Here is a 70547-nt window from a genome sequence, read left to right on the forward strand (position 1 = left end):
GATTCTTTCTTACGGCTGGATTGTATTTGTTGGTATATGGTATACATTTACGTACTCTGGCTCACGTATCCTCAGACTGTAGCATGTTTCTGATTATGTAATCTTCTGATCAATGCTGAGAAAGCATTAGTGTAACAGTGTTTGCCTCAGCCCAGAGATGGTTCATTCTTAGGTCTTTTTACTTTTTCCTCTTGATTTACAAGATATTTGGCTTAAGTCTTAGCCTTGGGAGGTTTTTGGCAAGTGAGATTCCACCACTTCTTGACTGATTTACTTTTCCATCTTAAGACATTTCTGTATATTTTCCAGATTTTGTCAATCAGTAGTTAATCTCTACACAGAATTTTCTTTAGCAATTTTTGAGGATCTTTATATTTTTTAATCTTTAGCATTTTCTGTTGCTTTCACTTGCACAGTTGTGTTTCTCTGTACTTGTGGAATAGCAAGCTCAAGTCTAAATTTTGACTAACACATATCTTCCCTCTCTCATTTTGGTCACTCCCTACTATTCTGTTGACTGCAGTAGAATTGCCATAAAAATGATTATCTTGCAGGGTGAGGGTCAACGAAGCAGAAAAAAATACTTCTCTCTCTGTTTTATCTACAGCAGGTGTTCTTAACTTTTTTTTAACCCAAGAACCAATGAGAAACTAATTTACCCTGGGACTCAGGCTCATTAAACCATACTGCTAACTGTTATGATGGGGGGCCGCCTGTGACCCATTTTGGGTCCCAACCCATAGAAACCAACATGTACAGTGTTGGCAAGGCCAATAAAGTCCAGTAGAGAATAGGAATTTCAATCTCTTATGCAGTGTTGTAAATGGGAGTGCCGAGTGACTTGTATCACAGCTGACGCCGTATGATAACACTGTTCGTTGTCACTCTTGCGTTAAAACACTCCCTTTGCCACCTGAGATAATAATTTTCAAGTAGCGTATCAATTAAGACAGTGTGAAGTGAACTTTTGCGGTCTAATAGCACCATTAGACCGCAAAAGTTCACTTCACACTGTCTTAATTGATCCGCTACTTGAAAATTATTATCTCATGGAGGGTTGGAGGTTCGAGCCAGGTTGTGGGCCAGCGCTGAGGCAAAGTGCCTAGTAGCGGCCAGTGACCACCAATTACAGTGGTCATTTAGGCTACTAAGACCTATCGCTTCCTCTCAGGGTGAGTCTCTATCCAGTCCCAAATATTGAAAGATGGCCATGTATTTCTGCCAGAGTCTTTGACTCTTTTGGCATGATGAGATGTTGATGAGATATTGATGATGGTGTCAGTCTGTCTGTGTGGTGTTATTTATTCCTGTGTTTTCGCCTGATGATGATGATGATGATGATGATGATGATGATGATGATGATGATGATGACAAAGACAATTATGAAGATGAAGATGAATAATTACTGGCCGTTGTCTGTCACTGCGATGAGACTGAACATGATGAAGATAAAGACGGTGATGTCAATCTCTCCATCTGTTGTTTTGTTGTTGCGTGTCCAGCTTTGTGCTCCTCAGTTCAACTTCAACAGTTCACTGTGTTGGCCTCTGATGGTGGTGGGTAGGGAGGGATAGGGTGACTGTTGTCCAGTGTCCACTGTGAGCATGTGTGTGTGTATGCGTGTGTGTCAGTACACATGGATATGAGGATGCATCATAGTTTCTCCTAGTTGAAAGTATGTATGCAAGTGTGCATTCAGAGCCATTGATAAATGTCCAACCATTGCAGTTTTCAGTGGCGGCCATGTTGGCTCCACAATCCTGCTCAGTGGCTGTTGCCAAGTATATGGTGTCTCCAATCCAACTGATTTTTAGATGTTGGCCGTCTTGCCATGGTGACGCCGAGGAAGGCCTGGTTGCATGTTTGCAGCCGACACTTCCTAGTTATAGAGAAGGGGCAGCAACATGGAGCTCATACTACAATCTGGCCAAACTATCAATGGCTCTGTGTTTGTGTGTCTATCAGTGCTTGTCAGGGTTCCAGTTTGGTAGTCTCTCCAGTAGTGCCTTATGGTCTACACTGACACTGGCCATCAGTCCTCCTTTGTTGCCCTCTGTCCCGCTGTAGTCGATGTTCTCTCCCTGTAGAGTCGTCATCTGGCCTCCTACAATAATGACATAACACACATTAAAATATCATTACAACGATGATAGAGTGATGAAAACAATACTCCTGCTTTTTAGCATAACTCCATGTGCAGGTGATGTGATGTATACTGTATGTTTTAAAGTGCTATATACCAACATAATTTCTCCATTTTGTTAAGAAGCATCAAGGCTGCACGTCGCGTCTTTGGCACAAAATATGTTGAAAAAAATAATGATTTAAGCAGCTAAAAGTACAGAAACATCTTCCAGTAAACAGCCTGACAAGATGTATTAACAATGTGATCAATAGGAAATTCTTCAAGACCAACAGAACTTAGAGCAGTGCATTTCTAAAAACTACTAAACCATCTGATAGTCATGTAAGTACCCAGTGCAGTCAGCAGTGCGGCGCCAGCGCAAATGTCCCATTTCTTAATGAAGGTGACATGGATGTAGACGTCTGCCTGGTCTTTTGATTCTGTTTCACCTGGAGGGGGATCTAAGAGAGCCAGGACCTTATATCCTGAAAGAAAGAAAGAAGGAAAGAAAGAAAGAAAGAAAGAAAGAAAACTTACATTAGAGGTAGTGTCCATTTGTTAAAAGTGTTATGTGTAGCATTTTTAGAAATCAATATCGGTGATATTCCAACCAAAGAAACTGATCGGAATGAGTGTTTACCTTATGAATTTTTATCCATTGAGCGGTTTATAAAAGATTTATATACACCCTTCTCAAACTGAATGAAATTTCATTTGGAATGGGACAGTTTATTCTGATTAAGGTGGTTACATGAGGCATTTTTTATAATGATTGGGCTATTATGATTATTAGTGCTCCATGTAAACACAGCCTATGTAAAATGCAGTGTAGAGACCAGTAGAGACCAGTAGAGGCTGACAATCTTCCTGGTGATGGTGGTGCTTGTTTACGGCAACTATACTAATGTCTCAGAGAATGGAGCTCAGTCAACTTTCCCTAGATAATAAAGGTAAAGGATAAGAACACACCTATCTGTTAACCTATAATGAATAATTTGAATATGCTACTTTTATCTGCTAACCTATTCTATAGCTATTGTCTGCCAGTAAGCTGTAGCCTCTAGCCTACACACAAGGCAACACAATGTGCTTTCCGTTTCAAAATAAAACAAAAATACATACAAAACACAAGGACTCATATACAGAGAAACAGTGACAATACAAGACCTAATCATAGACTATAGTGAGAAAGAAATGTTTTCAGTTTACACACTCACTTCATGCTCAGTCAACCTGCCCTGGGGAAGTAAAGGTAAAATAAATCTCTACTCACCCGCTCCACCTGCTGGTATGATGGTGGTACTGTTTCCGAAAGCGTCTTGAATATAATTTTGAGCTTTTCCAGCGTGGGAACGGGACACGATCACCTTCGGGGGGCTGACGCTGTAGGACGAGCGGGGACGCATGTTCGATCCCTGGCCTACCAACGCCCAGGCTGTGGCCAGAGATGACAGGCAGAGGCAGAGAACAGGAGTGGTGGGTGAAAGGGAAAGATACAGTCACAAACTAACTTAATATGTTAAGTTAATATATATTAATTTTTCAAACAAGCTGCAGTATACAAATTTCACACTCCTAGACTAGTTAGTTGGCCTGGGTTAGCTCCAATGCACTGAGGGAAGCCCATGTTAGTGGCTAGTCTCAATCGGCAGCTAACAAACCATCTACAGTTCAAAAGGTCAAGGTATCCCATTAAGAGTTGAGCATGCAGTTAAAAGTGTGGGCGCCCACACACACACACTTACCAGTGGATCCAGTGAATGGCTTGTGTATGACCCCTATGACTGGTTTACCATCTACAGCCACACACACCATGGTGGTCACATACTGCAACAGGTTCTCTATGGAGAGGGACAGATGAACAGAGGGAGGGAGGGCAGAGGTGGGAAGAAAGAATGAAACAGATAGGAGAGGCAGACATGGAAGATACAGACAGAGAGGGGAAGATAAGAGAGGGGAAGAGATTACAAGAGATGGGAGGGAAAAGAGGGAGAAAGAAAGAAGGGGAAGTGAAGGGAGAATAGAAGAGAGACCAGTGGAGGGATATGAGTCGACGTGTCAACAGTGTAAAGTGATCCAGGTCAACTGAGCCTATGACACCCGAACAGGAAAACAGATGAAGGAGATATCACAACCTTTTAAATATACAGCTCTGGTATACCTGTCCAAGTTAAGCCAAAAACATGTAGGAAAAGAATCAAACAGGCTGAAAACCTTTTTTTTTATTCGTGCATATTTGTATCCTGTTGTACTCGTGCCTATCCACTTGTCCTATTTGCACAAGCTCCATACTGTTGTAGTGTGAAGAGCAAATATACACCAAGTCAAATTCATTGTACGTCTAGTGGGATTACATGGGATTGTGACTGTGAATCACCAAGGGAACGGGGGGGGGGTAAAGGAGAGGCGACCTAGCATTTGAAAGAATACATTTAATCCCCTGACCAACTGGGAAAGTCTGGGTGGAGAAAGTGAATGATAAACACTCTCCCACCCTTGAACAACTACCGATGCTGTGCCCTTGATCAAGACACTTAACTCCCACCTGCTCCAGTGGAGCTGCTCAGTGGCTGACAGAATAAGCAGCTCCCAGCTGTGAATTAATGTGTAGAGGGTGTTGCTGAAATGGGAGCATGCATGTTCAGTGAACTCTCCCTAGATAAATAAAAGTTAAAACAAACAGATAACACACATAATAGCACACACATACCTAAGATAAACAAATGTAGACCTCCTACATCCATATTTGACATGTTTTTCTTTTACTTGAACTGATATTTCACACGATTCTTTATGTTCTGAGTGAGTCTCATGAGCATGAAAGCAAATCGAAACCCTTTTCTTTTTTCTTTCCTTCAGTCTCGTCTTTCTCCACTACTTTGAGATCTACCAGCTAAAAAGACAGTGGTACACATCACACAGTAATGCCGCCTACTTACACAGTGCAGTACCAAGAACCTCCCTATCTAACTATATATGAAGGGTTTCATTCCAAAATACTACTGTGAGGGATCTGCATGCAGCACCTCTATACTGGGGGGTATTCAGTTGTCGGGGTGGCTGGTTGTGGGTAGAGGGGAACCCTTGTCCCTCTGTATTGCTGTTTTGTTTTGTAAACATGGCCATGTAAAAAATGCAGTAAACAACAGAGTTTTGATGAACTTGACCTCTGAGTGGATGCTGTGCTTCTTCCTCCTCGTTGTACATCTCAGTAGCCGCTGCTATCCTGCAGTATGTAAGGGGTACTCCACTACCGAAACCTTACACTTCCCTTACAACTATATATCTATTTTGGGAAAAAATGATACCGGATATACTGCCCAATATTGAAAACCAAGATAATTACAATACATCATCTAAAATGTAACTGTTTTGTAGGTAAAGGGTTCAAGATAGCTGATGACTTTAATAATCTTTCACAGTGAGTTTTATTATTGTGGCAGTGATCATTTTGTCAGATTCCCATGTTTCATATACACACCAGTATATTCCTGCGTAGCGTCTAGAGGGTCGATCCATATGGTGACGCTCTCAGGAGAAACCTCCTTCCCCCTCTCTATCTTCTGCAGTATGTCAGCCGGGATGTCCCGGTTCCAAACAGCTACCTCATCCACTGAGTTGTCGTGTTCCTCACTGTTCACCTGAAAGGACACAAACACACAAAATAATGTTGCCTGGGGCTTTAGCCCATTTAATACTTTAAATAGCATGTGAAGGCAAAAAATGCTACCCTGTCTTTCCAGTCTTACTAAAACAAACCAGTCAGAGTGAGACACAGACACACCCACACAAATACATACATTTAAGGTTTGACTGATAAGGGTTTTGGAGACGCATTTGGCCACATTGACAACAAAGTGGAAATGCAACAAGTCTCCAATCCACATACGTAAATAGACTTTTGCACGTGAATCCAACCAGAAAGCACATGCAAATCAAATGTGTTTAAACAAAAGGTTCTCTGCTAAATTTCAATGTAGTGCCTATAGACAGGAGGTGCAGTAGCTGGACAATAGAAAGTGGCTTGTGTGTAGGTCAACTGATCCAAGGCTTTTTGAGTAATCTCATAACCTGGTAATGTCAGAACCGGGTGTGTCTCAGATAGCATTTCAAAAAAAGAAGATAGAAAGAAAGAAGAAAAACTCAGCTACACATCCCATTACGTAAGTCACGTATGATGTTTCTCATACTGTGAATGCCAAGCCAACCCTTCTTAATTTGATAAGAGCTTTTCTCTTAATAATTTCATTTCTCATTCAGCTTGGTCTTAAAGTCTTATTTTTCTTAAAACAAATAAAAAATAATCTGCCAATGAGGTGAGACAGTTCACTTGTTTCCAATGCAAATAAAGTTGTTTCAAAACTTTTCTTGAATCAAGTGGATTAGTGAAATTATTCCCCCCCCCATTGGCAGGATTATTCACTTGTTTTAAAGACAAGGTTTTAAGACGTAGTAAACTAAATGTCTTGCTAAACTGGATAAGCTATGTCAGGTGTACTTAGCATAACCAGCTAAGTGAGCTGTATCCACCCTAATTATAAGTTATCAGCTTTTACAAAACCAGTAGCCATGGCTGACGCCTTACTGCTGCGTGTAACAAGTATGTTACATGTTGCCTTATTACAGAATTTTCTATTTTGAGATGCTCATGGTAGTTATCTATGCTTTTCAAGTTATCTATGCTGACCTTGTTCTCTGTAAGGTAATTTACCAACACCCCATAATCAAATGCTAATTTCCTGCCTGTACTGGTGGTGCTGTTCTTACTCAAATTAAATGAAAAATGGACTTTGACAGCAGCTACATCTGTATAGGAATTGAGTTCTAGGGAGGGGTTTCCCTTCAGATGTGCTCACCGTGAGTTCGGGGTAGGTGTTCTTGATCAGGTAAAACATCTTTTTATGAGACTGCAAGTCACCGTGTGTCACAAACTCCTTGGCTCCCTCTTTAGTCATGCCCTTTGACTTCTCGCCCAGGGCGTTGTCCTCGTGCACCTTCTTCACCTGGGAACAAAATCAAACAAAAAAATGACTCAAACTTACATCCCAGATCTACGTAGACCAGTCGTTTTTTCTCTTGGAACTGTAATAGAAATAAGTTGTTCGCTGTCTGTTTGTAAAATGATAATCTCGACTAATACACCTCCCTAACATGAGACTACATGGTTCTCCTGCAGCTGTTGGTATCAGAATCAACTAACAGTGAATTAATGGACACTGGCTCTAAGTTAGAAGTCAATAGTTATGCATCCCTACTTAGCATGTGTTTACTGAACTGTCAAAGTAAACCAAAGTTTTCACCTCTCTGCCGCCTTGTATTGCAGCCTCCACTGACAGAGCCAGCAGGTCCCTCAGATCCACTGTTCTCCTCTGTCTGAAGTGAGGGAGGGCAGGAAGGATGGAACGCCCAATGGAGATAAAGCGAGGGGTGGGAAGATAGAGGGAAAGGTGGACGTTGGGAGGGAGACGGACAGAAATACAAAGAGGAGGGAAAGAAAGCAAAGAATGAAACCGGTCAATTCAGTCCCAATGAAGAGCCGGAGTAATGGAGGGCGGGATGAAGGGGGACAGAAGGAGATGGACGGATGGGAAGGAGAGAGTGAACATTTTATTCCATTCACATCGATGAAAACAACAGGGAGGGAGAGACAGAGGAAGGGGGGTGGGGAGGGTGGGATGAAGCAAGAGAGGGATGGAGGGAGAGATGGGTGACGGAGGAAAGGAGCAAGGGGAAGGTAAAGAGGAAGGCAATGAAAACATGGAGAGATGAAAACACAGACGGATGACCGAAAGCAGGGAGGGAGACAAAGGGAGACGGGTGAATGGGAGTAATGACTGGTTGATTCATTCATTCCATTCTCAATGTAAACATCATGGTAATGTAGTGGAGGTTATCAGAAGCGCTCCAGCTGCTTCTATCTGCTTTTTATCTGTGTAACGGCTCCTATTTCATGGCCAAAAATGTGCAAGGAAAATAAAATTTCATTTGAGGTTAGCTGTGGTCAGAGAGAAACTTCCATCATATCAGAGGTGGACAACATGACTGGAAAATATCTGATATTTAATAAAAGGCCGATAACTGCCCCATATATCGGCACATAAATATATAGGTCTAGCTCTACCTACAATACCTTGAGGATACAGTGACAATAACATGGCTCATAATGCATGACTGTGGCATTAGCCTATTCATCACCACTTATTGAAAGTTTTTCTGAAATACTGCAACTTTTCTCTCTGGGCATAAAACATATTACTACTACTACTACTACCAACTTCATCTACTAAAGTCGCTATTATGCAAGACAAATTGATATCCAGAACAGAAAAGAACTTGTCGACAGATGTTAACATGCAAGTCGACCACTACACTTAATTCGTTTACTGTAAAATGAAGAGACATGAAGTGAGCTTACCTACAGTGATTAGAAATGTTCAGAGGAAAGTTTATAGACTGTACAGTAATAAGAGAATAGTGTTGGACGGCTGACCTGAAAGCAGCCAGGCGGTTGGAGATGACTCCGGCGTACAGGTGGTAGATGACGCCGAGTCCCAGGATGCAGAACACCGCCACACCGAGCGGCGAGAGGCGGATGCCCATCGGAGCCATTCTGGCACGTCTTCGGTTGGCAGAAAAACTCTGAACTGTTAACTAACAGTGAAAACCACGATAACCAAATCAAGAAACAACACTGCTCGCAAGGAAACAAACTGGAGAGAAACTAGCTAGCTACTGTTAACGTGGCTGCCGCCGCCACCACGGAAATGTACCAAAATGTCTCACTGGCTGGTTTACAACCGACGTTTTATTTGCGTATAAAGACACCGAGTATTGTTATGCAGAAAACAGCTGTAACGTCAATAAACTGAACCTGTCAAACAAGCTACACGAGCTAAAGTGTACTAAATAGTTTAGCCGTTTAGCATCGTCCGAAGTCTGTCAAACGAAACTGACCTAAAAACCGAATGTCTGTCTACTCCTTATGGCATTCAGTTTCTTTGATATCTTGAATATATTCGTTATACTCGTTGTTTAACTCGTTGGTGTAAACCATTTCTTAACTTGTGTCAAAGGGAAAACAGAACAATCGCATCTCTGTTCTGTGTTCTGTCATTTTTCCTCTCTACGTACACAGTGGGCGGGTTTTAAGGGCAGAGGTCAGTGCGTTTCTCTTCCGGGTTATCTTTGTTGTCGTCATCATTTTCATTTTTTCGTTTTAATTTAATTTCATATGATTTAATTTAATTTTAGTGTTTGCATAAACAAATAAATACATAAAATGAAAAAAACAAAAAAGATTAAAAAAATATATAGGGAAAAGAAATAGACACTGTACATTTTGTTGATGTTTTGCTATTCATGCCATTAATAGACTTGACATACGTTTTATAATCAATTATAAATTCATAAAAAATTGGCTTTGGATTCACGACTTTAGGTTTGTGAATGATTTCTTTTTTATAATAAAATTGACCAATTTACTGTATGATGTAATATCTGTACATATTGTATATATTGTGTCTGATTCCAATCTACAGAAACTACATTCTGCATTTCTATTTTTAAGTAACAGAATAAGGATAACAATGATACGCAATTCTGAATGACACTTCTTCCACCTTGTCATTAGCCTATTTATGTGGGTTGAATCAGGCTTGCTGCCATTTGTACAGTAAGGTAGAAGCCAATTCACAAACAACAGCAACATATTATTTCTCTGATCAAGGTGTTGAAACATATAGATAGTTTATTGTAATACTGTCAAAGTTATTACATGTATGCTGGTCTATTTTTCAAGTGTAATGTGTTTTGGAATAACCTCAATTATCAAACTTCTTGCAAAATGGTTGAAATTGTATTTATCTATAAACTCAAGTGTATAAATGGCCAGTGTCATCACTTCGTTGACTTAATAATAAAATGTTATTGGTGAACCATTGTCTTCCTCTTCTCAGCGTTTAAAGACTGGGGGCATCGAAGTAATACTGCAGTAATACTACTTGTAATCACCTAAACTGCATTTTCTTTCTGGGCTCAGTGTAAACTCAACACATGCCACAGACGAGCAAAACATCTGAAATGTTGTGGGATACTTCTACGACTTTAATACTTCAAATAAGGTAAAAAAAAAATCACGTTTAATTTACATTTACTCCATAGCTTGGATGAAGAGCCGATTCTGAATGTCTAAACGTGTTCATCAAATTAGTTAAATCTAACTGGACAGCTTGGACACCTCTGTTTGATCACCACTCCAAATTAATGCATTTGTAGGATTTAGAGACTGTCCATGAACACCTAGACAACATAGTGTAATGAGACTTGCCTATTCAAATGTTTGTTTTGGTCATTTTTTTAGGCCATTTTTGACCACATGAAATTAACAAAAATTGCCTGAAAATCAGTGCAAAAGACAATCTCAAGACCAATTAGACAGTGAAGAACACTTTCCATAAACTAACAAAAGGGCTTGTTATCAATAACATCTGGATGTTCCTGCAAGACATGGCCATTTTGTCTTTGTATGTTAAAAAATACTTTGCCTATGGCTATGTGCAGCGTTGGTCATTGCTTGGATTTTTTCCAATCAGCAATGTCCAAATGATTGATTTCAAATGCGGTCTAAGTCAATAAAGACAAAAGACATATCAAAAAGACATATCAAGTCTGCAGTTTCCAAATTCAGTTTGCTTCAGAACCATGATTGCCTCATTTCGCGGTGAGCCAGCATGACATGCAAAAGAGTCCTCTGCATGTAGTTTCACTCGGTCTCACATTTGTTGCTCTAGCTTCAACACAGAGCTCTTACCCACCAGCGAGGGAGTGTAAAGATGAAATTTACTTCGGTAAACATTGTACAAACATAAATAGCATTTAAATGTATGCTCTCATAACTTTTACTTAAGTAAACATGATTAAAAATTGTGTTCAAAAATAACAGGAACATAAAAAAAGTATTTAGTGTTTCCCCCTCCGAATTGTATTCTTGTCAGGGTGGAAAAGCCTCTGAAACAGCATTTAGACGATCATGAGACACTAAAACTCTCCACTGAAACCCAGACTGATGAAATTCTTTTAGTGTTAGCCGCTCTTTGAGGCAGAGTCACCCACCACACCTATTCAATGGTAGAGGGAACTTTGGGATACATTAGGCCTTTAAATGAAGAATTAATTTAAAGGCCAAAAGACACTGCTGGAAAATTAATGAAATTAAACAAATAAAATGTGCAAAGAAAATGACATGTTATTGCAAGTATTAGACTCTGTTTTTTTAAATTAAACTGGTTAGGGAGGAACCTCCATCATATTAGAGGTTCAATATCAGCATGTCCAACCCTAGCCAGAAGAGTCTTTATCATCATCACTGAGACCTGGCAGTAACTTTTTCTTCTTTCTTGAGCTCATCAGAGATATGATGTTCTCATATTTTCTCAACATATACAGTATATGTTATGGCTGTCTCCCCCTTCTCTCTGTTGGCCAGCTGACAGAGATCTGAAAAGACTTCAGCTTCTATTCCACCATGTCTGCTCATCTCCTTCTCCCCTTCCTCCTCCTCCTCTTTTCTCCATTGTCCGGGTTAGAGATGTACGAGAAGACTTCACCATCTTCTCTCCTCATTTCCTCCTCACTTTCCTTCTCCTCCTCCTCCTCGCTCTGCTGGCCAGTGGACGGAGACGTGGTAAGGCTTCAGCTCGTCCTCGGAGACGAAGTCGGGGGCGCGGCTCATGAGGTCGTGACCCCGGAACGACTTGGGGAAGGCGATGACGTCGCGGATGCTGGGAGCCCCGACCATGATGGAGACCAGCCGGTCCAGACCTGGGAAACGGTGGATGGGAGTGGGATGATCATGTGATAATTTAATAAATATACAGCATTTACATTTTTCTAGTTCTATACAAAGTGAAACAAAATGAAAAGAAAATTCTAAAACTTAAGGTGAAGATATAGAATTTAAATGAAAGAAAATTCAAATGTATGAAAGTATGGAGCTAGTCTTACCCAGAGCAATGCCTCCATGTGGGGGCGCTCCTGAGTCCAGAGCCTCCAGCAGGTGGGACAGAAGAGAGGGATCCTCCTGGAGCACGCACGCACACACACACACACACACACACACACACACACACAGCAAAAACCAGTTGAGATAGTAATTTAGCTTCCAAATGTAGGCTGAAAGTTGCGCCCTGACACATTTAGAGAAAAACTGGATTAAATTCTTAAACTCAAGTACACATCACTGACCTTGAGGATATTCTTCAAGACATGAAGCTGCTCTGAGGCCTTGTGGATGCGGATGGAGCCTCCGCCAATCTCACAGCCGTTCAGCACCAGGTCGTAGTGCTGGCCACGCACCTGGGAATGAGAACAGACAACTTGGTTTGTTTTTTTTACCTTCTTCCATTATTTAGAAAAGCAGGCAGAGGGTTTGTGGCCGGGCGATAGGGATGGGACAATATATTGAAATTCAACATATCGCAAAACAACACCTGCAATGATAGAATTTTGAAAAAGGTCCTAATTAACAAAACTCTCCATGACTAACCTTGTGCGGCTCTGCGTAGAGTAACTCTGTATCCTCTGGTAGTGGAGCAGTAAAGGGATGATGGGCTGACTCCAGCTGCTCCGGGTCCTGGTCTTTGGGCAGGAAGAGGGGGAAGTCCACGACCCACAGGAAGCGGAAGGCGGTGGGGTCGCGGACGGAAACGCCGCAGGACTCCAGGAGCTCCGCGCACTGCAGGCGGAGTTTACCCAGCAGCGGACGCTGGGAGGGGGGACGGGGGTTAAGTTGGAGGGAGGGAAGGATGGAGAGTAGAAAGTAAAGATGGGAGGATGAAAAGCAGTTTGGAAGGTAGATAGTGCAGAGGTACTGCAATTAAAAACATTACAGAATAATAATAGAATAAAATAGCTTCATTTTCCATGGCTAATCCCAAAATTTCTTTTTAAAAATGGCAATTGTCGGAAGGACATTTTAATTTGAAATTCCTGCTCAGAATATTAACATTTAACTGATATTATGTAAAAAATGACGGCAGTTTTAGATGAATGCCTTATGAAAACTGACATGAGGATTGAATTCATGATCTTGCACATGTTCAAATTTGCATATTCTGTATCTGTACACATTCAAACCTGCACGCTCTGTACATGTTATCTACAGCTGTTATTTGAATATATTTGATAAGGAGTATCGTTTTTTTACAATGCATGTATAGCCCGAGCACATTGTTTGCACATCCCGTATACTGTATATGCTGTAATTTCACATGCCGTTTCTCTTCATATTCTAATTTTTCCTCTAATTTAACACGTATATATTGATATTTTCTAACTTATTTAATAGTGCATTGTATATTTTTTGGTATACTCTTATATTGTACATATTTTTCAGGTTTTTGTCTTGTCTCAGAGTTCTACTGCTACTACGACTGCTACTACTGCTGACATTTCGCACACCCTCTTAATGCTGTAATCCAAACCTTTTCATACTTTCCAAAAAACTGAAGATACCCCGTGCTTTTCATACTTTCATTCATAAAGTTCTAACATATTCTAGTGTTGAAATTGTATGTTCATATGACCCTCTTTTGCCCTATTCATATTCTATTTTTCCTTGCTGTAGTCTGTTACTACTTTGCTACTGCAAGGATCCAATTTCAGGGATCATTAAAGCTGCAATAAGCGATTTTCCGACCACTAGAGGGCGACAGAAACCGCAACACATTTGTACATAAAGCACAGCAAAGCTACTGGGCGACGGAAGCCCTTTAGGACAAACCGTGCATAAAGGCTAATGGCTAAAATAAACGTACCTACGGATTTGACAACAAGAGGTCTCACAGTCAGTCCCTTACCACAGTGTTGAGGGAACCGGCTGATATCAGCAGCAGGTCTCCAGGTTTGGCTCCACTCCTCTGTAGCAGCTGATCAGTGGCTGTGACAGACAGCAGTTTCCTGAGGGGAGACTTCAGCGTCCCATCGGCCTTCACCAGCACCACGCTTAGCTCCTGGGACAAAACACACACACAGAAAAAAGATGCATCATGGGTAAATATAGGCACATACCCATACATACAAACATACATAAACAAATGCAGACAAACAAACATCTATCAATCAATCATCTGCCCTAAACAATCAGTTTCCCCTCATTTGCTCATCCATTCTTTCTTGATTTCCCTCATTCACTCACTCGCTCTTTCTTTCCCTCATTCATTCATTCTTTGCTCTGCTCATTCATTCCCTCATTTATTCATTCATTCATTCATTCTTTACTCTGCTCGTTCATTCCCTCATTTATTCATTCATTCATTCATTTATTCATCGTCTCGTTTTCTTTCTTTCCGTCATTCATTCTTTTGCAGTTTCCCTCTTTCTTTAATTCGTTCCTTCCTTCCTTGGGAGAGAGACAAACCTACCTGACCAAACTGAGTCTTGGCTGTTTGCTTCAGTTCCTCCAAATCTTTACCCTTGAAGTGTTTCTGTAGTGAAACAGAACAGAGAAAACGCCATTATTGTTATTTTTTATCTCATGTGTGAGTTTTTTGTGTTTCTCATCTTTATATGGGAGCCCCCCTCCCATATAAAGATGAGAAACACAAAACTTGCATACATTAAGCCTAGGTTAATACCCTAATCCACTTCTATTTTGTCTATTTCAATGGGAAACGGTTATTTTCCTACCGCTCCATCGGGGACACAGATGGCCTGGACGGAGCCTCCTGATTGGCTGAGAGCTGATCTGAGGAAGTCAATCTCCGTGGCCAGGAAAACCTTGCTGAGGTCCATCAGCTGGACAGACAGACGGACAAGCAGAGAGACAGGCATACAGACAGTCAGACGGGCAGGAAGACAGCTGCTTAAACAGGCAAAAGGCCAGATGGTTTGACAGAGGGACAGACACAGAAAGCCACAATGTGTTTGGAAAATGTTTGAAGATCACATCTCCCATCAAGAAACACAAAACGTCAAGCAACCCACAATCACCCACCTTCATAGCGAACCTGGTATCAGGCTTGTCCACACCGTAGTCCCTCATGGCTTCCTCATATGTCATGGTCTGGAAGGGAACCTGGATGGGACCTTTCTCTGCGGGCCAGGAGTGCTCTAACAAGCCCTCCACCAGCGCCATGACACCCGCCTGGTCCACGAAAGACATTTCTATGTCCACCTGGGAGAGACGGGGAGAGGATACTTCATTTTTGTTCCATGTGGTATTTGGATAACACAGATGACGGCTGTAGTCAAGAGCACCTTTGTCGAGTCCGAGTCAATTCCAAGACCAGGTCCAAAGGGATCGGGACCAAGTCAAGACCAGAGCAAATCGAGTGCAATTCAAGACCAAGACCAAAGTAGGCAATACACAGCACATGCTTTTCCATATGTAAAAACAATGCTTAAGGAGTTTCCTAAGGATGAAAAGAGATGTAGATCTGTCTGTAGGAGCCAAAGCCTTCAACGTTCAACTAATCAATGCATAGAAGTTTGAAGACCATCATACACACATTTCTGCTGGTAAAATCACTTAAATTGTCTCTAGTGCCATGGAGAAAATGAACCAAATATCAATAAAAGTACCTATTTTTAAAATTATTTTTAGATAAGCAGGAGAAGGTCGAGTCAATATCCAATAGTGGCCGAGACCAGGAAAAGTCAAAGATGTCAGAAAAGTGTTCTCAAGACTGAGACTGACAGGAGTACTACAGCCCTGATACACATCATGTCAGTACAAAACTATCAAAGGATCAAAAAGAGAGCATGTTAAACTATAAAAGTATAAAAAGTAAATTTGAGAGTGGGGAGAGCAGGGGAATTGAATTCAGTGTGTTATGTAAAAACTGTGTGGTACAGAGGATGCTTTGTGTGTGTGAGTTTCAGCACTCACACACACAAAGTGAGTGCTCCCTCCTACCTGGGTGAACTCGGGCTGCCTGTCTGGTTTGGAGCCCTCGTCTCGGTAGCACCGAGCCAACTGGAAGTACCTGCCATGTTGGGGGGTGAAAAGGAGAGAGAGACAGAGGCCTTCATGCTCATTTCCAAATTGCTGCTTATATCTGATTTTTCTATGGATGACTGTAACTATTCTAGGATGTAACCCATATTTGATACCAATATGAACTGACAGCGATGTTGAAAATACACTTCATAACAAAAGACGTCTTGAACACATTTTGTTTACTGTATGTTCCATCGAGTTTTGACTGAATTGAGGCATCTTAGCATCATCCATGCTAACACATATAATTACGACAGTTGTCTCAGGTGAACGACATAAGATTTACTCGTCGTCATGGCAATGCTGACAAATTCCAATTTGAGCGTTCAAATACAAGTCGCATGTAGACCGCATGACTTGGAATCTGATTTTGTAGCACACATCCATGTGGTCCAGATCAGAATAGAAAAAAACTGCGACTCCATGCAGCTTTTTGCTGTTCACACTGATTCACACTGCAGGACGTTGCATCAACATCTATTCAACATCTAAATGTTTGCTGGGAAGTGTTGGGTTGTGCAAATCATTACACACACACACACACACTTAGGGTTGGCATTACTGAGAGTCCCAAGAGCAGGGAGAGAGAGTAAGATGGAGGCAGATGGATTTATTTTCTGTATGCCCACCTGTCTATACCAGCCACCATGAGCAGCTGTTTAAACTGCTGTGGGCTCTGGGGTAGAGAGTAAAACCGACCTGGCTCTCTGGACGGAACCACAAACTCTTTGGCTCCCTGAAACACACAGATAGAAAATGTCTGGGCATCAAAATATAATACTCATCAACACTGTACTATTTGTCTGGTATCTTGTAGTATCTTGTAATTGCTATGTAACTTTTTGACCTTATTTTGCATTGGGGTTGGACTGGAAATATGAGAAGATATTTAAAGATAGATAAGTCATTGCTTGACAAAATGATAACAGAAATTAATAGATTCTCTATATTTTAGAGGTATAAAATGATGACCCTTCAAAGATGATTTTTTCCAAAATAGATGTATAGCACTTTGGAAGCAAATTCTTCAATTCCTTGTACATGTTCCTGGCAAATAAAACTCATTGTGACTGTGATTGTGTGCTCTTACCCCTGGTGTCCTTTTGAACAAGGTAGGAGTTTCCACATCCACAAAACCTACAATTGAGAGTTTAGAAAATGAGAGAGACATGCGAGAATCAGCGTTTGAGTTGCATCACCTGATGTCAAGCAGGACCCGGACTCGAGTCCTGGCCTCGGTCCTCTCTGCTGGAAAAGATGAAGCGAACAGAGAAAAAGAATGATGGATAGCTTTCCATACCGTGTGTGTTGCAGAGGTGTTCTCTCATCTTCATCACCAGCTGAGACCTCAGTCTGAGGTTGTGCTGCATCTGGGAGGAGCGCAGGTCCAGGTAGCGATACTGCATCCGCAAAGACTCCGATTTCTGGACAAACGGCAGCAATAATCCCATCAATTATGATTGGTAACAATACGGAAGCAATACTGATGATTATCATCCTCATCGGGAGCGGTAGTGCAACGACACAAAATACTCTTTCTGGACAAACAACAGCCACAATGCAGTAACAAAGCCGCTTACTTTGACAAAGTCTTTAATTTCGAAAGGCAACTTCCGGCACGCATTAAAAACCTCCACACTCTCCGCCCGGACTTCTATTTCTCCTGTTGGCATCTCCTAGCATGCGCACAACAGGACGAGAAGATGAAGCACACTCAGTGAGAAGTGACTCTTTGAAATACTTGCTCTGCCAACCAACAAGGCTGGGAGGGCGAATTTCAAAATACTGTAAAAAATCCATTGTAAAGTACCGATTAGTTCATGTCACAATCTAAAAATGTGTTCTTCACTAAACATGTTTTTGAGTAATCCAACAAGTAATCATATATTTTATCATCAAAAGTATCTCTAACCTGATTACAGTGTATTTAGATTAACTGTAGTGTAAATACATTTTCCATTTTTTGTAATCGGATTACTGTAATCTCATTACATGCCATCTGTTATGCCTTTAAAAACTTTTTAATAACTTCACCATAACTTCAAATACCGACCGGTTTTACTACAATGTTTACAAAAATTACAAATGTCAACATACTATTTTACAGTTTCAGTTGTATAAAACTCATGTTTAGCTGTCACATAGTCAGAGCCACAAACATCCAGACAAATGCATGCACACACACACACACACACACACACACACATACACACACACACCTTGTTCTCTTGTCCCTCTGGTCTCTGTCTGACTGTTCCTGTAACCCTGATGACAGACTCGGCCGTGAGATCACACAGTGTTGCTTTCAAACTGTGCTCAGACTAAAAACACAGAAAAAAATCTGGTTACACACGAGCATACACAACCCTAAACCAATACTCCATCAGAAACATCATCTAGCTGTATTTAATGAATTGGAGCAAAGCCCTAATTCCCTTCCTCTGTCACTGTTGTAATAGCAGTGGTAGAAGTAGTAATAGCAATAGTAATAGTAGTAATAGGAGTAGTAGTAGTAGCAGCAGCAGTAATAGTACTTGTAGTAAATAAAAAATTAATTATTATTATTATTGTTAGTAGTAGCAGTAGAGTAGCAATAGTAGTAGTAGTAGGCGTAATAGTAGTAGCAGTAGCAACAGTAGTAGCAGTAGTAATAAAAGTAGTAATCGTAATGGTAGTATTATTACTACTACTGGTACTATTACTACTACTACCATTATTACTAGTAGTAATAATGGTAGTAATAGCAGTACTAGCAGTAATAGTAGTAGTATTTCAAATTAATCTGCAATGCTGTATTTTAATTTTTCCATCCTTACCTCGTCCTGAGGAATTAGAACTTGAGTCAATCCACCAAAATCTCGCAGGATGACAAATAAGTCTTGTCTGTTAGAGGCAAAAAGACACTGTTAAAATACAATAGAGGGAAATTAAATTCACTGGTGAACACTCATTGAAGGAACCATATAAGTACTTTGTGAGCATATATTTGCAGAATGGGCGGCCCAGTGGGAGCCAAACAACCAACCTTGGTAGTGTTAGTGCCTTGCTCTAGGGAACAGAACCCTTAACATTAACCCTAGATTTCTAATATTGAAGGTGTACTAGGCAACTGTCAGCCTTAATCACAAACTGGAGCTGCATGAGAGAAGAGTGTCCCATCACCACTAACTGAGACACTGTGGATTCACCCTATTTGTCCAAGCTAAATTCTAGTGTTGGTATGGACATGGTGGGATGGTGGGATTTTTCTTGGCGCACATAAGAAGTGATAAATCAAAACTTAAGAGTGAAATCCAAACTGTCTCCTAAACAACAGTGAGCAGTGCTCCGTCCAGAGAAAGCTGGACTCACTAACATTAGATCTTTTTCCTCTCTTGTCTCTTTGGTTTCCTTTAGTAAAGCATCACAGACCGACCGGGTTGGTAAACATAAGCGTGCTGTGTGCAGTTTACTGACGTCATGTAACAGGATTTCTCTGTATTGAAGTTCAAATTTTTACCTTCACTACTATTTAGAGCCACCAATGTTTGAAGTTGTCCAGTGCAGCTTTAAATTCTTATTTTGATATCTCATATTAAATGATTACACAACAGTATGCTTTGAATAGTCATAGCGTAATACCTGAGGTATTGGACCCAGCCACACAGAGTGACCTTCTCTCCTTCATGCTCCAATCTCAGATCTCCACAGGTGTGACTCCTAAATGACAGACTACTGGGACCTGGAAACAAAACAGAGTTAGGCTATATAAAACTTCCAGGTGTCAAAGACCCCCTATAGGAGTCACCGGCCTAGTCCATGAATTGCAAAACCTATATCAACCAATAAACCAATCGGAAAATTAATCAGTCAACCAATCAATAAGCCACTGAACTCCAGATTAGACGACCCAGAGACCCACATACCTGTGGTGGGTGCCTCCAGCTTGTTGAGGCTGGAGGAGCAGCTCAGGTGTCTGAAGTGGGGTTTCACCAGCGGGCGTCCTTGACTTGAGGTCGACACCGTGCTGCAGTGCAGAAGTGTGCGCGCTCTGACAGCAAGGAGCATTCTCTGCACGGCGACTCTGGTGTTAGTTGCCATTTTCTGTAAACACTAAGCTGGACACTTGACTGTTTCGTTTGTAAAGGCTGACAGTGTCATCAAAGCTTCCAGTTAGTCTGTCTTGCTGTTTGACTACAGCACATGGCCGCTCTACTTACACAAAGCAAGACGTAAAGTGGTGCCCATGAGTTTCCTGATGTAATGTTACAGCTACCATTATTCAACATGAGCGCTAATGCCAAAAACTGATTTAGAAGATCGGACGGGCTGTATTCAGTCCACAGGACAAGAAGCCTCTGCTGTCACTTCATTTGACCGTGGTTCCGCATTATCAACCGGCATGGGGTTCATTCACAACTCTCTGTACATTTGGATGGGCTTTTCTGTTGCACCACGCACCAGCTCAATGCTAATCTTGTCACTTAGGAATCAGTGCAGTGCGACCGTTTTGCGTAACGCACGGGTGTGACGTTGATGTTCAGTTTCGACCAAAGTAGTCAATCTGGCAAATAATCGATCAACAAGTTTTGGGCCGCACGTAATGTAAATTCAGTGGTACGTTAAATTAAACCTGAAAAGATCACTTTTGATCGGCAAAGGTGGTGTCGATGTTAGTGGTATATCAGTTGACATAAAAACAGGCTACTTCTTGGCTGATCGATGTCATAGATCGACGTGTTGATTGGCTGGTCTGAACCCCGTGGGCTTCTGGGAAAGCGCGATATTCAAATGTTGTTTCCGGGTTCGTTCTCTTTTGTTAGGTCTCAGACAAACCTCCTTGCTCACACATGGAGCGACAGAGCAGGTATGTAATAAAAATATATATATATATCTCAGTTTATTACCGTTACATGCACGGCTCATTATTTTGCATGCTACATACATATAACTGACTGGCTCGGCAAAAGTGAGGTGTTAGCAAACAGTCTTGCAGTCATCAAACTAGCCCCGATACGTGACGTTTTTGTCATTATGCCATGCCAAACTCCATTCAAAATTTTGGATCTCTTAAGAAGCATTAAGAGGCACTTATCAATTCGGCATGCATCCAATACACTAAGCAATAGTTATTTAGTTAGTTATTAAAAATTCAAATTCTTTTCGAGCTGGTTCGTTTGTAATTCCCCGAGCAGTGTGAACCACTTCCAAAAGTTGGAAGTTTTATTGGAATAAGCAAGGCCACATTGCCAAAAAAGCCATGGGTAAAATTATGAATGGAGTTGGGCGTGACGTTCTCGTTGTACGAGTATAATTGATTATGTCCGAGTCAGGATGAGTTGAGTTGACTGTATTAGCCAGCTGGCTGCAGTGCTGAGCATTGTGAAATGTTTGTGCAGTTTATTGTTGATGCAGTGTGGAGCTTGTAGCATCCCATTATATGTTGTAGACTTAACACCATACTGATTTCTTGTGTGACTGTGTGTGTAAGAGATTACTGTGTGTGTGCGTGTACGTGTGCGCTCATGTGTTTATGGTATGGATCCATGTAACATGAAGCCCCCCTGTCTGATTGTTGCTGAGTTGTTGAGTTAAATCGTGTAAACGAGCCTTTCTCAATTTCTCCATAGGCTGTTTTCTCATTAGGCTATAGATCTTTTTCTCATTATAACATTTAAAAGTTTCTTGATATCTCGTTATAACGATACGTTGGTATGTCATTATAACGAGAAACGTTTCTCGTTATAATGAGATAAGTTGGTATGTCGTAATAACGAGAAAAGATGTCATTATAACGTGAAAATATCTTGTTATAACGAGAAAAAGATCTCGTTATAACGATATACTGAGCCGATTTTTTTCCCACTGTGGCATCAATACGCTGCCGTACCTATCCAATAACAAAATGGTCACATTTTTGCAGTTTATTTTGCCTTGTCAACAACGGTAACATTGCCTATAACACCTCAGACAAATGTTTTGTCAGCAATATATCATGGTTCCTCAGCCTGTGAACACCAGCTTCCTGCCTCAGGCTGGTGGTCTGTGATTGTGGTTGTCAGTAGATTCTCAGAGAGCTTTTCCACACATCAAGAAAACTTTTATCTGATTTGGAAAGTTATTTATTTTTTATTTTTGGAAAAGATAAAACTATATTCCCTGTGTTAGATGTACAATCTTATCCACAGTGTTGCAAACAGCCATTGGGTTCATTCAGATGGGACCAGCTGTCCTGGTTAACTTACTGTAGGCAGATAGCATTAGTGCTAAGTTTTTATGGAAAGGGGGTCATTTAAATTTTGTCGTTCTAAAAGTTAGAGATGGACTGAAAGTGAACATTTTCCACTCGCTATGTATGGCTGGTTGTTCTCAACATAGTGGTGGGTCAGCACCATAGAAACAGAAGGATCACTACTGCTAGAGAAGGTGGGGAAATGATAATATACATATGCCACAAATATTGATCAATGCTTTTAACAATAGTCAAGCATCCACTTGAGAGCAGCTCAGTGAAACTCACTAGAACCAAGGCAATGGCAGACGAGGAACCAAAATCCAGTACCCACTACGTCTATTACTACTTCCAGAAAAATACAGAGGGAACGCTGGTCATGATCTGTGTGTTGTTTTCAGTGTGGCCAGGACTCCTCTCAACAGTGTCCTGGTCCAGAGGAGGAGGAGGAGGAGCAGCAGTAAGAACCACCGTCAGTCGTACCGTAGCTGTGTCGGTGCTGCTTCACACCTCAGCTACACGCCAGGCTTGACCACACGGAGGCTCACCACCAGCAGAAGAGCTCCCAAGTCCCGCACTATCACTGTGAGTAAACCAAGGCCTATTTTTCACAATGATATTGTCAAGGCGTAGAAGTGGCTTGGGAAACATTTCTCATTCACTCTACCTACTGCCTTTTATAGGCTGCCGCTATGGTGCCGAATTGGAATTTACTTCAGGCGACAATACAGCTCATTGTGTATTCCTCTGTCTCTCTTTCTCTCAGTCATTTGTTTGGAACCCAGTTAGCTGTTATGTGGTCCTGTGTAGTTCAACAGGTAGAAAACAGCATGAAATCCACCAGGGTTATGTGTCCAATTCCCATTTGGGCCACCCACATAAAAATATAGGCACCCCTGCTACTATAAGGTGCTTTGTTAGATTTTGCCTCTAGCGTATGACATATCCATAGTTATTCTCAGTCAAGTCACAAATTATGTAAATGTTATACAAAATATACTTTATCACTACATATTGATATTTCTGAAGAGTGGCAGAGCACCATGCCATTCAGAATCGTATCTTCCTCTTAAAGACTTAAAACATGATAAGGTGGACCAAAAGAATAATCCAAAACGTCATTTGCGCGTCAAGTTTTTGTATCCAGCAAGTCTGACATCTTCTCCCACTTTCCTCCTCTCCTCTCTCTGCCCCTTCTCCCACTCTTTCCAACCCCTCTTCCCACTCCACTTCTCCTCACGTTTTAAAGGAGAAGGTGAACCCAGAGCAGCTGTCCTTGCTGGTGAGAAAAGAATGGCAGCTGTCGTACGTCACACCGCTCTGCCGGTTCAGGCACACCCGGCTCAAGAGCTACTCCAGGCAGCTCTCTGCGTTTCTTGTGGCAGATAGGCAGCAGGGCGTGGCGGTGGAGGTGGAGGGACCGGAGAGCAGCTTCAAGGTCTCCTTCTGCGTGGTGCGGGGGATGGCGGAGACCGACAGCGATGCCGAGACCGTCCTCATACAGGTCAGCACGGGCATTATGAAACAATACACAAAAACACCCCCGAAACTTAGACACTCAGTAGCCCCTTTTCCACTAAGGAACTTAAGCCTCAAAATAAGCACTAAGTTGTTGTTTTCTTGTTTTTAATCAGCGAGACTGAATATTGCTATTCCTTCTTGTGTCTTTACCCTCTTCCCACCAACAGATCCATTCTAAGTCTTGGTTTGCCGGACAGGACGAGCCCCAGAGGTTGGTTTGGAGCGGCTGGCTGACCTGCGTCAACGGCAGCCCCGACTACCTCCGCTCCCTCCCGCAGGACTTCGTCTGCCTGCCGCTCTTCTGCAGCAGCGGGGCTGAGCGGCTCACTTCCTCGGTCAAATCCTGGTTCCAGCGGACCTTCGATTGTTGCTTCGGCCCTCTGGAAATCAACTCCACAAACCTACAGTGGTTGGCGGCGTTGTGGACCAACTGCCACCCCGAGTCCAACATCCAGCACCTCAAACTGACGTGGAGTCTCCCGGTTGCACCGCCGCTGGAGGTCACCTGCACGGTTCACCCCCAGGACGCCTGGGAGCTGTGGAGGAGCGTCAGGGAGCAGCCGCAGGAGGAGAAGGAGAACGGGGGAGGTGGGGGGAGAGAGGAGGAGGGTAGTGTTGGTATTGAGGAGGTGACAAGGTTCATGAAGGGGCTGAGGAGCCACTTCTACAGACACTTCAGGCTGGATCTGTCAGCTGGAGGGCTGAAACAGGTCTCCACAGCACTGGGATCAGCCAAGCACAGAGGCAGGATCAAGGTAAAACTTCAAAGAATTGTTGATTGTGTGCTAGATCTAGATGGGAAATGATTTTGTTACATAACACACACAACTTAGTAGCTTAATAACAATTGAACTGTAGGGCTAAAAGGATAGGCTGAATGCAATGAAAGTCTCAGACAGAGACTATTTGGTACCATTGATTGCTTGATTAAATAATAAGTACCAATAAGTACCAATCCTTAAAGTGCTTAAAGTCCTTGAATTTAAGTACTGGAATACCTGGAAAATAAGCCTGTTATGTGGGGAAGTGCTTAAAAAGACCTTGAAATAAATAAATAAAAAGAATGTTTGCAGTGTTTGACAGAATGCAAGTCAAAACTTATGAAAGAAGACCGACATATTCAGGAAAAAGATGACTCAAAAGCATGTGAACATGTGAACCTATGATGTAAAGCACTGATGGTTAAAACGCAGTCTTAAAAAAAAGCCTTACGGAAAAGTTTCTTGCTTTTGTGTGGAATCCTTATGAAATTAAATATGATTCTTTACCATGATGTTCTAATGTACGTTTCTTTTCTTTCCAGATCTCCAACAGTAGTTATATGAGCGCCACCCTGATGCTGCTGACAGAGTGCGCCCTCCTCAAAATGCCCATCTGAACAGAAAATACTTTTTTTACACCGTCCAATCAGGAACTGTGGTTTCCAACCCGACCCAGTAAAAACACACCCCTAACAAAAATGACTATCATATTCCAATAGGGACTTATAGTGTGTCTGTTTTACTCAACAGTGAGTTTATAGTGTCCTTATCATTTTTTATGGTATTTTTAAAAATCTCCTATGGTATCACTATAATATTCCTACAATCTTCAGATGGGATATTATACATCATGTTTTTTGTTTTTTTTACAGTTTTGTGCAATATTTGTTTTATATCCTTAGAACATTTGTCATAATTTGAGCATTACTTGTTGCATTTGTGTGAAATTGCATAATGTATGTGTTTTAGCCTATGCATTTTAGGCTTACATGTTTACATGCTTACATGTGAGATTATCAGTGTAGTTACTGTTGTGTCTAATGCAAATGATTTGCAGGGTACCGCTCCCTATGAAAAATGGCAAACTTCTGCTATACATGACATCACATTGCCGTTTATATTTCCAGTTTCCATTTTTCTTATAGATAAAAAGATGTATATAATATATATACTGTATGTATGTATGTATGTGTGGTGTGTATGTATAATATAAATGTAGGCATATGATCTTGGACTAAATGTAAAATTAAGCAGGAAGTGAAAACGCCATCATGCAGTGATGCTAATCTGTCAGAAAGTTCACGTTTTGCTATCGATAAAAAGTGAAACTATCAGGTTTCCACCAAACTACTGACAAACTGACCAGTGTTCACATGGTGAGATAAGAAATAAAAGTTTATAGGCTTCCTGATCTGTCATTTATAATGTTTGTAAGAATCCTCAATATTGAAAATAGACTTGGCTACAAATTTGTGTTGGAATAGTTCACAATAGTCCACAAATCAGTTTATTATTTTGTTATTATGACATGAATATACTCGCACATAAACACTTGATCTTATAGATGTTCTATTACCTTTCAAATAATATTAAGATTTTAAATTGGCCGGAATTCCTCTTTAAACATTTCATTTGATGGTTGAGTGTATTTATTTCTGACAAGTATATTTCTTATTTTAATCATCATGTTGGATTGTGTTGCAGATGAGATAGAGGATGAAGTCTCTTCTGTATTAGAGCTCCAGTGCAAGTGCAAGCCTTGGGTGGAGGCAGTGAACCTTGCTGTCATCCAGGAAAATACTTTTCACAACATTCTGCATTGTCAGCACAGTAATTATGAAATGCCATTTCAGAGGCATTGCAAAACTCCTGGAGGTCGTGCTCTAGCTCTCAGTCAATCGCTGTTCACTAACTTTGTACTTTCTATTCAGAATCATTTTACTCTTTTGATTTGATCCTTTTACTTACACACAATGAAGCACATTTCTTTTCCTGGGGATCAAGACTTTATTGCTTTTCACAGTAAAGGACCAGTAAATAACAATTACATTACGTAACAGGGTGGAGGCTGTGTGTGTGTGACTGGCGGTTCGTGAGAGGAGGTGTCTGCACCCGGTCTGCAGGGACTGAGGAAACCAACAGTTAAATTGATAATATAGTCTGTGCATGTTGTCATATGCAAGGTGTCAGTTGATGCCATCCTCATCGAGATTTGGTTGTAGCCTATAAAAGTAAGGAAATTACCTTATGCATGCAAGTTTCAGTCACATCAAATATTATTATTGGTCTATAACTAAAACAGTCCAGTGAGACCTTCTGTTTATTCAATCAGAGAGGAATAATGGCCATGAAAATGGCTCAACTGAATGTTATAGTGAAAAGAATCAAGTATAAAGGGACCTTCTAACTCCATCTAATACTCAGTCCCTTAACACCTTACATTGAAATGCACTTTAAGCTATTTCAGATTTATAAAGGTTAACATCAATAGTTTTAAATGCACTTACAGTTGGACATGTAGTAACAACAGTGCCACCGCAATCGTTAACTGCACTGAGTGAGGCTTTGCGTTCACTCTAGAGCGAATAAGCGACAAGGTGTTTCGGCTTCAAAATAAACTCTGAATTTCGTCTTTGGGACGGGAAAGAAGTTATTAGAAGGAAATTACCAAAAGCCACATGCTGATAAATGCTTTTACGTTTCTCTAAAATACATTTTGGCAGGCAACCAACCATCATTTGGAGGTCCCATTCAATTCTAAACATCTAGATAAATGGTAAAATAATAAAAGTGGCTGGTGAATTTTAAGATGTATATGTACTGTGTCTAGTGTGTGAATCTACATAACATGTTACCGGGAACAGCACGAGAATAATGACTTGTTATGAGATGACTCTACTGCAATGCTGCAGTCTCCAGAACTGGCTCATACTGCAACTCAAGACTGTGTTGGACAATTTCTATCAAAGTAAAATGTCCATTTGAAAGATAGTCATATCAGAAATCAACCTGGCTCAACAGCTACTATAAAAAAAAACGTATAATAGCACCATTTGGCTGGTTGGAAAATGATGAGAAAGTATCATTAGGCTAAACTGTCCTTCATCAGGCTGCATCTGCCAGAGAAGTAGCCTAAACAACTTGAACTTTGTATAAAACATTACTGGGAGCAATAGAAAGTGATAGAACCTATTGATTTCCCACACAAAAACAGAAATTAAAAATGGCCTATTATCAGGCAGCATTTGACAACCCATTTTAAAATATAAAGTGAATTTGAAGCAGTTGAGTTAACTTGAGTGGAAGAAAAGTCCAGCTTGAGTTATCTTTAATGCCCAATAAAAAAAATAATAATAAAGGGCAAAGAACAGCTTCCTCAGCTCATCGAGTGTCCGTATCAGCTGGAGAATCCTCATATACTGGTCATGTGTGTTGGTACTGAACAGTTTCATCCCCTGTTTTTCCAGACTTTTGTGTAATTTCTGAATATTAATAATAGAGAGAATGTCATTTTCCGTACTTTTCCAGACCTTTGTGGGAACCGTGACGTTATGTAGACCTTCCCCTCTGCCTTCTCAGACTTTCCCTGCTGGTTTGGCCGGGGATTCAGCTGCTGCAAACACAAATGAGAGTATAAACAGGTAAAATAAAAACAAATTTCCATCCAAACATGAGATTTGTCTTTTTTTTTTAGTAGATTTTTTATGTATTTTACAACTATTTTTAAATGGGTTGTATTAGTAAACATTGGAGTAAAATAATTCTGTCTTATGAAATATGATGCATTAACAAACATATCCAACATGTCCCAAATTGAGATGGTCCAGAAATTACGAATAGGGGCTTAAATATGGTTTTCCTATGGCCAAGAACAGTTCACTTTGTATCAGAAAGATGCGTGTTTTCATCATAGAGCTAAATATATTACATATTTAGTTGTAAAAGTTTGACCAAACATTTTTTGAGTCAACAAAGACAGTATCCAGTTCAATATCAATACAACATGGTTTCTATCTAAATTTGTTCATGTTGCCAAACACTATTTCACTATCCTAAGACATAAGAATAATGTGATTTCTGAATAATGCGATTTCTGTTGTACAAGCCACCATAGCAAGGTATAGTAATACTAATACTCACGCTGGGCTGAAATCTTGGTGAGAATAGGTTGAAGCGTGTCCTCCATGTGTTTCCTTTGGGCTCTAAAGTCTGAGACCGTCGGGTTTTTCACATTCTGGATCCAGTCGGACTTGGCGGAGCATGCATGGGTACAGATGTTCTAGATTGGCAGAAAATTAAATGAAAGACCGTATAACAGGTGATACCTTGATATCATTTTAGTGTGTTGTTTTTCTTCACCACTTGTCACAACCATAGTGGGGAAAAAAGCCTCACAAATGATAAATACAACAAAAAAAACCAACAACAACTTCTTAGCATTATCATTTGTCATTGAAATCAATGAGAAGCCCTATCTGCAAGCTTATGGCATAGTTTGAGGATAGTATGGTATCCACTGGTTTCAACAAGAAACGTGAACAGTGCCCACAAGCCATTGATGGTGTGACACGTGCATAGTAACAAGAAAACAGACTAACATTTAAATGTTAAGATAACGTTTGACAATCTGTCACCTTGTCTTCCTTGTTGAGTTTCCCCTGGATCTTCTCTGGGTCAGAGATGGTGTCTCTAACATGGGCGATATATGACATCAAGTCCTGTTTAGCTTCTGTTCCATACAAACATACACACACACAAGCCGATTAAAAATGATACCAAGATCACCTCTGCTGCCAAAAATAATGCCAGAACATAACATCAGACACACTCACCTGCCAGGATAAGCCAGTCGGCGCAGTCTGTGTGTGAGTATCTGGTGGCCAGGTCTACAGCCCGCTCCCCTCTGAAGGTCTTGGCCTGTGTGTCGGCTCCCAGGTCAAGCAGAGTCCTCACCGTCTCCAGGTGGCCCCAACAAGCAGCACAGTGCAGTGAGGAATAACCTGGGAAACAAAGCAGAGAGGAGAACTTACGCAAATCTGGGGAGAATCAAACTGATGCCTGCCTTTGTAAAACACCAGGTGGTGAACCTCATTTCAGCTGAGACTGCACATCACACATCCCAATTAGAGATGGACTGTTTGGAGCTTAGAAATTTGAATGGTGTGATCAGGTCTCTAGTGCCCTAACAAAAATATCACTATAAAACTCATATAATACTCCTATAGGGACTTATAGTGTGTCTGTGGTACCAAGTAATGACTTTATAATGATCTTATGTTTTTTTTAATCTCTTATGGCATCACTATAATATCCCTATAGGGACTTGCAGTGTGTCTGTGATACACAATAGTGAGTTTATAGATCTTGTCGTTTTTATTTTTTGTGTTATTTAACCTTTATTTTACCAGGCAGGTCACTTGAACCTTTTTATTGTTTTTTTTTTTTTCCCTCGTATGGTATCACTGTAACATTCCTGTGATATTCCTATAGGACCTCATAATGTGTCTGTGGTACATACTATATAATATATAATATAATTTTCTGTGTACATTTTTTTTTTAGCTACAGTAGCCGTTGGTTTGTTGTGATATTTGCATAGTAGCCTAATACTTAGCTAGGCTACTTATTTTTCGTAAAGGTGGACTGCGGTATTGCTAGCACTAGTGTGGTCGAGGTTATTTACAGGTGTAGCTACTCACTTCTTTCTCTGAGTATGTTAGCTATACCTCAGTCAACCACATTAACACTGAAGAGTAATATTCAAGCTAGCTTTACATAGGTGGACTACGGTATATTTTGCCACCTACCCCTGGCTGTTTGTTCGTTCACCTGGGCTCCGTTTCTGACCAGTTCTCGGACGATGGCGCTCCTCCCCAGCATGCAGGCAGCAAACAGGACATTTCTGCCCATCTCGTCCTTCTCTCCGAACAAATCCTTCTCCCGCGCTTCTTCAGTCACACTCTCACTTTGGAAATGCTGTTGAAGAGTTTCTAAGTCCCCAGACAACACACAGTTGTAGATTTCTTCCTGCATGGACGGCATTTTGCATACAGTTTCAATAGGTTTACCTGTCCTTTACAGACATCTGGTTATTTACCGTTTCCATGGTTACAGGGTCACGTGATGCAAAGGTCATGTAACTTAACTATTTTATTTATGTTAGTTTTTTGTTTTTTTTGTCTTATTTGTCTCCTTTGGTAAAAAAAAAACAAAAAAAACATGTACATATCTGTAGTAAATATCTGTAGTTATAAATAATATGAAAATACTGTATGCGTCTTTCATGTGTTAGCCTATCTCACAAGAAATAAAATAATTGACAGGATTACTGCTTATGGGAATATAAAACATGGCCTTCAAGTAAGCGGAACTGTACTTTGTAACTTCTGGAAAAGAGATCTTCTGAGACAAACGCACAACTCCCGCAGCCTCCCCAAAGATGCTCTCTGGCCTCCCCAAATACGCTTTCAAAATAAAAGTCCCCATTTGTGTCTAAAAAGCAGATGACTGTCTGCATTAATTGTACCCCCATTATTTGTTAGCATCACTTACACCGCAACTTGAAGAGGGTTCAGTTAAATAACTGTTATGGCATTTTTGCTTTACTGTAGTGAACATAATATACAGTATAACGTATCGTGCAAACAAGCCATTTGTTTCTCTAGAACTAGAATGGTAGATGTCTACTACCAAATAAACTGATGGTAGAAAAATCTTGAATGAATGGTCTTCCATTTATGTGCGGTTTGAACAATACACAAAATATGAAGTAGAAAATAAATTCCTTGGGATGATAACAATATGCCTCTGCATTTTTTTTAAGTAATCGTGGGAAATACATTTCCTGATTGTGAGACAGCTTTTTGTGTCTAGAAAAGTCGTTTTGTTTTGCATTCTTTCTGAATTATTTTTCAGGATTTTTTTTCAGGAAAATAATTCATTAGACCTTCGACTGCTTTGCATAGCATGGTAACTAAACAAATAAGTCATTTTCGCTAGTTGTAGTTTAATTGAATACTTTACTTTCTAAATATGATCTGTCTTTTAACTTTAATACTACTTTGGCTACTACTCTGTCTACTGTGACACATCATCTTCTGTCGTGGTCATGGTTGTGGTATGGTTTGTGGTGGGGACTTTTAATTTGAAAAAATGAGAAGAAAGTTCTGACCGGAAGTATTAAATTTGCTCGAGACGGAAGAGGAGCAGCTAGTCGAAGTGTGTGAACGTGGGAGGAAGTTTTTAATTTTATTTATACACATTTCGCTTACTGCAACCTCCAATCGTCACCGCGGCTCCATTTGGGTTTCCAAATTCAAGATGTTTAACAGACAGACGAGCTTGTGGATGGGTGATGTATGTTCGTTGTTTCTGTTCCTTTCAATGTTGCAGCGTTAGCTAAGCTAGCTAGGTGTGTTTGTTGCTACCGCGGTAGCCCTGTTACGTGCCTTCGTTCGTCACACCAACATCAGGCGAACCTATTCTAAAAGTTGTGTGCCCTAACATGTTCACTGTATGTTTGCTTATATGAGCAAGGCGACATTAAATTGTCAGATTTTTGAATGGAGTATATTGGGTGACTGTTTTTCCTTGGTGACTGTTTGTGAGATAGGATTGTATCGGGGCTAACGTTACTAGCGCGGTGGCTCGTACTGCATCAAGATGTGACCAAAAGACTAAAACAATACATTCATACCAATAACTGTCATCTTGAGGACGTTCAGGCTAGTAACAATTAAGTTAGCACTAGTGTCAAATACTAGTACTGTCATTTAGATTGTATGGCAGAGCTGATAGCTAGATAGATAACTAACATGATTTTGAAATAACGTCCCCCACAGTTTGTTAGCAGGTAAAAATGGCTAGATAACGTTAGCTTAAGTGTTGTTTGCTTCTTGTTTACAGTCTATGGTTGTTTGTCTGGTTACGTTGCTCATATTGAAAGGTTTATAAATCTTTGTGTGTTTGTTTAGTTGGACCCATACATGGATGAGAACTTCATTAAGCAGGCTTTCAGCGCCATGGGAGAAACACCTTACGGAGTCAAGATCATCACCCACAGGATAACAGGGTAGGACAAATGTAGAGCAACCCTGTGCTCTACCCTGTGAATTTGGCCCATTGCTCACCTTAACCAGTATGTGACGAGAGGATTGACACTAAAATCATCTCTGTGTTTCTGGCTGATAGCTCTGTCTGCTGCGCATGCTAACGCCTCAGCATACAGTATGTTATGTGATCGTAGGCAACTAGCATTATGCTAAAAGTGTGAAAATGAGAACTAAATGGTTAGTTGCGCGTCCAAACCTGTTAGGCTTGTTTAGGGGAGTGGTAAAATGGACAAAAACGCACTCTGTTGGGCTACTTTCAATGGCAAAAGACCTCTCTTACGGCCAGACTTCAAGTGTAACTTACTTTGTTTACATAGGAAGTGAGCGAAGTTAGCAAGACAAAGTAGCTAACTTAACTGGTGTCTGGTGGAGGTGGTGGTTCAGCCATTGTTGGTGAGTCCAGCTTTCTCTGGAGGAAGCTCTCACTCGCTGCTGTTTGGAAGACACTTTTGTATATTTTGCTCCTAAGTTTTGATTAGTCACATCATTAGTCCTCTGCACAAGAATATTTCATCAGTTACCATACCAAACACTAGAATTTAATTTGGGTAAACTGGATGAATCTACAGCGGGGAGGGATGCTGTCTTCTGTTGCAGCCCCAGTTTGTTATTTAGGCTGATAAGATGGGTATATTTTCACATATAAATCTTGCCGAGTGCAGCTGTAATGATGCTGAGAGACTTGTACAGACTTTTATATTTTCTTGCCCTGACAACTGTCAGGGCAAGAAAATATTGCCCTCTCACAAATGACAAGCCACTGCATGGCTTGAGATTGTGTTGTATAAATCAAGTTTGTTTTTATTGTTTTTACTATCTGTCCATAACACGTCTGTCCTCTCGTGGTCTCCAGCGGGTCCGCAGGCTACTGCTTTGTGGAGTTGGCAGACGAGGCGAGTGTCGACCGCTGTGTCCAAAGACTCAACGGAAAACTGGTCCCCGGATCGAACCCGGTCAGTTCTCTAGTGTTATTGCACAATATTTACTCATATTCCTCTGATATAGTCCTTACTGCAATCGTTTCTCCACAAATACATATTATTGACAATTAAACACCACCTTCCATTTTTTTGCAGTGTTAGACTTATGTTATCCAGCAGTATTTATTTGTTGATTTGAATGTGGATAGTGGAGCACAACTAGTCTTGGCCGTCCTTCCTTGGTGTGATAGATCAAAAGTTGGTGTAATATCAGTTTCTCAGGTCACACCACATGGAAACAAATACAAATCTGTTTGAATGCATTGGTGACACCGTATGGCAGATGTCTTTGATTTGCTATTTACATGTTGTTTTCGCCATCACCATTTTTCTTCCCACATTCAAGCCAAAGGAAATATTTACGAAGGGATGCAAAATGGCAGATGCCATCAATTGAAACTGGTCCCTATTGGCAGGCATTGCAGTGACAGCAAGTCTTCCTGGAGGTCTGATGATGTCAAATAATAAAAAAAAAATCTAAATGCCAACTTGGGAATTTTCACAGTCACCAATAGTGTCTAAAATTGTGAGCTTTTGCTCGCTACTGTGGTTTTAGATGCTGTTGGCCCTGTAAGTCGGCCAAGCTACTGGGCTCCCCTGTCCACCCGCCTATACATGCTGCTGAAGGTGGCTGTGAGGCTGCTTGTATATGAATGTACTTTGTTTGAAGCTGGTGAATAGAGTCTCTGGTAGGAACTAACTGAGGAATGGGCTAAAGGCTGGTCTGGGTGGTGGAGGTATGTAAACCCAAATAACAACAACCATAATAACGCCACTCTCTTTATTTCCCAGCAATATCAGTGCTATACTACACAACTTTGGTACTGTGAAGTTGGCTTAGTATGTGTGTTTTCTCTCCCCCCCCTGCGCAGCCCCGGAAGTTTAAGCTAAACTATGCCACCTACGGGAAGCGGCCAGAGGCAGGGTAAGACATGATTTAAATATGACGTTTTTGCATGTTACTGTTATATTGTGTGAATTTTAGTTGGAAAAAGTGCACACCCTGAACACAGAAAGGCAAATTAGCTATTCTTGCAACTTCACATTTAAGTCAGAGTAATGTACATTGTCATTGTTCTGAAAAGGCATTTCCAGTTTAGTTTTGTGGAACAGTTGTAAGTTAATGTTTTACCAAAAGTTGGACCATCTTGTCTTGTTTCTCTCAGGCCGGAGTTCTCAGTGTTTGTGGGCGACTTGGCCTCTGAGGTGGACGACTTCCAGCTGCACCAAGTCTTTAAGAAGTACCCTTCCTGCAAGGGAGCCAAAGTAGTCACTGACCAGTATGGCTACTCCAGGTATGGCCACTCACACAGGAGGACAGGACAGGGATCTGGCTTCTAGACAACAGAGCGATGTTAAAAGCATTCCATTTGATATCAGATGATTTCTTGAACTGTATTTTATTTGTTTGATTTTGTTGTTTTGATGTATGTCTACGAATGGCTTGAATATTATTGTAAAAAATATATACAATAATATTGAATATTTTCATATCTCCTGTAGAGGCTTGTTTCCTTGATGTAATGTGTATTGGGATAGCTGTGCTGTGGACTTTGACCACCAGTAGTTCTACATCTATTTTCCAAAGAAAGGGTTGAACAAATGTTTTCTTGCCGTCTTATGCTAAAACTATTGTTTTCCCCATATAGGCTAAGCAAGAGCAACTCACAATTCAAGTGATGCTACCTCATGTTAAAAGTAAAACAACAAGTTTCAGTTCTACCATAATAATACCCATTATATTCTGTTTCTCATTATACGTGGCTATTTCATGCCGAGTATGGAGAGCGTGTGTCGGTGGGGAGAGGAGGTGTAACTGTTGTGTGCTCTGCAGAGGCTACGGCTTCGTGAAGTTCGGGGAGGAGAGCGAGCAGAAGAAGTCGATCGAGGAGTGCCAGGGCACCATGCTGGGGGGCAAGCCGCTGAGGCTCAGCATCGCCGTAGCAAAGAGGTAGGACACTGGAGAGGGGAAGTCGGTGAGCGTGGGAAAAGGTAGAGATCGCACACATTCCAAACTTCTTCCAAACTCAGTAAACAGTGCTGGAACAAAAAGACATGGATGAAAAAGCCTCCAAATAAACTATACTCAGGGATATGATTCATCGTTTTTTTTTTCTGGTGGGATTTCATGTTGTTTTGACCAACTTCAGCTGTTGATATTGGTGTATTCACTCTAAGATTCATCGTAGCTGATTACTGGACATGTGCTTTTGTCCTTGTCACGAGGAAATGTACAAAGTGTTTGCAGTTCCTGGAAAAAGTCTTAAAATGTTTTCAAGTATATTGTCTAAATTCAAAGCCTTTAAAAAGGTCTTAAAAACAATTAAATATAGTATTAAAGTCTTACATTCAGACGTAGAAGTCTCAAAAATCTTGTCATCTCTCCATTGTTTTTCTGGTGAGAAATCGTTGGCCAAGTGCTTCAAATGTATTTCAATGGCAACTTTGGTCTTGTATTTCATTCTAACTGACATTGAATAGGTCTTAACATTTCCTACATTTGACTTGATGGAATTTGTAAACACTGTGATGTAAGGTGTTGACTCCAATGCTTTTGCAGTTAAAATCAGAACTCCACTGTTTCAAAATCACAGCAATGTGATTTTTTGGCCACAGATAACTATGTTTTGGAGCATAGAAGACAGTCTTTTATTTTGAATGTTACTTTTCAAGTTAAACAACTATCCATGTGTACTTCAAGTCTGTGTTTGTACCTAGAAGAAACCTAGACTAAATTCACCAGGTTTCTCAAGTTTGAGTCCTACACTATAACTTAACCCCCCTCCTGAACTAACTTCTAAAATACTGATGGAACGTTTTGTTTTCTTTTATTTCTTGTTTTGCAGCCAGAAGATGAGCAACTACCACGGGGGCCAGGGCCAGAATTACCACAGCAACTACAATCAGCAGCAGTCCAGTTACTACGGCAGCCACGGCAGCGGGGGGCAGGGGGGCTACTACTCCCAGTGGGGCAGCTACGACCAGTACGGTAGCTACAACAACAGCGGGTACAACAGCGGCTACAACAGTGGGTACAATTACAACTACGGGCCCTACGGCTACCCCCCGCCAGGGCACATGATGGGGCCACCTCCACCTATGGGGGTGCCACCTGCGCCCACTGACATGTCAGGGGCTGCAGAGGTGAGTGGCATTCACACAAAGAAATACTTTTGCACCCACACATAATAAACTATTCTAACTACCCTGCTCATCTATTTCAGTCTTAATTTCTGTCGAGCTGCATGTGTGTTTTTCTGTTCTTTTAGCCTGAAATTCCCACTGGGGTTCTTCTATTATACAGCATGTATTATCTTCAGTTTGACTGTATTTCAGATTAGAAAAATGAACTAATTCCCACTGTTTCTTCTCTCTCCCCCTCTCCCTGCCCAGCAGAGCCATGAGGAGACTGAAGATGTAGAGGAGGATAATGCAGAAGGTAAGAGCCTGTTGTCATCAAACTCGCTTTTTATTTGTCTTGCCATTATTGTACATGGTATGCAGACAATACATTATATGAATTGTCTGCATACCATGCTTCCACCACAGGTGCCCCCTATAGAGTGGATGATTTGATTAGATTTGGAGTGTCAGGGCGCCCCGGTGGCTCACCGAGTAGAGCGCGTACCATAAGGCTCAATCCTTCCCGCAGCGACCCGGGTTCGAATCCGGCCCGCGGTCCTTTGCTGCATGTCCTCCCCTCGCTCTCTCTCCCATGCCTTCCTGTCTCTCTCTCACTGTGTCTGTCCAATAAAGCATAAAAAATGCCAAAAATAAATCTTTAAAAAAAAAAAGATTTGGACTGTCTTGCTGCATAAATTTGCATTTGTATTGCTAATTCATGCACTAATTTGCTTGATTAATGACCTTGTTAGCATAACCGGTTGTGTTTAATATATCATGGTGATAATGGCGACATTCGGCAGCTCAAGTGCCTTTTTTGTTTTTTGAGAGCATCATTCAGCAGATATTTTAGGGAAGTTGATAGTTAATGGCATATGGATATTACTTGAATGATGAGTCAGCATGGACCAAGACCCTTGTGAGAGGTTTCCAACATCTTGTTGAGTGCAGGCCTCAAAATATTAACAGGTTGCTCTGAAGGCAAAAGGGGGTACTGCCTGCTACTACATAGTTTAACCTAGTAAGTTTGCCGCTGATTAATCACAGAACATCCTGTTGACACAGTGGGCCAAGCCACATACCATGTAATGGCAATGTTGTTGATGTGACTCTGGCCCATGCCCTTTTACACGTCTCTGCCTTCCCAACAACTATACTCTGTATCTGTATAAAATATTGTATCTAAGGTCTTTTTTCCCCGTGTGCAGAGCCCATCGCTGAATATGATGTGGACCAGTGCAACAGAGATTTTATGCAGCGCAGCGAGGAGCTCTACGACGCCATGATGAACTGCCACTGGCAACCGCTGGACTCCATCACATCCTCCATCCCTTCCCTCTCTTGATATCTCCATTCTCTTCTCTTCCTCCTCATCCTTTTCTCCTGATTTCCAACTCCTCCTGATCTATGCCACACTGACAATGACACTGTCCAAAAAAAGACCAATTTTAGCTCTGTCTCAATACTTAACCCACGCCTGGCTGAAGGCTCACACTGCGTACACAATCAATAAATGGTTTGTCTGCAAATCAACTCAAATACACGCCATATAAGTCATAATTCCTTTATGTGTTTTTTTTGTTTATTATGTTGGTTATTAAGAAAATTGGTCACCAAGTCACTGCTTCCATCTTTTCTGTATAGCACAGAGTGGAGTGAGAGTATTGAGTATTGGTATAAGTATTGGGACAGTGTGCTGCAGTTTTGTGCTGTTGACTGGTCTACAGTGGATGTAGCATTGAAAAATCAATGAGGCTAATCAGCAGAATGTCATGGGTTTGGTTTCAATATTACAGCATGTGATAATGCCATTAGGAAAAAAGGAATTCACTGTCCTAATACTAGATTCCTTTTGGTCTCCAATGTGACCCATGTTTACGATCACACCAGTAAAATAGGCTGACTTTTACTCATTGTACCAATATCTAGTCTGATATCTTCAAACAAAAACACAAGTCACACACAACTATGCCTTTATTTGCCATGTCTTCCCAGTCCAGGCTGGTAGCTAGAATTTGTTTGTATATACAGGATGTCAGTCGTTTTTTTGTCTTAAGTTGTTTTTTAATGAAGGAATACTTGACCTTTTCCTCAAATGTTTCAAGTTCAAGTATTTATGGTATAAACTGTATGGAATTTCAAAGTATGGAAAGTTGAAGATATTAATAATTATTATACCCAAGTATAATCCACCAAAAAATGTAATTTATCACAGTTTTCAAGGCAGGAAGATAAATCATTTTTAGAGAGAGATTAACGATGCAACCTCCATGATATTTAAGCGATGTGATACTGTAATCATTTTATGAGGTTGAACCTTATTTGGCTGTATCAGATGTCAACATTTGTTCACTGGTGTCTGATGGCTGATATTTTGTATATATATATATCCTGTCTGGAGACGTTTTATCAATAAAACTGATTTAGGAGGAAAATGGCCTTCAGTCTGTGTTTCTTATTACTGGAAAGTGAACAGCTATTGAAACAGTCCCAGATATAGGCAGACTTCAGTTTTCAGTGACAGCCATGGTGGTGCCACAATCCTGCTCCATGACTATTTCTAAATAACTGGTGGTGACTCTACTGTGTTTAGAATTTCAGGCATCACAAAGTTATGAAGGATATTGCATGATTGCCAACATGTTCTCAGTGCTAGCAAAGGGGCAGCAACATAGTACAACCTGACAAGTACAAACTGTCTACTAATGTCTTTATTTAAAATTTCTCTCCAGGTCTCGTTCAAACTCTTTAATGTGATCAGGCTCATAGAAGACACTGACAGAGATAAATGGATGTGTTGTATGCATCAGCCATACTGTTTGTCCATCTTATTCTTTTATTACTTCTCGTTCATGTTGTTTCCCATCAAAGTATTGGACTGCTATGGTTTTTCATCAGTCCTTCAAACATCGACCTTATCTGGTAAATAGCGCTGTCCATCTTAGTATCTTTTAAATCTGACCTGTGGGTTTCTCTAAAGCCAGTATTCCTCGATTAACAGTGTTCCTGGAATTTTCCAGCCTGGGCTCTAACTGAGATATTTAGTCTCTTCCCCCTAGATCTTTCAAACACTAAGTCTCGTCATGTGGACAACCACCAGAAACACACCTGCCACCCACTGTGGGTCCCAACTATGATCGTTTAACAAACCAGGCCTATGAGGACTAAGAACATGTGCGTTTGCAGCACTGGCTTACAGTGGAAAAAGAATGTTACGATGCACAGATGCATTTGTGAAAGCCCACCTGTGAATAAGCATTTAATCAATTCTTACACACTGCCTGTTTTAAGACAAATTGAAAACTGGACAGGACTGATTTTTCCAGAAGAATCTGCAAACATCTTCATGGCATCTTAACCCAATGAAGGAAAACTCAGTTCATCTTTGCATCGGTTTAAAAAGATCCATCCTTCATTGTATCTGTTTGAGTAAAACTGTCCTATCTTGCCTCTCCATTGTTTTCTGTGATCCGTTCATGTCACTGATCTCGGCTCACCTCCCCGTCCTCCTCTGCTCCGGTGCTGCCGGTCTTGGTGTTGAGCAGTCCCAGTCCGGGCCGACCGGGGCAGTACCAGCTGGGACCCAGCCGGTAGAAGCCCTGGTACAGGCCCCTCCAGCTCAGGCACCCCAGAGCGCCCCCTAGCAGCTGCGTGGGGAACTGAGGGAAGTAAGCCAAGAGACAGAGCAGCAGAAACACCCAGAGCCCCAGCAAGAGAACGCAGAACAGGAAGAGGATCCGGAGAGGGGCGTCTGCCGTCCCGCCCAGACTCAGGTAAGGGCCGAACACGGCGGTTTCCTCAGCCAGCAGCAGGCAGCAGAGACAGAGGAGGAAGACGTCTTGTGAAACTTCGTAGCCCCTCCACAGCATCCCGGCCCCCAGGCACTCGGACTTGCTGTCCCCTTCCCGCAGCAGCAGGAGAGACTGGCCGGCGGCGTCCTCTAGGGGGGCGGCTAACGGTTCGTAGCAGCATCCCGTGGCGTTCTCCAACAGGTCCAGGAGCCTGCGGAAAGCGAGCCACAGCCCGCCGGCCGCCCCGAGCCGGGAGAGGTGGCGGAGGGAAAGGGAGAAGGAGCGGCGGATGGAGAAGGAGAGGAGGAAGACGAAGGAGCCTACGAAGAGGCACGTCCAGCCCCAGCCGGAGCGCAGGAACATCCTGGATGGAGGAGAGGAGAGGAGGAAGAAGGGGAGGGAAGAGGCGAGAGGAGAGAAGATGGCAGAACAGTTAGACACTTGAACAGAACTTGACACCTAAAACCATTCACATTGGTTACACCTATAGAGGAAAGTTTAGTGAGCAGCCAATAGTGCATTGGTCCAATGCACCATGAGGAAGCTAAATTGAAAAAGTAAACCCAAACTTCTTCAAAAATGACTATTATATAACTTGATAAAAGTATTCAGCCATATCCTTAAGGCCAATGAGTGATGTTGAATGATGCAAAGATGCATCATTCCTGCAAGTTTCATCACAACTATGGGACAACTATGTAGATCCAGGCAGATTTTCCACATATGAAAAATACATATCTCCTAATCTACTAGTAAAATGTAATCTAATGTATAATACACACTGTTACTGCAAACAAAGGTGAGACTTTGTCCAGAGGTAGTCAGTGGTAGTGATGGTTTGAGTTAAGCTGGATTGCCTTGTGCACTCCAGTCAATTGTAAAATCCAACATTTACATATACAGCATATACAGTATAGTACAATATACCATATGGAAAGGTGAACGTATGTTTTTATGCACCCACACGTTTTTTATTTTTATTTGTTTTATACACATCCCAGGAATTCTACCTTACAGATCAAATTGGGCAGCACATGGGACACTATACTATACAGTTGTTCATTTTAATCTTAAATTGATGAAATTAAAGACCTTATAACATACTTCTGTATTATAATGGAATGCAATTATTTTACGTAATTATTATGATTTGATGGAAGATCCCCATGGCACTGAGCACTAACAGCTGCAAACATAAAATAAACAGAAAAGGGCTTTAGTGAAGCCATGGGTGCTGTCTCCCTGACCCTGACTCCCTCAGTCTCTGGTTGTCCTTGCTATGGTACTAATAGAATGGACATTACCTAAAAAAATAAAAAATACAATTCACTTGTTTCTAGCATTTCCCTATGTGAAGGTGATCGTACCTGAGTATCACTATTTTCTGCCGTTTCCCTCAAACCTGGCTCAGCTTCCTCTTGCTAGAGGAAACGTGACATGACAAAAAAAACAAGGAAGCTCTCAAAATACCACCCATTAATATTCAGATAACCTCATGGCTATGACACAGTCGCCCATCACTGGTTTTAATGCACCATGCTTACGAACTGAATATTATTGCGTGGTAGATAGATAGGAGATGGGCATCGTTTTTATGGCATCAACAACATCTTTAGCAAAACCACTTATACACTTATTTTATTTTTAATCACTTTATTAACTAGCAAACTTTACGCTATAGCTATTTCTGTTACAAAGATGGATCGTGTGAAAATGACAATGACACGTCTGTCTGTTTACAAGTTAAATTCACTTGAACACATTGTTTTATCACTCACGCTGGGTTTAAAACAAGACAAAATGTCTAGTTTCTTCTTTACCAATATACTCACAACACAAGCTGTCAGCTCCGCTGCTCACATTAAACTGTCTCTGCCTGTCATTTGATTGTGCGTTTGTTTAAATTGGCCCAGCGTCCCAGTTGGGTGGAGTTTTCCTTTTTTTAAGCACCGTGATTGGCCCGAAGGTCCAAACACCGCCCAGCCGGCAAACTTTGGTGTTAAAACGAGCCTACCCTAGTTGTTTAAACAAACCAACCAAGAAATAAGAAACCAAAACAGGCGCAACCATCGGCACTGCTTTGTATTTGTTTTTTCAGAACCGGAACGCGCAGTTCCGTCATCAAATTCACTCGCGGAACGCCGTTCCGTTACGTTCCGGCCCGATATCAGCCTAGAATATCTTGCTCTGCCCAAAGATTCAGCAGCTTTAGCTGGGAACGCCACTGGAGACTCCGCTGTGTCCAAATGCCACAATGGAGCATTATGACGTCACAACGAGCATTATGACATCACACACTGCATAACTCTGTGTGTATATATAATGGGCTGAATGTGAATTTGGCTATGTCCATTCTGTCATTAACTTCAGAGGGACAACTCACAAACATGTCTTTTGACTATGGAGAACCTCCGAATCTGCATAGTCAACCCCAACCTCCACTGCTCCATCACTCTCCAATGATGATGTTGAACACAGGGACCGGGAACCACACATCCCCCGGAACCTCCAGCATATTTCCAATTACTGGAGGAAATGTTGCAACCTGGGACTTCAGCCACAGCTCTGGGCCTCAGGTACAGTCCAGCTACTGGTCTGTCCTGAGGGAACAGCAGCCCTCGAGAAAGAGGAAATGGGAGTTTTACTGGAATGATCCAGTGGTGGTACCCACAAAGAGGAGAAAGACAATCCAGTCAACCTTTTTGCTAACCTCTGTCCTGAGCACACGCAAGTCCTCGCGAAAGAGGAAAAGTGAGACTTCTGAGGAAGAGGTGGCGACACCTTCAAAGTCGACACAGCCCACCCAGTCAACCTCTGTGCCAACCTCTGTCCTGAGCACACGCAAGTCCTCGCGAAAGAGGAAAAGGGAGACTTCTGAGGAAGAGGAAGAGCTGCTGCCACCTTCAAAGAGGAGGAAGATCACCCGGTCAACCTTTGGACAGAAAGGTGCACAGAAGCCCTGCAGAAAGAAGAAACTTTTGCAGAAACAAGAGACTTCTGCGGTAAATGTGGCGACACCTTCAAAGTCGACACAGACCACCCAGTCAACCTCTGTGCCAACCTCTGTCCCAAGTGGACAGAAGCCCTGGCAAAAGAGGGAAAGTGAGACTTCTGAGGAAGAGGTGGTGACACCTTCAAAGTCGACACAGACCACCCAGTCAACCTCTGCGCCAACCTCTGTCCTGAGCAGACGCAAGTCCTCGCGAAAGAGGAAAAGGGAGACTTCTGAGGAAGAGGAAGAGCTGCTGCCACCTTCAAAGAGGAGGAAGATCACCCGGTCAACCTTTGGACAGAAAGGTGCACAGAAGCCCTGCAGAAAGAAGAAACTTTTGCAGAAACAAGAGACTTCTGCGGTAAATGTGGCGACACCTTCAAAGTCGACACAGACCACCCAGTCAACCTCTGCGCCAACCTCTGTCCTGAGCAGACGCAAGTCCTCGCGAAAGAGGAAAAGGGAGACTTCTGAGGAAGAGGAAGAGCTGCTGCCACCTTCAAAGAGGAGGAAGATCACCCGGTCAACCTTTGGACAGAAAGGTGGACAGAAGCCCTGCAGAAAGAAGAAACTTTTGCAGAAACAAAAGACTTTTGCGGTAAATGTGGCGACACCTTCAAAGTCGACACAGACCACCCAGTCAACCTCTGTGCCAACCTCTGTCCCAAGTGGACAGAAGCCCTGGCAAAAGAGGAAAAGTGAGACTTCTGAGGAAGAGGTGGTGACACCTTCAAAGTCGACACAGACCACCCAGTCAACCTCTGTGCCAACCTCTGTCCCAAGTGGACAGAAGCCCTGGCAAAAGAGGAAAAGTGAGACTTCTGAGGAAGAGGTGGCGACACCTTCAAAGTCGACACAGTCCACCCAGTCAACCTCTGCGCCAACCTCTGTCCCGAGTGGACAGAAGCCCTGGCAAAAGAGGAAAAGTGAGACTTCTGAGGAAGAGGTGGTGGCACGCCCAAAGTGGAAACCGATTAAAAGGATCACTGGTCCAATCTCTAACCCTAACCCTCAGGACTCCTCCAGCGATTCTACTACCAACCAGCCCCGCAGAAAGAGGGCATAGAAGAAGACAGGGGGAGAGGCCACGGTAAATAATTTCCCCAGACTTACTGTGGAGAACCACAAAGCGTCTCTAACATCTTCAGAGAATGAGACCGCTACATGCAAGCAACTCTAAATAAACATGTTGCACATGTACATGATGTTTTTGTCATTATATAAAGGTGTGAATTGATAATGAATAATAATTCAATGAGTGCAAGATGTTAAGGGTAATTGTGTGAAACTCTGGTGAGCATTTATATTAATACATGAAGCAAAGACAAAGGTTCAGGACACCAGTAGTTGCCATATAACATAACATAGTTTAGTTACGTCAGCTTGTGAATCTAAAAACACAAATATCAGAATGGATTTATATAGCCTAAATATGAAGAAAGATGAAAAATAATAATAATGTGGGTTACTTTGATATCTTGTGTTAGAGATGAGCAAATTCACTACAGTCTTGAAACAAATCATAAATCAGAGTAAATTCATATAATCGTGTATGTATGTAGACGGTAGAAGGATACGTTTGCTACTGAATGCTTACCCAATGTGTAGATGGAACTTGCAGCTACATCTCAGCTCTACATGCCACTGTTTGGCATTTGGATTTCTTCATTTTGTATTTCTGACAGGCAGTGGCTGTTATATTTTAAAGCACATATGTTTTTTTTGTATTTTTTTTTTTTTTAAACAATATATTTATTGAGTTTTTCTTTTTTTTTACAAGGCAGATACAAGGCAATCAATACAAACAGCATCAGACATTAATCCCCCCCCCTCCAAAATGTCCGTAAAGGGCAGAAAATAAATACATAAATAAACTTTAACATAATAGCAATAATAATAATAACAACGATATTAAGAATAACAGTATACACAATTGTGACAAGTACAATATGTGGAAGAAAGATAGAAAAAAACAAAACAAAAAAAACAAAAAACAAAAACATGAAAGAAGAGGTAGACATGCTATATACATGCAGTATATTATTCTCTTACACAGTGTTGCAGTGCACCCGGCCCATTTGTGGTTTACCACAGCCAACAGCCCCAGGGAGCACCCAAGATCTCAGCAGAGCACTGCAGTGCAGCTTCAGGTCTGACCATGGACATCATTATTAAGAGAAGTTCTATTTTGTAAAAAGGCTACAAAGTCTCCCCAGCATTTATCAAAAAGTAATGGCTTCTTCCTGAGATTAAACATAATCTTTTCTGAAGGTAAGTATGATGAGAGCTCTTTAAGCCACAAAGATACACTAGGGGGCTCCTCACTTCTCCAGCGAATGGCTATACATTTATTAGCCGCAATTAGGGCTAGTCTGATAAAGCGAATGTTGCCCCTCAAATTGATTGGTAAAACTGAGTAGTCCCCCAGTAGTGTCAGTCTCGGGTTGCTTGGGATCTCCACCCCTACAATTTCTTTAATGGTGTCCAAGATAAATCTCCAGTATTGCTCCAGGCATCTACATGTCCAGAACATATGTAAAAGAGTCCCTGTTTCAGTCTTACATCTAGGACAATATTCTGAGCAGCTACTATTTATCTTATGGAGGCGTTGAGGTGTCAAGTAAACCCTGTGTATAAGGTTAAACTGTAAGAGTTTGTGTCGACTGTTATAGGAGAATGATTGAGAGCTATCACAAATCGACTTCCACTCAAAGTCCTCAAAAGCATAGCCAATGTCCATTTCCCATTTAACCTTTGCATTAAGAACATTACTTTCTGTAAGACTCATGAGTCTGTTATAAGCAAAGGATAGAAAACCTCTAGAATTATGTTTTTTTTGCATCATAGTATCTATCTGAAAATCCTCTAAAGGGGCAAGTTTTCCTCCATGCTGTACTCTAATATAATCTCTAACTTGTAGATATTTAAAAAAGTGTGCCGAAGGAAGCCCAAAAGAGGATTTCAATTGTTCAAAGGATTTCAAATTGTCGTGTTCAAATAGGTGTCCAAACGTACATATACCTCTGTTATACCAGTCTCTAGTAATGCCATCTCTCAATGCCCCAGGTAAAACAGGATTAAAATGGAATGGGGTAGACCTGTATATTGTGCGGACACTCTGAAACTTTACTCTAATTTCATGCCATATTTTAGATGTATGTTTTATCATTGGATTTGGAGTTACGTTTTTCTGACTGTGATAGGAGGGAATAAATGGAATACTTGACAGCACTTCTGTTGTGTGAGACTGTTCAATTTGTTTCCATGCCGGAGGGTGTTCTAAGTTTTTAATCCATGTCCAAATAGCTCTGGATTGAGCAGCCATATAGTATAGCTGAAAGTCAGGTAGATTCAACCCCCCTTGCTCAGTGGGACAACAGAGGGTTTTGAGCTTGACTCTCGGGACTTTACCATTCCACAGGAATCTAGAAATCCGTCTATCCAGATTTTTAAAGAAGGCTTTTGGGATTGGTGTTGGAAGCGCTTGAAATAGGTAAAGAAATTTGGGTAGGATATTCATTTTTATACAGTTTATTCGTCCAATTAGGGATATAGGTAGAGATTTCCACCTTTCCAGATCTGCTTCCACTTTTTTAAGCAGGGGGTCATAGTTGAGGGAGAAAATTTGATCTAATTGGTTGGGTATTTGCAGACCAAGATAACAAAGCTTATGAGGTTCCCAACGAAAGGGAATATTGTCCCCTGATAGTTCTTGGGCAGCTGAATTGAGAGGCATTATCACACTTTTATGTGTGTTTATTTTGTATCCAGAGATGCAGCTATATTCATCTAATAGAGTGCAAAGGGCAGGAAGAGATGACATCGCATTGGTCAAATACAGCATAATATCATCAGCATATAACGAAATGACATGTTTTTCCTGTTCAACCATAATACCCTCTATAGCAGGGTGTGCTCTTATAGCAATTGCGAGAGGTTCAATTGCCAGTGAGAAGAGCAGCGGGGACAAGGGACAACCCCGGCGTGTACCACGTGACAAGGGGAAAAGAGATGATATATCAGCATTTGTTCGAATCATTGCTGATGGATTGAGATAAAGTATCTGTATCATTCGTATTAAATTAGGACCAAAATTCATTTTCTGTAAAACTGCAAAAAGAAAGGACCATTCTAAACGATCAAATGCCTTTTCGGCATCTAATGAAAGGGCAACTACAGGGGTGTTGATCTCTTTAGCACAATGAATTATGTTGAGGAACCTTCGAATGTTATCAGAGGAAAAACGATTTTGAATGAAGCCAGTCTGATCTTTGTTTATAAGGCCAGGTATTACAGTCTCCAGTCTAGTGGCTATAACCTTGGTGAACACCTTATATTCTGACGAGAGGAGGGCAATGGGCCTATAGGATCCACAGAGTTTCGGGTCTTTGCCTGGTTTCAGCAGAACTGTAATCAGAGCTTGTTCTAATGTTTTAGGTAACTGGTAGATCTCAATTGCATGCTTAAACATATCCATTAGTGGTGTAATCAGACTAGATGCAAAAGCTTTATAGAAGTCCATAGGGAATCCATCTGGCCCTGGCGATTTTCCTCCTGAAAGCTTTCCTATTGCATCTAGAACTTCCTGTTCAGTAATGTCAGCCTCTAGATCGTCCCGTGGCTCCACAGCCATCCCCGGAATGGCAAGTCCCTCTAAGAAATTATCCATTTTACGAGTATCTACACCCTGAGAAGAGTATAAATCCAGATAAAAGTCCTTAAAGGCCTCATTGATAAGTTTAGGATTATGGACTACAGTGGCACCATCTTTGATCTTAACTGAGGGGATACATCTTGAACTATCCTCTTTTCGGATCTGCCAGGCTAATAATTTACCACATTTGTCCCCATGTTCATAATACTGTCGTTTAGTTCTGGCCATGGCATTTTCAACCACCCGAGTACCTAGCATATCATACTCAACCCTTTTGTTGTTTAGGACGTCAAAAGTCCTCTTGTTTCGTGTCTGAAAATGTTCCCTTTCAAGATTCCTAATCTCTGATTCAAGTGTTTCGGTTTTTAACAGATGTTGCTTTTTTTTCCATGATGCATAACTTATAGTCTCACCTCTCAAGTAAGCCTTTAAGGATTCTCATACAATGGTTGGTGAGGCAGTCCCTTTGTTAATGTTAAGAAAGCTGTCAATGTTGTTTCTGATAAATTTGACATAATCTGCGTCATTGAGCAGGTGTATTGGGAATCGCCATAGTCTAATACTACTGGCGGTGTTCTTTTGAGCTATCAGGAGCATGAGAGGGGCATGGTCTGAATGAGTCATAGCTAGGTATTCACATGAGGATATAAGGTGGATTTTTCCAACATGAGCAAGAAAGATATCAATTCTGGAATAACTTTTATGAGCATATGAGTAGAAAGAGTACTCATGTAGTAATTTATGTGTGTCCCTCCAGACATCTACAAGTTTGAAGTCTACCATTTCTTTTTTAAGTACCTTAGCTGCTTGGGTTAGAATTTTGGGGTTAGAGGACGACCGGTCTTTGGATGGATCCAGAACTAAATTCATATCTCCACCTATAATAAGCTCAGTAGAAGGACATGTAAGTGTGAAAAACACACTTTGGAAGAATTGAGGGCAATCATAATTTGGGCCATAAATATTAACTAGTGTAATAGGTTCACCTGCTATGGAGCCTTTAAGTATCAAGTATCTGCCCTGTTTGTCTTTCTCAACATTGTCCACATGTAAAGGGACATTTTTACCTATCAATGTGGCAACTCCCCTAGATTGGGATGTAAAGGATGAATAAAAGATCTGCCCCTGCCATTGAGGGGTCAGCCTGGCATGTTCTGTGTCCGTTAAATGGGTCTCCTGTAGTAGAGCTATGTCTATTTTATGATTTTTCAGAAAGTTAAGTACCTTTTTTACGTTTCGACAGTTCGTTGATGCCATTAGTATTCCATGTCAAATACCTAAGAGCCACAGTTGTCATTTTCCCTATCTATTTCTCCCATAAGGTAATATAAGATACAATGAAACCATTTAGGGTATCTAGCCCCGGCCACTGCCACATCTAAGCGAGTCATTTCCATGTCCTGTACATTGAAGGTAAATGTAAAAGTAAGAAGAAAAGAAAAGAAAAAAGATACAAAAAAAACAAAAACAAAACTAAACCTTATACGCCCCCCTTTTCCCTGACTTCCTCCCCAACTGAGGAAGTACCAAACCCTTTGTCTTCTTGACGCTTTTTTAACGCAGCTGTAACCCATCCAGCTACATTATTAAATGGCACCAATCCTCCTCAAAACTAAAGTAATCTATTAGCCTAGTCCACCAGACATCCAACCCAGTTTACAACAAAAATGTACACTCAGTAAAAGTGAAAACACCAATTAAGCTTTTTATAATGTAAAACAGTTCCTTATAATAGCACTAGGGGAGGCTATTCCGGCTAAACTCCCAGTGTGAGAAACCTTGAACATCAAACACACAAACAAAAAATCCGATGGTTAAAAGGATATAAATCCCTCTGCTTCTAGGCAGCTATTTGTAGTTTAACCAGCCACCCTCTGTTATGTGCAAACATATCAATAATGAAAATATGAATGATAAAAATTAAAGTGATCAGTTTTATTTTACCATAGGGAGATTAGTTTGCAGCATGATAAGAGCCTAGAACGGATATATGTATGTTATAGCTCTTTCTGAGCAATTTCTAAACATCCCTCTAAGTACGTGTCTGTAAGCACCCCACCGGTAGACTACTTACATTTGGGGCCCAAGATGTAAATAATGAACAACTCGAACAGAGTCCAAAAAAGAATAGTGGTCGACCAGGCATCTCGACCATACCGATGTGGGAAAAAACAACGCTCAGCATCCCCGCAAAGCAACAATCCCACGTCGAACAGTCAATTTAAGTCGGAGCAAACACAAGTCCTCAGGTAATGCCGGTCCATCTTAACCAGGCGCAACGAGTCCATTCTTGGCCGTCTTTATTTCTTCTTTCCCGTGAGTTACGACAGCAGAAGATGAAGCCAAACCGGGATATTTAGCCCAGTGTGTTCAGTTAGTTGGTTAGTCTTGTGGCGGTATATCTGGGCGATATTTTTTCAGGTAGTTTTCAGCAGCCTGCGGTGTTGTGAAGGTGCGCCTTCCTCCCTCTAGATCCATAGTGAAGGTGGTTGGATGTAGCAATCTGAAAGTGACGTTCTTTTCCTTGAGTTTCCTTTTCAGTGGAGCAAAGACTTTCCTCTTTTTATACAGGGTTGTAGACATATCTCTGAAAATCATGATAGTCGAGTTGCCATATTGTAGTGAGCCTTTGTTCCGGGCTGCATCGATGATCTTGACAGTGTCAGAGAAACGGAGGAGCCGGACTACAATGGTATGGGGTCTGGCGCCATCTGCTGGGCGTTGTTGCAGCGATCTGTGGGCACGTTCCACTTCAAAAGTTTCCCCTTCTAAATCGAGTATCTTGGGTAGCCATTCCTGTATGAATGCCACTGTGTTCTTCCCCTCCACTCCTTCTGGAAAGCCCACCAGCCTCAAATGTTGTCTACGAGCTCTATTCTCTTGGTCGTCCAGTTGCTCTCTCAGCTCTTTCAGTTCGCCCTCCGTAGTTTTTTTGTAGTCGTCGAACTCATGCTGCATGGCGGTTAAGGAGTCCTCAAACTCACTCTTTCCCTTCGATGCACTTGATTCGGTGTCCGATGGCTTCGTTGTCACTGACAATTTTCTCCATTGTTTCAGAAAGTTTAGTTAAACGTCCCTCAATCATGGATTCAATCCTCTGTATTCCTTTCTCCATCTCAGATATGAACCATTGTGGAGGTCTGTCAGTTGGCTCGCCGCCATTGTAACCAGCGTTCGGTGGGGGTGTTCGCCTACTTTTCTCGTCCTTTGTCGCACCTTCATTCTTTTTCGGCGGCCTAATCCCGTTTCCAGTATTTACACTTATGAAAGTAAGGATGGTGTCAAATTAATTCAGTTAAGAATCGAGAGAAGGCTAATTTTAGCGAGCTATTCAGCGGAGGTCAGTACCATACGTCTGTTCTCTATGCTTCCATAACCGGAAGTCCTTTTTGTGTTTTTTTTTTTACAGTTTTCTTTATTAAGTTTGAATTTTGAGTTTGAAGACTTCATCTTAGCCAAGTTTTCAGTTATCCCCAATTAGGCTGTCACACAGATTTAGAAGAACTAATGCCAAGTTGCTCTCACATGCCTCTCACTGATCTTGTATTGCTTGCCATGTTCACAAGACACCAATTTTGAAAGTCATATCAGCATATAGTTATACCAAAATTCACATGCTGATCTTTATATGTATGCTGAAATTCACATTCATCTTGATTTTGACTTTTTCAGACTTCACACAGTCTTGAAGTTACCCAGTCACACTTCTATACTTTTATTTGACAGGTCTGCATTAAGTTAATGGGACCCATATCCGAGGGCTGTGAGTGTTAACCATTAAGTAGATTGTCTTTTTCTGTGTCTGCATAGGTCAATGGTTCCCAAAGTGGATTCTGGGGACGACCAGGGGTCCTTTAGAGGGTTCCAGGTGGTCCCCAGCAAGATTAGGAATACTTTCATTTCACTATTATTTCGCCTCCCTATAAGTCAGCCCAATAAGAGAATGTATAAGCAAGGCAATTTTTTTTTTTTTTTAAATAACAATGGTTTTCATCTCCACACTGGTATCACCCCACTTATAGTACTGGCAGTTACATAATTCTGTACCAAGTCATATCTAACAATAACTAGAAAGATGGTACTCAGTAGAGTGCATACCTCCGCCAATGTCAGCAATGGTCAAACAAGAACTGTGCATCCTGTCATGATGAGTCTCCTCAGCCTCTGTGGTGCCAGTGATAAATGGCTGTACTACTGATCAATTGGATGGAAAGTATTTCTACTAAAGGAGAGACTTTAAGAAATGTTGACTCTTTTACACGAGGGAGAAAAGATGGATAGACTGATGCATTGTGAGACACCTCTGATTTCTCAGAGATTTTAGGATTACCTGCCTAAGGTCTGATTCAGCACATCCATCCACATGAATGATTCAATCAAAACACTGACATGTGCCAGAAGCTGTTCCTTGGGCAGGTTTTCCATGAAAATATAACACATGGCAGGATGTAAGGCAAGGTTGCTCCCACCAATCGAAAAAAACATAGCCAATTCCCGCCTTTGTGTCAGGAAGTAAGCGGGAAGTAGTCTCACCTGTAGAGGTAGTGGGTCCTCTTGGCAAAGACGCTGTACTGGGACACCCAGAGGCTCAATGCCGGGCCAAACACCACCAACGCCGACAGCAACAGGTGGAAATGCCGCCGGAACAAGGTATTACCCAGGAGCCGGGCCGCTAGGTCCGTCAGGACCACCAGCATTGTGTTGAGGAGCATCTGGACCCAGAACCACCTCTGATGGGATCTGGACCGAACTTATGTGAGACGGAGTAAATGAAAATAGACTGCTGCTGGCTCTGAATGCAGCAGTGTAATGAGTTTTCACCTCTGACCTAATAGCATACACCCTGTGTCATGCGATAAAGCTGAAATCCACTCTAGAATGTACTTGACATGGTAGTTCTAGCTGTGGATTACCTCTCCTGCATATGGGAACAATTCAGCATCTTATACACTTAGAATCCAAGAGACTATTCATGTGCACCAGTACTGAGCAAAAGAATGTAAAGTCTGGTTGGAATCAACCAGTCTAGACAAACTCCAGTCTTTTTGAAGACTGGGGTGGGTTGCTGGAACGTAAAAAAATTGATCCTGAAATTATTTTGCAGAAATCCAGATCTGCTGACTGCGTAGAGAAAATGGTTGAAGTCCACTGCGGTAATTCAGTTAGCTGCTAGTGTTTGGCATTCACGAGTAGAGTGTGCGTGACATGAATGAAGTGACAGCTGGCTTCACACATTCCACAGACTCCAGTAGTTACAAATGTGCACACTGTAAAATCCAACAGCTAGATTCCTCTGTCCAACAGACACTTCCAATGTCTTAGTGCAGCCAAGCTCCAGTATATCTAGTAGCTGCTTGGGTGTATGCTAGTTTAGTTAAAGCTCAGTATCCAAGATCCACTTTGGATTTTCTGAATCAAACATATCCAATCCCTTATGGTCGTTGCTGGGTTGAAGTTAAGGATCCAGTTTTGGCTTTTCCATGCATTTGCAGAATATCGAGTGAAGGTTGTTGCCTCAGTCTTGTCTGCTTCAATGCCAATCTCCCAATGCAACCAGTCCTGATAAAATATGTACTTGTTGCTTGGCTGTGGCTTAGCTAAACCTCCATGTTTATGATCCAGTTTGGATTTTCCATGCAGTGAAGAATGCAAGCAATCCCCCAGAACTCAGTGAACTTGTTGCTTCGCTGCGAAATGTTGAGTCGAGCTTGTACCCCCAGTCTTCTCTGACCTTGTGTGGTGGCTTCCTGTTCTCTTCCTGTCGAGGGGCGATCGTCATTGGCCACCTCTGTATTTCTTGCGCAGGAACACAATGGCCTCCGCCGTATTGCAGTCAGCGTTGGCTGCCGTTAGCAGATCTGTTATATTACCCTGAGAGACTTCTGTCCAAGAGTTGTTGCTTCAGCTTCGACGCCTCCCCTCCCTCTCCCTAACGCTCTCTTCCCCAGTAATTCTAGCTACTCTCCTCTTCTCTCTCTCTCATTGACACCCACCCTCCCCAACACATACACACACACACACACACACACACACACACACACACACACACACACACAAGGACCTATGTTCTCGCCCTTCCATGCATCCCTTGGGCCTTGGAGGTGTCGCATTGCTCCTACTGAGAAGATCGAAGGTCGCAGAAAGGTTGAACTAGAGACACTGAACTCTTGTAGGTAATCTTTGGTAGAGGCTACCATTGTGAGCTGGGATTAAATTGAGTAGTGCTGATGCTGCTGAAAAGTCACAATTTTAAAGTGTCAACAATGACGTCAAATCTGCACGCATCAACTGTAAAAGTCAGGTTTGTATATGTGTGTGAGTGTGTGTGTTTTTGTATGTGCATGTATGGTGTATTAATAGCAGTAACCTCTGTACTGTATCTGCGCTGAGACTCAGCTGTTGCTGAGAAGGTCTGTCTCTGTCAATCAATGAACTGCCCTACAAACACACTCACTCACACACACACACACACACACACACACACACACACACACACACACACACACACACACACACACACACAGCCCCCCAATTTCTGTCCTTCCTCTCCTACTTTTCTTCTTCTTGTCTAAGCGGCATCCAACATATTTCTTTGTATGAAAATACTATGGATTATTACTTTAAATCCACTTAAATCCTGAGGGGGAGATGTAGATAAAAGTGAGGAAGAAAGGTTAAAGAAGGCTTTTTAAGTCTTGAGACATTTGAAACATGTATTGTGCAAATGGATGCGTAATTCAATAGTAGGAAGGTGATCCTACCGCCGGGTATACTCGGCGTATATCACTATATCTCCCATGCTCCCTCTGTCCTCACGCCCTCCATCCGTGTCATTTGTATCTGTGGGATGTCTGACCCAAGTGAACTCCTATCCATCTCAGGCGGTTTCTGTTTTGAACCTGTCTGTCCTCTGTCCTGAAATAAAAGTTGACCTGGTTTCAAAGTGTTACATGTCTCCCTTCTCTCTTTCCAGCTGCATGCCAATAGGTTGAGCAGTCTAGTCATGCTGACTTGTTGATATGATGCTGGCTTGTTGTGGGTCTAAGTGAGAAATCCACATCAAAGTCTATGTGCTTTGCTCACTGCACTTTGTAAATGTCCTGCAACTTTTTCACTACTCTGTTTTACTCTAATGTTGCCCTATTACCAGAGTTCTGCTATAGTGATCATCGGTTTTAGGTATGTCATATTGCTGATACATTTAGTCATATGCCTGTGAATGTCTGTGTTTTAATTTTTTTTAAATAAATTTGCTTTTAATTCTGGGTAGATGGATGGATGACATCTGGCCAGGGACTACAGATGAAAACTAACAGATTTGTGTAGCTTGCACATTTACAGAAATATTCATTAATGTACATTGTCCCTGTTAAACAGACTAATAAAAAATAAAAAAATAGAGTATTTAGTCACATGACAGTAAGGTATCTTTAGACTATTTGGAAATAACGCAAACTAGCTGAAATACAATAGCTGTGCAAGTTTGGTTAAACGTGCTTTCTTTCTAGACCAATATTGACCAGAATGGCTTCTTTAAAATGCTGCACTGTGAATGTCATAGGTGTAGACCTACCTAATTAGGTTAGACCCACCTAAAAATACGCTTTCATTGAAGACATTTTCCTTGTTTGTACTGGACATGTGCTAGACAGCTGATTTCTGCCTAATGACTTTCATTGCAACCACCATAAATGACTATTTCTTGTATCTTTTCAAAAGATGCAGATTGTTTGCTATTTTGTTATTTGAGTTTATTTTCAAAAGTGATCCCTAGATATTTATAAGCGATTTTCCGGCCACTAGAGGGCGACAGAAACCGCAACACATTTGTAAACACACACAGCAAAACTGCTGAGGCTACAGAAGCCCTTTAGGACAAACCGTGCATAAAGGCTAATGGCTAAAATAAATGTACCTACGGCGAAACATCGCCGGTTACCAGTCTCGCTTTGCCAAATTTGTCTCCCGCTGAACGTTACATGTCCCACACTGAGAAGTGAAGAGGCAGGTAGCAAGTTTACTACTGGAAAACGTTTACTCGCTCGCTTCATCAATTCCGCCATTACGATTTTTTTTCAGGGAGAGGAGGGGGAGAGGAGAGGAGCTAGTTTTTAAACAAGGAAAAGCGACCATGAGGTTTCACATGTGCCCTATAGATAAGTTAACATTACAGCAGATATGTATGTACTTAAGTTTCTTTTTGTTATTAGGTGTATTTAAATGTTGGATTTCGTGTCCCACCACCAGAAGGGGATATTCATTTGAACTAGGTAGGCTGAGGTCAGATAATATACATGTCCAGGGCGCTGATAGAAGGGCAGTGTGTCTGTGACAAAAGAAAAAAAGTGGTAAATGTCATGTATAAATAGCATTAACTTCTGTACATTTAACGTAAAAGGGATCCATCATCCAATAAAGCGGAAGAAAATATTAAGTTTTCTCAAAAAAGACAAGGTACAGATAGCTTTTCTACAAGAAACCCATTTAATAGATAAAGAGCACATGAAATTTAAGCGAGATTGGGTAGGCGAGGCTTATTATTCATCATTTTCCTCTAACAGCAGAGGAGTTGCTATTTTGATTCACAGGGCCACTCCATTTGTACTTAGCACATGTAAAAGGGACCCCGAGGGCAGATATGTCCTTGTTCATGGTACAATTTATGGTGTACATGCCACTATGATGAACATATATGCCCCTAATCCACCGCCTCCTTCATTTTGGACTAGGGTAGCAGCAGACTTGGAGGAATATAAATGCTCTCTTACAGTGCTGGGTGGTGATTTTAATTGTTGTTTAGACAACAAATTAGACAGGTCTCCAGTAGATACATGTAGAAAAACAAGTGCAGGTGCTTCACTAGTTAAACTGTTAGATGATATTAATCTAATAGATATATGGAGAATTTTTAACCCTTCGGCCAGGGATTATACGTTCTACTCTAATCAACACAATTCTTATTCTTGAATTGACTATTTTTTCATACCACCGCAGATCATAGGACAAGTGATTACATGCAGTATAGGATCTATCCATATCAGTGATCATGCCCCAGTTTACTTGGAAATGATCATGAGTGAAGCTATATTGGGTACACAGAGGTGGCGATTTCCATCATATCTACTTAATGACAAGGAATTTAAAGAAAAGATGGAGGCAGAGATAGATTTATTTTTTTATATGAACGACAACAGTGAAACAACTCCTGAATTTCTCTGGGAATCTGCAAAGGCTTACTTTAGAGGAGTCACTATTTCATACATGTCACACCGAAAGAAAACACTGCTGCTGAAGCAAAACGAATTGGAAGCAGATTTAAAAAAGGCGGAGTTAGCTCATAAATCTAATCCAACTAAAACAAATCTCATTAAAATACAAACTATCAGAGCGGCGCTAAATTCAATTCTGAATGAGAAAACTTCTAGGTCATTATTTTATCAAAGGCAGAGACTGTATGAATATGGGAACAAACCTAGTAAATATTTGGCACGCCTACTTAACCAGAAACAAAATCATAATACAATAGCAGGGATTAGAGATTCGGGAGGGAAAAGACATTTTGACAGGAAAAACATCCGTTCCGTCTTTGCATCATTTTACAAGTCATTATAAAAATCCGACAATAATAGCACCAAAGAAGAACTCGATAAGTTCTTTTCTAAAATTAAATTACCAACACTAACAGAAGATCAACAAAAATCTCTGGGGAAACCCATTCAGGAGAAGGAAATATTAGAGGCAATAGCCCTAATGCGCAGTGGAAAATCCCCAGGCCCAGATGGGGTTCCGGTGGAATGGTTTAAGGCTTTTAAAAATAAGCTCACTCCCTACCTGGTTAGAACCTATAACTACAGCTTCAACATTGCCCACCATTTACCGGAAACGATGTCATTAGCCAACATCTGTTTGATTTTGAAAAAAGACAAGGACCCTGAAGACCCAGCGTCTTACAGGCCTGTATCGCTCATTAATGTAGATGCAAAGATTTTGGCTAAGGTCTTGAGTTTGAGGCTTGAATCACTAATATCAATATTAGTAAAAACCTGATCAAATTAAAGGAACTTCTTCCTTTAATAACATCAGGAGGCTTCTGAACATAATACAGCTGGCCAGTGATAATGATGTACAGGGTTTGGTAGTATCTCTGGATTCATTAAAAGCATTTGATAGGGTTGAATGGCCCTTTCTTTTCTATGCTATGGAAAAATGTAAAATAGGTGCAGAATTCATTGATTGGGTGAAATTGCTGTATTGGTCCCCTAAAGCAGCTGTTGTTACTAATTCCTACTGCTCAGATCCTTTTCCATTAGAGCGTGGAACCCGCCAAGGATGCCCCTTGAGCCCTCTTTTGTTTGCATTGGCTATTGAGCCCTTAGCAGAGCTCATTAGAACTACCTCAATGATTAAGGGCTTCAATGTTAAAGGCACAGTACATAAAATTTCTCTTTATGCGGACGATGTCCTGCTGTACTTAGTCGAGATAGATACTACCATCCCATGTCTGCTTGAATGTTTACAACAATTTGGACATGTATCAGGTTTTAAGGTGAACTTATTAAAAACGGAGGCCATGCCCATTGGTGCTATGGCAGGCTCTGCTCCACCTAGTGGCTTTCCTTTTCGTTGGTCACCTAAGGAGATAACATACCTTGGAATAAGAATTGATCCCTCTCTTAAAAAACTGATTAAGCTTAATCTTAAACCAATCATAATGCGCATTAAGGAAGACTTGCATAGGTGGGGAACCCTACCTGTTTCCTGGTTGGGCAGGACAAGTGTGCTCAAAATGAATTACCTAGGTTGTTGTACCCCCTACAGATGTTGCCAAACTCAATTCCCAATAGCTTTTTCATGAATTTAGATAAAATGTTTACCCAGTTCATTTGGCAGGGTAAAAAGGTTAGAATGAAAATAGGTAAATTACAGAGAGGCAAAGAACAAGGGGGACTGGGAGTCCCAAATACGCAGCTTTACTATTGGGCAGCACAAATGCGGTATATATATGAATGGGTGAATCCAGATGTTACAAATATATGGATTGATATGGAGTCTAGAAACTGTGGTATACTGACACTAAAGGACTGCCCCTTTGTAAATCATAAGAAGGTAAAACTGGAGGTTCAAAATAACTTTATTGTTCTGAACACACTGAATACATGGAATAAGATTAAGGTTTGTTTCAAACTTAAAAATCATTTTTCACTTCTGGCTCCCATATGGAGAAATCCAGATTTCCCCCCCTCATGCCAGGATTTAGTGTTTAGGCTCTGGCAGGAAAAGGGTCTGGACCAGCTTGTTAAACTCGATGAAGGAGGAACAATGGAGTCATTCGAAGGCTTGAAGAGTAAATATTCTTTACAACAGTCTCATTTCTTCCGCTATTTACAAATAAGACATTATATACCAAAAAATATACATGCTCCAAATGTGTCTTTCTTGGAAGACATTCTTAAACAACCCATACCAAAAAGATTTATTTCTTATGTTTATGAGACCTTTGGTTTAAATTTTAATTATTCTACTGATCACATCCGAAAGCAATGGCAGATTGATATAGAATGTCAGATAGAGGAAAATGTCTGGGCAACAGTTATAGAAAATACACTTACTATTCTGAGCTGTAATACTGATAGAGAGACACAATTTAAAATATTACACAGGCTTCATTATACACCATTATTGAGGAGCAAGCTTGGTCTAAGCTCTCCTAAATGTACTAAATGCGATTCAGAAATTGGTACGTATGCACATATGTTTTGGAAATGTGTAAAGATACAAAGATTTTGGAGAGTGAAGGATGAGGTGGTTACCTTGATTGGATATGATTTGGAACCATCACCTCTTCAGTGTATTTTGGCAGCTAAAGTGGACAGTGCAAGGAACAGCCACAACGCTAAATTGATTGGAATACTCTTATATATGGCAAGAAAGACTATTCTCAAATTCTGGATTTCTAAGGACATCCCTGCACTGGATGATTGGTATAAGGAGGTACTGAGAATACTCCCTCTGGAAAAACTGACCTACACCCTTCATGACAATGTCGAGGGATTTATTAAGATATGGCAACCAGTCTTGGACACGGTGGACCCCTCTGGACTGAACTTTGTTCTACCTAATTTACAACATTGGAACGGACTACAGCATACCTTAGTGATTTGAATGTAATTATGTCAGCCTGGTGGTGTGTGTGTGTTTTTGTTTTTTGTTTTTTTCTGTTTGTTGTGTATCATGTTTGTAAAGTTGTGACTCCTGCTGTTTTTGTGTTTTGTTAAGGTAGTTAAAAAAACTATGGAAAAAAGTGGTTCTGTACATATTCCGAACTGGAAGTATATGTAATTGTTGTCGGAACACCAATAAAAAAAAAAGAATAAAAATTAAAAAAAAAAGGAAAAGCTACAACTCGGGCCGAACGTGACAACAACCTTTAGGAAAGAGGTGAAAACAACAACACAGCTGCTGCTGTGTGGCTGTTTGTTTATATCATCACGTCTCACGGAAATTTCCACGTAGCACACGTTAGTTTCAGGATTGGTTACAGGGTCTGAAATCGCTTATTGCAGGTTTAAGAGATCTAACCGTCTCCACTGCTGCACTGTTTAGGTAAGTTTGCAGTAGGTTTGATTTGCTACTATAGACTTTTTTCACAGCAGCCATTTTGACGTGTCATAGCAGGGTAAACACAGGTGTAACTAATAACATTAATGATGGTTACATTCCATTTAGGTGTTCCAGTGCCAGGGCCTGGTATTGTGCATGCTGGCTCACTGGAATGGCTGTGGAACACATAAATGGGATGTAACCATCATTAATGTTATTAGTTACACCTGTGTTTACCTGCTATGACACGTCAAGATGACTGCTGTGAAAAAGGTCTATTGGCTAGCTTATATTGTAGCAAGGTGACATAGTGAGTAGGGAGACCTTCAACCGGAGGATGTGGATTCAAGCCCTGTGTCTGAGCGTCCACCCTGCTGAAGTGTCCTTGAGCAACACACTGAACCCCTACCAGCCCCAGGTTTCTGTTCTGTAGCTGAGCCTGACCTTTGACCTCTGACCTCCCTGTGGAGGAGGACAACAGAAAAGAGGATTTCCTTACAGGGAGAAATAAGATATTGCATTACATTAAGATTATTGATGTCCCATTTCATTTGCACCAAGAAAGACTGCAATTGGCTCATTTTTGTAAGGGTATTTTCCCATGAATTTGATTTGAATACATAGGACATATACAAAGAAGGTATGGAGTTGCACTAAAAATGGATCCATTTATAGTACAATAGCACATGTCCCAACTAATGTACTGTAGTACCATCAAGCAGAAGCCCAATTTAGTGTGTTGCTGACATCTACAGGCACCAGAAAAAAAGTACAGTGAGGTGGACAGACCAAATCAACCACAAAATGAAAGTCACTGAGTTAAACGTATGAGCTTGGACAGTTCAATCTGTATTTGCTATTTCTATTGTTTGTTTGATCTTTCACAATCAAATGAGCCTCTTTTCAGTAATAGCACTCTACCTCTAAACCAGAAAATGTACCCAAACAAAAGGAAATCTCTAATAGAAATGAAGAGAGGTGTTAAGTACAAAACACACAAAAATCCTGAGGATAACATGAAAAATCTTTCCCCCGATCAGCTGATATTTGGGAAACTTTCTTCTTCCGAACTCTACTGAAATTACTGCCACTGTGTGGTTCAGCTGTAACATCTGTTCACTCCACTAATGCATTATTATTTATTATATAATGCATTGCACACAGCAAAATCTTCAGTGTTAATTTAAATCTTGAGAGTTTAAAAAGAGTGTTACAATCAACTCTATGCCAGTGTTTATATCAGCTCACAGTTTCAAAGATAATTGAACTCGTTTAGTAAAGAGCGCCCTCTTGGGTAATATTGCTGTAATAACCCATGTCAGAACGTGTTATGACTCTCACAGAGCTTACTTGCTTATTGATATAACCCCGTCACTCTCTGTTGTGTTGTGCAGGCGGCCATTTGCTGCTGCAGCACTGATTGATCACTGATTGATAACCCCTGTGCCACTTAACAAATGCTGTGTCAGACTGCTATGAGCCTGCACACTGAAGAAGGTCTAGCTGGCTGGAACGTCTGTGCATGTGTTTTATCTGCATTTAAAAAAATTTAAAATGATGTTTTTTGTTGGTTGATGCTATATTTTGGTTCTATAACAAATAACGTCTTAATAAAGTAACCTTGTAATGTAACTAATTATGTTTAAAAGTAACTTTCCCCAACACTGGTTTCTAAATATTCATCTGTCTCTATAAATATTGACCCGAGGACTCATCAGCTCATCGCACTCCAATTCCCACAATCCTTCACCTGTCCATGACTGTTGTACTACTGCTTCTGGGAAATCGCTGCCTAAAGTTAGCTTTATATGTCATGGGATAATGATTTACTCTTACTTTAATGTATTAGTCCATCTGTTACAACAATGGCTATTCATCATCAAATAAGATTCGTAAGCGCTATCAACAGTAGTGTCAATAAATATTTCCAAACTCAAATAACAATAGTAATTAAAAGATACTAGTAACTCCTAGAATACATTCTAAACATAAGAAATGATGAGTAAAATAAACAAGGAGGCAACTCATGTTACTCTCTGGGATTTGTGGATTTGTGTGGTTGGGATAAACGTATAATAGATGACTTAGATGACTGTAATCCATTAGGCTATAGCTATTAAAAGATGTGAATAGTTTTGCATACTAGCCTTATAATGTGCAAAGTCCAGTTTTGATTTTCTGAGTCAGCGATGAAAACAATAATTCAAACTATGTATAGCATGTCTGTAGTAAGGAGAATTTCTCTGTAATTTGAATTAAAAAAAGATTTAGAACTTTTACCCCAATTCCCAACGAACTGGCGAGACATCAACCATCAGAACTCTCTGTTCTTTTCATTCAAATTAAGATGTTTTTCTTTAGGCTGTTGTATGAAATCATAATCCTTTTCTGAATGGGGTCAGAAAATGAGTTATTCAAAAGCAGTTTTCAAAAACATCTCTTCCTGGACCTGCAGGCAGCGTTAGGAGAACAGTGCTGTTATTCAGATTTTTACACCTACTGGCATCATCTTACTGTAAATATTTAGTGGTGAATATTTTGATATTTCTAGCTGTTTACACAAGTTTTCCCTATTTGGATAAGCAAGATCAGATCTGTGCTGCAAAGAGTTAAAAATCAGATCCAGTGTAATCCAACCTTATTCCTATAACTGTACAAATGACACTCATCCAGTGTGCCATGGCTCCAGTGGGTATTTTTAATAGAAGGATAAACAATAGACTAAATGAGGAATGTTCTGCCTTGTGACAGCGGAGGACTGTCTCGCATATTTGTGCTATTTGTGCTTCACTTGCATGATCAACTGCTGCGTTTGAAATCAAGATGAATGCTATGGAAAATTCAAATTCTTGGAATATACTTGGAATAGTACTTGGAATATTCTATGTAATAATGTCCATATCTTTAAATGATAACCAGACAAATAAACATCTGATTGCATGTACTTTTTATTGAGGATGATGAAAATTTTTTTTTTACCTTTCCATCTCTGATGATGTCAGAAGTTTGGGGAATGACAAATCCATCCATGTCACCGTACAATAATACCCAACAGTGAAAGTGTCTTATACCTAGCTGCGTAACCATTGTGCTCCTAATCACAAACACTATCAGGTGGTATATTATGCAACAAATGAGAACTGAGAACATGTGTTCTATCTGAAGTCTTTCCATTAGAATAGCTAAATACATCATAAAAAGAAAAGGTAACACTTTATTCTGGGTCCACAATTTCCTAATAATTTCCTGGAAAGGAACTGTTAATTTCTCAGGAAGTTTCCTGCAAAGAACCATGAAATTATGTACTAATTATAGTGAAAATAGAGAAAGAGTTCAATGGTAGTTGGTAAGTACCTGGTAATTTCTTTAGGAGTGTCCAAACAGAACCATGAAATGACGTAGTAGTTATATAGAAAATTAGAAATTAGAGGAAGGAATTCAACAAATAACTATTTTATATAATTATATGAATAATGACTTGGGTTACCAACTTGACCTCTGCCTATTATTTTTCCAATAAATTGTTTATAGTTTGCAGTTCTTTCCAGGAAACTCTTTTAGAAATTGACAGTATCTTATCGACTCAAACAACGCCCGCAAACCCCAAAGATCATATATTTATTTACGTAGCACATCCTCATGCAATCATAGAGCTAACAACTCCTCGATCTCATCTGTGATATTAATTAAATTAACTAGTTTGCCGTTCCACTTGTCCCTCCCTGTGTTCTGCTACTCTGTGTGGATCCATTAAAAGGCCTGGTATCTGTGCAGCGTTCAGGCAGGCAGAGGAACTGTCAGCTGTAAGATCTTACCTCTAATCCTCTGTAAAACTCAGACTGGCAACACAAGCAGCTGACCTGCCTGATCTGCTCTGCTCTGCCCTGCAGCTGAAACTGTTCCAGCGCATAGAGCCAGGAGGGGGGCGGAGGTGGACGGACATACTGGGAGCCTCGTGTTCATTCCCACTGGAGGACAAAAACAAGTCTGGATGTTAAGCTCACACTGATCTGTCATTGACTGAAGCCGTCTCAAGTCAGAATGCAATGAGAAATGAATACACTTTCTGAAAAGTAACCGTACAGGTTGGGACAGTTTTCAATAGGCAGTGAACAGAATAAAATAGGAACAAAAAGTGGGTGGTTGGGTTAAATTGCAATGCATAGCTCCATCCCATACAGAATTGTTAAAAAGGCACTTAGTGGAATATCATGTATAATTTTATGCCATACACCTAATACAGTTGTCATACAATATTTGATGCACATTGTTTCATGTGTGGACATTGTATGAGGCTTCACCACAATGGATGCTGGAACACTCAGTTTTTTACCAGTACTTATGACAATATTATCAAAACATTCTATGGCAGCCATCTTGTACCATGTCTACCAGCCAAATGACCATTCAGGGAATGGAAAGGAATCAGTTCCGTGTCAAATTGTTGTGGTTATTTTTTCCCCATGAGCACGGCTGGGTCTGTGTGTGGTTCTCCATTGGCAAAAGTAAACTCTTATCTCCTTGGCTGCTATCAGGGTGAAAATGCCACTCATAGCGCAGCCAGTAAGGAGAGTCCAACAGAGTTTGTGTGGTCTGAATGTGGCCTCCAGCTGGTTCAAGCAGGACTAGGTCTGGGTATCAATAAACAATACATACTGGTAGAGGTGGAGCTTGCTTTATCAATGTTCCAACAAGCCTTTAAACACCCCCCATCCCACCTTCTGCCCAAAATCTCACTAATGTTCATGTGACTTTAAAGGATAAGTTTGGTGATTTTGGACCAATATATAATTTGTCTCTTACATACCTGTAGTACTTGGACCCACAGAGAATATTGGCTCCAGACTCAGCTGTCGGGTGAAACAGCGAGCTCCATTGCTAGGCGTCTTGCTGCTAATAATGAGTCCAAATGGGATTAGTCAAAATATCTAAAAAAAAATCCATTTGTAGGCTCCAAAGGGGAGTTGAACTGACAGCTGACTCAGGAGCCAATTCTCTGCAGATGTGAAAGAGACAAATCATATATAAGTCCAAAACTGCTGAACTTATCCTTTAAAGCTATACTAGGCAACTAGGCAACTCAAGTTTTAATTTGTCACTTGTGTGCTAAGAAACGTTCCCACCAGTGTCCATAGCAACACCAGAATTTCATTTGGGCAAATAGGGTGAATCTACAGGTACTTAAGTAGCTCTTCTTTGTTGCAGCCTCACTTATTATTATTATTATTATTTAGGCTGATAAGATGGGTGTATTTTACATGAAAATCTTGTCTAGTTCAGCAAATGGCTACAGTAATCATTATGCCAATTTGGCAACTTCCACCTATGTAGCTGTACAGTTAATTTAATATTTATCCATGCACACTATAATACTGAAGCTTATACCTCAGGCTAATCAGCCATTTAACACTGCAGAACCATCGGTGACAAGCCCACCACTCTGGAGGGATGTATGGATAATGCATGCAATGCGAGAAGCAGAAGAACCTCTTATAAGTGACAAAGCACCTACTTTAGACTGAAGTTCTCACCCGCACCCATCAAAACACTGCTTCTACACTGTATGTTGACAATCTGATAACAGTTCTGTGCTGCAGCTATGAAAAATAATGCTTACCAGAGTATGATTTTTACATTTTTGTTCAATAAGCTGACACTGTTCCACTGCTATGCCACAGATGAAGTAAGTAAACACTCAAGGAAAATTGATATAAGTACTGAATTAGTATACCATGTCAGTAGTTACGAAAGGCTTGTTCAGGTGTTACTGCATTATAAACCAGAGCTCATTTGAATCGTTACCCAGAACTATTGTTGGCTTTTTGTCAGGGTGCTGACAGACAACCCAGTGGGGAGGCTGTAGCACTAGGCTGGGACAATATCTCTCGGCCTTAGTTGACCCATTGGGTACAAGCTGCACATTACTATATCGTGCCCAGGGACCAGGCAAGTGATACAGCAGGTCAACATAGTCTGAGATGTGAACTTCCTCCAGTATTGAGACAAATTCATTCTCAATTCAACTCAGGAAATGCATTTCCCCCAAATTCAAATATGTAAAAACCTGACAAAAGCATGACAGGATTGTTGTATCCACCCTATTAAAAAATAATAGAGAATGTTGTATCATTAGCAAACGAATTAACTGTATTCTACGGGATTAAGAAACTGCCAAAATAAATTGTACTTGTATTATAAAATGTTTGAGGTTCTGACATGACTCACAAACTTGCAACACAAATGTGCCAGTGTCTACTCCAATCCATAAAGTTTAAGAGCAGAATCTGTTTGTGTGTTCGCGATACAAATTACAACCTTGGGATGCATGTTGTAAGATTTGTCACTCAGGGAACAAACATCCCTTGTGCTTGAACTACGAACACAAAACATTCAACCCTTTGCAGCAGGACACTGCCAAAATGGCTACAAATGTTTTCAATGATTCTTAAAAGTTAACAGCAATTATAGCTCAGAACCTAAAATACATTTGTTCACAAATATTTCAATTTTTGCAAATTGTGTTTTGCACATTTGCAAGTTGTTGTTCACAACCACAAAATCTGTCACAAGTCTGCAGATTGTGTTATGACCTTAAAGTACATGGTGCACACACAGCTGTTTTTTTGCTCTTCAACTTTATGGATTTGAGCACACATTGGGGTATTTGTATTAAAAGTTGGCAAGTCATGTTACAACCTCATGCATCTTATAATTAAAGGACAACAGCTTGTGCCATGATTTTCGCTGCCAAAATGACTGCAAATGTTTTAAAGGAACGAAAGGAAAGGAAATATGAATTATAGCTCATAACGCAAATTGTATCGCACACACACATTTTGCTTTTCAACCTTACGGACTGGGGTACACATTTGCACATTGACGTGTTATGTCCTTCACAGTTTATATTGTAGAAACAATGCATTACATCTCGGGAAAACTATGAAACTAGAGTAGAGAGAATAACTGTTTGACAGTATTACCAGTACTGGCGAATGTAACCTTCAAAGTTGGGATCACTTCAGTCGGGATCACTTCAGAGGTACTATAGATAACATTGCTGGAATGTAGATGATGTAGCCAGGCGTGGTCTTCCGCTGTTAAAGTTTGCAGCAACTGCTCTTGAACAGCTGATGTGCACAGGATCTTGCCATGTGACAGAATTTGGCTGCAGACAAATCTCACATGAATACATTCATGTATTTACCCTGCATTTTAATGTTTTGTCTTTCAGATTTCATTTTTTAAAAACCTGTCTGTCTCTCTGTCTGTTAGTTGTATTTCATTGGTTCATAGGGCTGCATGCAACAGGTCATGACAGAGCTGTCAGTGGAGTGTCAGTAGTGGTTGATGATAGGATGTCAACTACATGAGGCTCATCTGGCATATACACACCTCATGCCTGGCTGTGCTAAGCATGTCATAATGAGGCAAGTGTTAATTTGGCGTTATCGCCCAACCACTTAGCTCTGCTATCAGTAGGGGAGGAGTGGCAGGCAAGTAAGATTCTCTATTTGGGGCTAAATTTACAAACATTACCTAAAGATAAAACTTTTTAAGTTTTGAAGTTAAATTATGAAACAAACAAATACAAATATTAAAAAGGTCTGAAGAAGCCAATTCAGTGTAGATTGCATTAGAATCAGCAGCTTTACCAGAGATCTCATTAATGGTCTCAAGTTTTCATTGGCTAAAAAACAGCAATTGTTGCCAACTTGGCCACTTTTTTACTAGATTAATCAACTTTTCTGAATGCAACTTTATTTTTCAAAATAAATTTGATTTGATTACCTATGTTCAAGGCCTCAAAAGTCCTTGAATACTGCTAAATACAGCCTTATTATACAGCCTTGATAATCCGTGAGATTCTTGTTTTTCTTGATTTTGGCGGCACCTTTGATGATCAGTGGTCATTGCTTTGGTGTTTTGCACTTAATGTGGGTACCGGCCCAGCATACTGTAATAAGGAAAACACTCAATGAAGACTTTGGCTTCATATATTTCTTCTACCTTCTTATATTTATTCCAAACAAATCACTGTTGCTGCTTCCGTGAACATAAAACGCATCACTTCCTGTGCAGGATTTTTCCCAGGAAAGACGGACCCTCTTACAGGTGTTTAGAACAGCAAATGTAAAATCTTTCATGACCTGGCTATTGGTTGAATCACTATTGTATGGTATCAATTAATTTGTTTACATGAAAAATCTGCCCAGTCATGCAGACCTGTAATCTCATAGGACATTTTCTTTTCGTTTTCATATTAATTTCAGTGGCAACACTGGTCTTATATTACATTCTAAGAGCCATTAGAAAAGTCTTAGATTTACGAAACTTGCAGACAACCTGAAATTGGTACGGTTCATGCCACTAATATGCATATTAGTGTATGACGTCATCTGACCCTCGTGACAGCGGAACTGGCAAAAACTGATTTTAAACCAGGAAAAACTGTGGTAATGTAACAGGGGTGGGGAAATGCTGACCTGGACTGAGGACATTGCTGGAAGATGGAAGGAACTCCTTAATGCAACAGATATGCCTCTGTTCAGAAGGCGGTACTGGAGGATTCAGGAGGATCTGAGCCCATCTCCTTGGCTGAGGTCACTGTGCTCCTTGGTGGAAGGCGCTAGGTGTGGAAGAGTTCCGTCCTGAAGTGCTGAAGGCTCTGGACATAGCTGGGGTGTCATTGTTGGTATGTCAATATGGCGTGGATTTTGGGAATTGTGCCTAGGTAGTGGTCCCTATCTTCAAAAAAGGGGACCGGAGGATGTGTTCCAAATATCAAGGAATCACACTACCCTGGCTGAGCAATGGTTCTTGCGAGTTTGCCTACGCCAAGGTGCTGGAAAGGAGACTCCAGCCAAGCCTCAGATTCAGCAGGAACAATGCAGACTTTGTTCTGGTCGTGGAACAGTGGGCCCACTTTTTACCCTCTCACAGATAATCAAGGTGTCATGGGAGCTTGTATTTTTTGTCTGCAGTTATTTGCATTTTGAAAAATGTATTTGGTAAAACAGCTGCAATGCCATAACTCATAAATGAATGAGATTACAGTGACTATTGAACAATTTAGCTCATGCATACAACACTGCATAGACCAGGCTGACTTGCAAGCCACTTAACAGCCAATGGCTGTGTGTGATGTCATTCACGCCAACTTCATGCAGATTAGTCTATCATATAATAGAGTTGCTTTATTGTCAAATACTAAACCAGTCACTGTCAAACAACTGGGAAGGTGCTGTTACTGACAACTGTGACTGGGAATGGGGAAAAGATAGACAAGCTTGTTTGCGGTGGGCGTTAGACTCTGACAAGGATGTACCTTGTCCCTTAAAGTTCGGTGACATTAGGCATCTCAACTGTTTGCAGATGATGTCTTCCTTTTGGCCTGATCAGACTGTGAGCTCTGATGTGTGGCCAAAATGAGGTTTCTCCGCAGGGTGGCTGGGCTCACTCTCCTGCCAGGGGCATTTCAAAGACAGACATCTCCACATAGTAATTAGCATGTATGAACAGTAATCTACATACAGACTTTATCAATTCATACTAAAACTAATGCAGTTATTTATTGCTGGGAAGTATTTTGTTAAGAAAAAGCAGACATTCTGTACCCTTACAAAAAAGTCATGTGAAAACCCACATGTGCTTTTTGGACACATTTCCCATTTTCACATTGACA

The 70547-nt window shown here is 40.9% G+C and overlaps 6 protein-coding genes across 7 annotated transcripts; 2 read left to right on the forward strand and 4 right to left on the reverse strand.

Moving 5' to 3' along the window:
- Positions 1 to 1359: 1359 nt before the first annotated feature.
- On the reverse strand, positions 1360 to 9236 carry bpnt2 (3'(2'), 5'-bisphosphate nucleotidase 2). The gene is made up of 8 exons (XM_071906275.2): positions 8616 to 9236; positions 7426 to 7498; positions 6982 to 7128; positions 5607 to 5766; positions 3871 to 3966; positions 3399 to 3560; positions 2476 to 2610; positions 1360 to 2104 (listed from the first exon to the last, which is right to left on the reverse strand). The coding sequence occupies exons 1-8, from the start codon at positions 8732 to 8734 to the stop codon at positions 1962 to 1964; spliced, it is 1035 nt and encodes a 344-aa protein (XP_071762376.1). The 5' UTR covers positions 8735 to 9236; the 3' UTR covers positions 1360 to 1961.
- Positions 9237 to 11456: 2220 nt separating this feature from the next.
- On the reverse strand, positions 11457 to 20526 carry dars2 (aspartyl-tRNA synthetase 2, mitochondrial). The gene is made up of 17 exons (XM_071906273.2): positions 20027 to 20526; positions 19743 to 19842; positions 18938 to 19004; positions 18341 to 18442; positions 17702 to 17797; positions 17422 to 17545; positions 17212 to 17258; positions 16751 to 16857; positions 16038 to 16107; positions 15117 to 15296; positions 14810 to 14917; positions 14545 to 14607; positions 13981 to 14133; positions 12669 to 12887; positions 12368 to 12478; positions 12128 to 12203; positions 11457 to 11944 (listed from the first exon to the last, which is right to left on the reverse strand). Exons 1-17 carry the CDS (start codon positions 20199 to 20201, stop codon positions 11754 to 11756), a joined length of 1989 nt encoding a protein of 662 aa, XP_071762374.1. The 5' UTR covers positions 20202 to 20526; the 3' UTR covers positions 11457 to 11753.
- Positions 20527 to 20950: 424 nt separating this feature from the next.
- Positions 20951 to 26018, forward strand: LOC139917198 (centromere protein L-like). Its single transcript, XM_071906283.2, has 5 exons — positions 20951 to 20967; positions 22734 to 22917; positions 23582 to 23836; positions 24021 to 24608; positions 25157 to 26018. Exons 1-5 carry the CDS (start codon positions 20951 to 20953, stop codon positions 25229 to 25231), a joined length of 1119 nt encoding a protein of 372 aa, XP_071762384.2. The 3' UTR covers positions 25232 to 26018.
- A 1481-nt stretch (positions 26019 to 27499) lies between these two features.
- On the reverse strand, positions 27500 to 30656 carry ankrd45 (ankyrin repeat domain 45). The gene is made up of 5 exons (XM_071906285.2): positions 30422 to 30656; positions 29447 to 29614; positions 29249 to 29343; positions 28755 to 28893; positions 27500 to 28227 (listed from the first exon to the last, which is right to left on the reverse strand). Exons 1-5 carry the CDS (start codon positions 30654 to 30656, stop codon positions 28190 to 28192), a joined length of 675 nt encoding a protein of 224 aa, XP_071762386.2. The 3' UTR covers positions 27500 to 28189.
- Positions 30657 to 31817: 1161 nt separating this feature from the next.
- On the forward strand, positions 31818 to 38388 carry trnau1apb (tRNA selenocysteine 1 associated protein 1b). Of its 2 annotated transcripts, none has more exons than XM_071906271.2 (9): positions 31818 to 31970; positions 32588 to 32685; positions 33579 to 33678; positions 34578 to 34630; positions 34872 to 35000; positions 35540 to 35656; positions 36552 to 36849; positions 37099 to 37144; positions 38037 to 38388. In XM_071906271.2, exons 1-9 carry the CDS (start codon positions 31935 to 31937, stop codon positions 38171 to 38173), a joined length of 1014 nt encoding a protein of 337 aa, XP_071762372.1. In that variant the 5' UTR covers positions 31818 to 31934; the 3' UTR covers positions 38174 to 38388. The 2 variants fall into 2 exon arrangements, with proteins under 2 accessions (XP_071762372.1, XP_071762373.1); XM_071906272.2 differs by having other exon boundaries at positions 37102 to 37144.
- A 1919-nt stretch (positions 38389 to 40307) lies between these two features.
- Positions 40308 to 52977, reverse strand: fitm1l (fat storage inducing transmembrane protein 1, like). The gene is made up of 2 exons (XM_071906269.2): positions 52799 to 52977; positions 40308 to 40983 (listed from the first exon to the last, which is right to left on the reverse strand). The coding sequence occupies exons 1-2, from the start codon at positions 52975 to 52977 to the stop codon at positions 40308 to 40310; spliced, it is 855 nt and encodes a 284-aa protein (XP_071762370.2).
- Positions 52978 to 70547: the final 17570 nt, after the last annotated feature.

The sequence above is a fragment of the Centroberyx gerrardi genome, chromosome 13, assembly GCF_048128805.1.
Source record: "Centroberyx gerrardi isolate f3 chromosome 13, fCenGer3.hap1.cur.20231027, whole genome shotgun sequence".
Taxonomy (NCBI): Eukaryota; Metazoa; Chordata; class Actinopteri; order Beryciformes; family Berycidae; genus Centroberyx; species Centroberyx gerrardi.

Excerpts from the sequence above, each read along its gene's own strand:
- ankrd45 (XM_071906285.2), bottom strand. The coding sequence starts at position 30,656 with ATGCCGTCCATGCAGGAAGAAATCTACAACTGTGTGTTGTCTGGGGAC. Across the intron at positions 29,344-29,446 it reads CGACTGGCTTATCCTGGCAG|AAGCTAAACAGGACTTGATG; the intron begins GTGAGTGTGTCT and ends TGTATGGAACAG. Across the intron at positions 28,228-28,754 it reads CACCAAGATTTCAGCCCAGC|CAGCTGAATCCCCGGCCAAA; the intron begins GTGAGTATTAGT and ends TTGTGTTTGCAG.
- trnau1apb (XM_071906271.2), top strand. The coding sequence starts at position 31,935 with ATGTTTAACAGACAGACGAGCTTGTGGATGGGTGAT. Across the intron at positions 31,971-32,587 it reads CGAGCTTGTGGATGGGTGAT|TTGGACCCATACATGGATGA; the intron begins GTATGTTCGTTG and ends GTGTTTGTTTAG. Across the intron at positions 37,145-38,036 it reads AGAGGAGGATAATGCAGAAG|AGCCCATCGCTGAATATGAT; the intron begins GTAAGAGCCTGT and ends CCCCGTGTGCAG.
- dars2 (XM_071906273.2), bottom strand. The coding sequence starts at position 20,201 with ATGGCAACTAACACCAGAGTCGCCGTGCAGAGAATGCTCCTTGCTGTC. Across the intron at positions 16,108-16,750 it reads ATGGTGGCTGGTATAGACAG|GTACTTCCAGTTGGCTCGGT; the intron begins GTGGGCATACAG and ends CCAACATGGCAG. Across the intron at positions 14,918-15,116 it reads ATACCAGGTTCGCTATGAAG|CTGATGGACCTCAGCAAGGT; the intron begins GTGGGTGATTGT and ends CTGTCTGTCCAG.
- LOC139917198 (XM_071906283.2), top strand. Across the intron at positions 22,918-23,581 it reads CCAAGTCCCGCACTATCACT|GAGAAGGTGAACCCAGAGCA; the intron begins GTGAGTAAACCA and ends CACGTTTTAAAG. Across the intron at positions 23,837-24,020 it reads CCGAGACCGTCCTCATACAG|ATCCATTCTAAGTCTTGGTT; the intron begins GTCAGCACGGGC and ends TCCCACCAACAG.
- fitm1l (XM_071906269.2), bottom strand. The coding sequence starts at position 52,977 with ATGCTCCTCAACACAATGCTGGTGGTCCTGACGGACCTAGCGGCCCGG. Across the intron at positions 40,984-52,798 it reads AGGACCCACTACCTCTACAG|GATGTTCCTGCGCTCCGGCT; the intron begins GTGAGACTACTT and ends TCCTCCATCCAG.
- bpnt2 (XM_071906275.2), bottom strand. The coding sequence starts at position 8,734 with ATGGCTCCGATGGGCATCCGCCTCTCGCCGCTCGGTGTGGCGGTGTTC. Across the intron at positions 7,129-7,425 it reads CAATACAAGGCGGCAGAGAG|GTGAAGAAGGTGCACGAGGA; the intron begins GTGAAAACTTTG and ends TTTTGTTCCCAG. Across the intron at positions 2,105-2,475 it reads CGCACTGCTGACTGCACTGG|GAGGCCAGATGACGACTCTA; the intron begins GTACTTACATGA and ends TCATTATTGTAG.